The sequence below is a fragment of the Triticum urartu genome, chromosome 2, assembly GCF_003073215.2.
Source record: "Triticum urartu cultivar G1812 chromosome 2, Tu2.1, whole genome shotgun sequence".
NCBI lineage: Eukaryota > Viridiplantae > Streptophyta > Magnoliopsida > Poales > Poaceae > Triticum > Triticum urartu.
In genome coordinates this window covers 435,478,979-435,551,067 of record NC_053023.1, presented here as the reverse complement: position 1 = coordinate 435,551,067, position 72,089 = coordinate 435,478,979, and the positions used below count along the sequence as shown (strand labels likewise).

The window sequence follows — 72,089 nt, the reverse complement described above, 5'->3', positions numbered from 1 at the left end:
GGAAGTCGGCCAGTGCTTGTGATTTGATAGCGGTGCGGGGCTGGTAGTAGATGGTGTAAGGAGCCATCTCTATGGCCCACTTGGCCACTCGACCAGAGGCATCTCTGCTACCGATGATCTCGGCAAGTGGAGCCGTGCAGACCACTGTGATTGGATGCTCTTGAAAGTAAGGCTTCAATTTCTTGGCAGCAAAGTGCACGCCATAGCACATCTTCTGGTAGTGGGGGTAGTTCTGCTTGGAGGTCGACAGTACCTCGCTCAGGTAATATACTAGTCTCTGGACAGGTAGCGCCTTGCCTTCCTCCTTGCGCTCTACTACAATGACTGTGCTGACTACTCGGCTGGTGGCGGCGATGTACAGGAGCATAGGTTCCTTGGGAGTCGGAGCCGCCAGGACGGGTGGAGTAGTCAGCATTTTCTTCAACTGATGGAAGGCTTCGTCCGCCTTATGGTTCCACTCGAAAAAAGTGGTCTTCTTCATGAGTTGGTATATGGGGAGAGCTTTCTCGCCCAGCCGACTGATGAATCGGCTGATGGACGCCAAGCAGCCGGTGAACTTCTGCACATCCAGTAGTCGGCTGGGTACCTCCATTCTCTCGATGGCCTTGATTTTTACTGGGTTGCATTCTATGCCGCATTCAGAGACCAGGAAACCTAACAGCTGGCCGGCTGGTACTCCGAAGACACACTTCTCGGGGTTGAGCTTGATCTGGAACCGGCGCAGGTTCTCAAAGTTCTCCTTGAGGTCTTCCAGCAGTGTTCCTTGCTTTTCCGTCTTCACCACCACGTTATCCACGTAAACGTGGGTGTTCCTGCCGAGCTTCTTGAGGAGGCACTTCTGCATGCAACGCTGAAAGGTGGCGCCGGCATTCCTCAAGCCGAACGTCATGGTGAGGTAGCAGAATGCTCCAAATGGCGTGATGAAGGCGGTCTTCAATCTATCAGCCGGATTCAGCTTGATCTGGTGATATCCTGAGTATGCATCCAAGAAGCTCAACAACTCGCATCCGGCTGTGGAGTCTGTCACCTGGTCAATTCTTGGTAGAGCAAATGGGTCCTTGGGGCAGGCCTTGTTGAGGCTCGTGTAGTCAATACACATTCGCCATTGCTTGTTCTTCTTTAGCACCAGGACCGGATTTGCCAGCCACTCCGAAAAGAAAACTTCCATAATGAAGCTGGCTGCTAGGAGTCGGGCTATCTCTTCTCTGACAACTCTTCTCTTCTCTTCTGATAAGCGGCGCAGGGGCTGCCTGACCGGCTTCACATCAGATCGGACGTGTAACTTGTGCTCGGCAAAATCTATCGGTACACCTAGCATGTCCTTGGGAGACCATGCGAAGATGTCCCGATTCTCATGGAGGAAATCGACAAGCTCGCCTTCCTATTTGCTGTCGAGGTTTGCACCTACGATGGCGTACCTCTCTGGGCGCTTCGGATCCAAGGGTATCTTCTTTGTCTCTTTGGCCGGCTTGAACGAACCTTCGGCTTCCGACTCCTTCGGGTCGGGCGATATCTCCGGCTGCTTGCCGGCCATCGCCACAACTCGCTCAAGGAGTCGCTTCTTGGCTGCAATCACCAGGGACTCGGCCAGCCGACTGCTCTCAGCCGCGCAAGCGGACGACTTCCGGTAGTCGCCGGCCACAGTCAGAATTCCTTTGGAACTGGGCATCTTCATCTTGAGGTAGGCGTAGTGGGGGACCGCCATGAACTTGGCCAAGGCGGGCCGGCCAAGTAGCGCATGGTATGGGCTCTCAAGGTCCACTACCTCAAACCAAACAGACTCTCTTCGGAAGTGATCTTTGTCCCCAAAGAGGACGTCAGTCAGGATCTTGCCGATTGGTGAGCAGGAGAGCCCAGGAACAATGCCGTGGAACACAGTCCGGTTGTTTTGAAGCTGTCTCTGCTTGATTCCTAACTTCTCCATGGTGTCCTTGTACAGGATATTGATGCTGCTACCCCCATCTATCAGAACTCGCGAGAAACGCGCGGCCCGTTTGTCCGTGGCAAAGGTGGCATCTAGGACCAAGGCGTAGGAGCCCGGACTCGACATCACTTCTAGGTGGTCAGCCCTGCTCCAGCTGATCGGCCTCTCGGACCAGTGCATGAACTCTGGCGTCTCTAAGGCTACTGCATTCACCTCTTGTCGCTGCAGCCGCCTGCTACGTCGATCGTCAGCCATACTGGTGAACACCATGTAGGCTCCGTGCTCTTCAGGGTATTCGTCTTGTACTGCACCGACTGGCCTGACTGCCGGCTGCTGGGGCGGAGGCGGAGGCGGCTGCCCAGCAGGCGGAGGTCGCAGGAGGCCGTCTCCCTTGGCGATCCTGGTGAGCCAGTGGCACTTCCGGGTGGTGTGATTTGATGGATTCGCGCCGCTGTAGAACTTGCAAGGTCCATCCAAGGTCTGCTCGTAGGAGAAGGCCGACAACCAGTTCGGCTTGCCGCCTTTCTGTCGCTTGGGCAGAGGCTACTCTTCTGGCTGCTGGGCTTCAACGGTCGCGACCTGCCGGCTGCTGGAAGCCGGCTGCGGGGCCTTGCGCTTGTTGTCACCCTGCTGTTGTCGCCGGCCGGCGTCTACCGCCGGAGTTCTTGGAGCCGGAGGAGCTACTTTGCTAGTCGTGCTGATTTGAATTTCCGTCTTCATGGAGGAGTCGGCTGTACCGTACTTGTCCCCTATGATCAGCAGCTCGTCAAGGGTTTCTGGCTCGTTGCAGAGGAGCTTGTGCTTGAGGAGGGTGCCTTCTCGGCACCCGGCTGTAAAGTACTCGATGGCCTACACCTCGTGCACGCCCTCGCAGGAGTTCCGGAGCTCAGCCCAATGCGTGTGGTAGTCGCGAGTCGACTCGTTAGGACCTTGCACACACAAGGAGAGCTGACGAGGCTTGGGAGGACGCTTGTACGTGCTGGTGAAGTAGTGGACGAATGCTTCAGTGAAGTCGACCCAGCTATTGATGCTGCGGGGCTTTAGGCTGTTCAGCCATGTCCGGGCTGTGCCCTGGAGCATGAGCGGAACGTACTTTACGGCGACACGCTTGTTGTCGTTTGCTATGCTGACAGCCGTGGAGTAGTCGACTAGCCAGTCTTCCGGCTTTACGGAGCCAGTATACTTGGGCGTGTCTCTTGGGAGCGTGAACCCTCTGGGAAAGGGCTCGTCTCGAATGTGGGGCCCGAAACAAGGCGGACCCAGGTCGTCTTCTTCTTCCAACGCCAGGGACCGTTGAAGTCGGTCGATCCGGTGGCAGGCGTCATTCTCTCCAACTCCCTCTCGGCGGCAAAGGCGGTCACCGAGAGTCGGATGGTCAACAGGCGGCGGGGAGACTCGCCTCTCCTTGCGGGGAGGGGGAGGCGGACAGTCGTCCCGTCGTTCCACTGCTCTCGGGCGGCCGTCTCGGTCGCGCTCTATGGTAATCCGAGTCCGACTGTGGCTGACAGCCGGCTCCTTGTCCTTTCTTCCTCGGGCACTGCCGGTCGGCGTCCGAGACGTCGCGCCTTGATCTTGGTGCGGTTCGTCGTTTGGCCGCTGCGGCGCCTCCGTGCGGCAGCCGACCTCGTTCTGCGCGGCGGCCGCGTCGAGAAGCCGTTGGACTCGCTCCATCATGAGGCGGCGCTCTTCGCCCTCGAAATTGTCCAGCTCATCCGCCGCTGCCTAGGCGGCTCGGATGTTCTCCGCTGGCGTGGCATACACGGGGCGGCTAGCCCCAAACAGGCTGGCGATGGCTACGCCGCGCTGCTGAACCGCGCCAAGGCGGCTGGGCCCTGCCGGGGTCGGCGAGCCGCCAACAGCGCGATCCATCTCCCGCTGGTAAGCTTCTGACAAGCGTCTCATGCTGGCCAGCTTCTTCGCGCCTTCAACAAGCTAAAGGCGGCGCGCTTCTAACGTCTCTGCGTCAGCATCTTCTGGAATGGGCGCAGCTAGGTCTTGCAGCGCCGCGCCGAGTGAGTCGGGCGCCCCTCCACTAGGGAACTCGTCATGACTGATGACCAGCACCTCAGTGACGGTGCTTCCGTCGCTCTCCGCGTGGGGGAGAGGTTCGTCATAGACCACTACGTTGGTGGGGAACGCGTCGACCGACGCGGAGTCAGAGTCGACCAGCATCGGGTCGATGGAGCCTACGGACTCCAAGTCTACGGCAGGCTTGCCGGAAACGTGGAGTTGATCGAGGAGGCCCGCGGGGAGGTTTTCGGGGCCGCTTGCGCCTGCATCGGACGCAGGTTCGTCGGAGAGGCGTACCTCGTCGACAAGTTCGGCCAAGGAGCTGGCTGCGCAGGCGATCTCAACGCCGCGCAGCGCGTCAACGCAAACTTCGTCTAGCGTGCCTAGCTGGCTGCGCTCGCCAGGGAGGAAAAGGGTTCCCGTCCAGAATAGATCTCCGGACGGTGGTGCACCATGCCCCATGGTGGGCGCCAAATGTCGGGGGTTTGGTGCGACATATGCCAACGGATGGCTTATCATGGTGGGGGCGAGTAGAACGTCGCCGGTGCCTGGAAACGGGATGAGGCGAAGACATGCACGCCGGCGAATCTTACCCAGCTTCGGGGCTCTCCGGGGAGATAATACCCCTACTGCTGCTCTTCGGGGTCTCCGCATGATCACTATGGTCAAGTGTTTACACGGTTGCTCCTTGAGCTGTGTCTGGTGGTAGGAGAGGGCAAGGCTAGCTCTCTCCTTCTATCTAGTATGGTATAGAACTATTGGGATCCCCCCTTTGCATGGGTGCCCTGGGGGTTTATATAGGCCTACCCCCCGGGGGTACAATGGTAATTCGACTGGGCGCGGGCCCAGCCGTCAGTGCCTCCGACCTCCGACTTCTCCGCCGACTACTGGGGCCCGCCAACTGGTGGAACCCGCCGACTAGTCTGGTACTGAGCCGACAGGCCGCGTCCGCCGCGGGCGGGTCTTGCTGGCTGCTGATTACTGTAGCCGTGCTCCTGATGACGCAAGCTTGGTCATGGGGTCGTGGCAACAGCCCCGCCTCCTGGTGGGCGATCACTGTGGCCACTCCCCATCTCTTTTTGATTAATGGCGCATGGGCCCCGGGGAGGGCTCGGCCGACTCCCCCGGGCCGACTCCCGGCAGGTCCGACTGGCGGTTCTCCCGCCGTCTCCCGAGGTCTCGCTGACTGGTGGGCCCTGCTGCCTCCAGGCCGTACAGACAAGCCGTCGTGGGCGCAGGACCCGGTACAGTGGTGCTGATGTCAGGGCTGGCCGGGCAACAGTGCCACGCCGCGGGGAGATCTTCCCAAGTACGGCATGCTATAGCCATGCCTGCCCTTGGTAAGGGGCGGGGAGTGGGCTTCATTGTAGCCACGCCCCTTCCCGTCCCCTTCGATGAGGTCACGGTTTGTTGGAGTCGCTGGCCGACTCCCCAAAGCCGGCTTCTCTGGAAGTCGCCCCTGGGACTCGACCGTGAGCGGGCAGTCGGCCATCTTGCCATAGACTCCCCAGGAGGCGGCTCTTTGCCCTGTGGTCTTGAGGGGCGCAGCCTGCCCCGATGTCTTGAAAGGTTATGGGCCTCGGGTTGGCCTACCCGTGGCCCATTACTCCGACAGATCCCCTATACTTGTGGGTTATCAACCCATTTTTCGCACTATATCCTGATAGAGCAGGTTCAGGCTGATGTCGCCGTCCATAAGGACTCGAGTGAGGTGAAATCCATTGATGATGGGGTCTAGGACCAGAGCGGTGGATCTGCCATGACGGATACTAGTGGGGTGGTCCCTGCGATCAAAGGTGATCGGACAAGAGGACCATGCACTACAAAAAATACACTTCCGTGATAATACGTGTTTGTCACAGTAGGTCGCATTTTCTGTCATGCATGTACATCCATGACGATTTTATGATACAATCAAGATAGTCATACCTGTGATGTCGTAGAAGTGTTCCATGACATTACCAAAATTATCATCATGGAAGTGTCCACTTCCATGACGATAAATCCCGCGTCACAGAAGTGCTTTCGTCAAGGGTGACCGACACGTGGCTTCCACCGTAATGGAACGCCGTTAAGCTATCGGGTCGGGTTTTGGATCTGATAACCCGTTAATAGCCCCTACCAATGGGGATTTTCCACGTGTAAAATCATCATTGGCTGGAGGAAACACGTGTCGGCTCATCGTTGGGACAGATGTCATCCACTCATTGGACAGAAGGCGCCTATGATACGTCAACACGTGGCATGTCCCAACAGAGGCCCATTCTTGTGAAAAGGCCGGCCCATTTGACTTCATCAAAAGGTGGCGGGCAGGCCCATGTAAAGCCTATTAACGGCCTGTTCGCATATAGCCCATTTACAACCCGCTAACCCAAGGCCCGTTACGCCCTATCTGAATTAGGCCCCGTAGCGTCATCTGGGCCACCCAATATGATTCCAGCCCATTTTCACTTTTGTCCCATGTATGGCCCATGATGTCTTTCGGCCCATATGAGGTCATATGTAACTCTTGGCCTATTAACGGCCTGTGGTGAAACTGACCCGTAATGAACAGTGTATCACTTTACACCCATTAACGACCCGTGGTGAAACTGGCCCGTAATGAACACTGTATCACTTTATACCCATTAACGGCCCGTTATTCCGTTGGGCCGTTTCCAGTCCATGTTATCTTTCGACCTTCTCAGAGCCCATTTATTCTTGGGCTCATTTCCAGCATTCGTTTACTTACGGCCCATTACTGTCATTTTCTGCTTGTGGGCCAAATTCAGCCTGTGGTTAGAGTCAGCCCATTTGTGGTCCGTTAATACGTTGGTCCGTTTTCATAGCGTCATCAAATATGGCCTATTAACGATGGCCCATTATGGTCGGCCCATGAACGGACGATTCCAACTCTAGCCCGTTTACGACCATAATGCGGTCTGTTTGGCCCATGTTTGGCCAATCGATCGTACGGCCCGTATAAGGCCCATTGATGATACGACCCGCAGAAGGGCCATTGTTTCTACGGCCCGTAGAAGGCCCATTGTTTCTATGGCCCATAGAAGGCCCACTGTTTTATGGCCAGTAGGAGGCCCAATGTCACTACAGTAAATATTAGCCCATGGTTATTGTGGCCTAGTTTTAAAAAATAGGTTATTGCAGCCACTAGCTAACCGCGGAAAAAGAACTACAATGACTACAAGCAAACACATAAACAAGACAACAAGGAAATAAATAAGCAAGCAACTAATGCTAGGCTATCACGGCTATTACACATATTACATCCACTAGGCATCAAAGTTCGCCACCAGTGCAAATATAGGGAACAAAGCAACATATCATATACACTGGTTGTCAAAGTTGGCGACCAGCGCAAATAAACGCCGCAGCAATACAAATCCAGAACTTAAACCACTTCAGAAGATCTCAAGAAACAATATCCTGGGTACCCATAATGCTGGCAAGATGCTTGGCAAGCTTATTAACTTTCTCTTGTTTGACGCTTAAATCCTCCAGCGCTTGCTATTGCACCAGAAAATATGCATCTGAATTCTGCAGGGACTTCCTCAGTCCTTCAACTTCTTATCGTAGCACATCTGATCGAGGTCTTTTAACTTGAAGTTGAGACTCAAGAAGACGAACTGATTCAGGCAGCGAGTTCGAAGAGCTTGTGGCAGCAGTAGTGGCCAGTAACTCGAACACTACATCAAGACAGGACTTTTGGGTTCCCTCACTGTCGTCAAGATAGTTTTTATCAGCTTTCTTGGAGACCAACAGGGATGTCTCACTATCTTGAACCTTATCTGCATTACTTCCTTTACCATTGGATAACGCGGTACTGTTCTCCAATATTTTTTCTGCATTCTAAAAGAGAAACAAGCAGACACATCACATGTTTACCATGTTGTATATGAAACTCATTTTGGTAAATGAGTTAGTAGTAAAGTGGACAGGATAACCGCATGAAACAAACATATATCTATGTACCATGGTCACTTTATGGTCTATATCATTCTAGTTTTTGTTGCCAAATCAAGATAGAGACACAGTTCAAATAATATTTGTTCAAGACAAAGTAGAATAGACAGAATATAAGTGTGGGTAACTATAGAGCAATAACAACACTAGTAATGTGCATGACATGAGAACATAACTGTTTATTCAATTGAAACTGAAATCAACATAGAGCAGGTTACAACAGCAAACCAGTTAAAGAAACAGGTTTAAAACATACCTGTTGCGCCATTGGAGTTTCAATTCCATCCTTCAAATTTAAAAATAGTTGGTATGAGTAAATACAGTAATGCAAGAGCAAAGGAGTATGAACCATAGCTACATAACCTGACCTGAGAACAAATCTTCTTCTCCTTTAAGCGTTGAGTTGGGATTCGGAGTGGTGGTCCTCGTGCTTTGGGCACTGCAGTTCCCTTACTAACGGCTCGTGTTTGGGTGCTCTGTGGTGGAGACGGTGCTGTGTCAACTGGAACTGGGTTAGTATCTACCGGGGTTGGGGTTAGAAGGGGTGTAGCTGGTTCTCTGTCCAACTGGGTAGGGCTACAATCTGCGAGAGTCTGGGTTATGTGTGGTGGATCTGGTCCTTGGGAAAGTACAACTGTGGTTCATCAACTAGTAGCACTATCTTTTCTGAAGACCGTGTTGTTACTCCCTTAGATACTGCCATCACGCTCTCCAATTCAAATGGCTGATAAAAAAGAAAAGTAATTGAAAGTATAGACATGGAATGGTAGACAGGTGCAATGGATAGTGGGGAATAAAAGAGGGCATGAAATAATTCATATTTATGTTGTCTAACCAAACAGGGTAGCATCACAGAATTTCACATATATGATGGCTAACTAAACAGGATAGCATGACACAATTTCACATTATGACACTACTAGGAAAAGGGCTATAGATAGGATTGACACTAATTGTGCACCAGGGAAGTAGTGCGCCACTACTATATACTAATGGCGCACCATTTGGTGATGCGCCATTAGTGTGGAAGACACTAATGGCGCACCAGAGAACTGGTGCGCCACTAGTGATATTTTTTTTTTCATTTTTACATACATACTAATGGCGCATCCTACCTCTGGTGCGCCATTACTAGTTCTAACTAGTAATGGCGCACCAGACATGGAGTGCGCCAGTACTAAATTTTTTTATTCTTTTTTTTGCAAAACTACTAATGGCGCACCGCCTCACAGTGCGCCATTACTAGTTTAAACTACTAATGGCGCACCCTATAAAAGTGCGCCATTGGTATATATATATATATATTTACTTTTCTACAAAACTACTAATGGCGCACCACCTGCAGGTGCGCCATTAGTAACCAGGGTTACTAATGGCGCATTTGCAGGTGGTGCTCCATTAGTAACCTGGGACCCCAACAAGATATTTTGGACATCCCCACACCTACCCACTCACTTTCCCCACTTCATTCCCTCCACCTCCTTCTCCAAGCTTTCGGCTGCCTCCTCCTCCTCACCTCATTTCCACCATAGATTCATCAAATTAAGTGGTGAAATTACCTTTTTTTGATAGGTAAGTAAGGGGAAATCTATCTTCATGATGTAGATCTACTTTTTTTCTCCCTAGCTCGCTCCAACAACGTGCACATGCACTTTTTGTGGCCTAGCTAGATCTATGTATGTTTGTGGTGTTGCATGTGTTTGTGGTGTTGCATATATGTTTGTCTTTGTAGGTACCGGTATTTGAAATGCGATAGTTGCCAATATTTTGCCAGAATGTTGATTCATTTCCGTTTCGGCAAGAATTTTGCACTATGCATTCTTTTTGGTCCTATTTTTAGAGAAGGTCATGCCAAAAAATTTCTTGGTTCTAAAATATCGTTTTGCTCTACCCCGCAGGCGACCATGGTCTGCACGATGACCAAAGGCATCATGAATAGGTTTTTAAGCTCCGCGAAGGCCGAGATGCTTCAAAAGAACGAGACGGAGATAAGATGTCCGTGTCGAAGATGCAAGCTGAAGAGCCTTATTGCGGACCCGGATTTCGGGCAGGTGCGGGACCACCTGCTCTTGCGTGGTTTCATGGATGGCTATTGGTGGCAAGGTGATGAAGATGAGTATGAAGTCGTCCATGGGGGCCGGGCAAGAAATGAGGAAGGGCAACAAGACAAGTACCACCGCGGCGAGGGCGGGCGAGAAGACGAAGAATCTCCAGGACATGATCACGACGGTGATGCTGTACACAGTCATCATGTAGAAGATGTCGTACATGATGATGAGGAAGATCAAGACGAAGGGCATGATCATGAAGATGAAGATGCCGGAGCAGACGACGATGGAGGCTGGGTGCAGGACCCTCATATTCAAGAGCTGCTTCTCAAGAAGACGGATAACGCAAGAGATGCTGCCCGAGAGAAAGCCAAGATGGATCAACTGGAGATAGACGCGGTTACTCCATTGTATGAAGGATGCAGGCCCGAGGATACCCACCTGAAAGTAACGCTCATGGCTCTGGAGATGAAGGTAAAACACAAAATGACCGCCGCATGCTTCGACGAGAACATGTCATTCTGGCACGAACGTCTTCCCAAGGGGAACAAGTGCCCGACCAGTTTCGAGGAGGCGAAGAAAATTGTGTGTCCTCTGGATTTACCGCACGTGAAATACCATGTGTGCATGAACAATTGCATCATTTATCGGGACAAGCACGCGGAGTCTACCATATGTCCGGTGTGCGGCGTCACTCGATACAAGAAGAGGAAGAAAGCTCCTCCAAAATCGGTGTGGTACTTTCCGATCACTCCTCGTCTGCAGCGGTATTTCGCGGACCCTAAGGTAGCAAAGCTCCTGCGTTGGCACGCGGATAGGGAGGAGAAGAAGCGGGAAGATGACAGAAATGATCCGGAGATAAATAAAAAAGACAAGATGCTAAGTCACCCTAAGGATGCGAGCCAGTGACAAGCGTTGAACTTCGAATACCCAGAATTTGGGAAGGATCCAAGGAACATCGTGCTGGGCGGGAGCACCAATTGAGTCAATCCGTTTGGCAGCCAGAGAAGCACACATAGCACGTGGCCTGTGTTTGTGTGGATGTACAACCTTCCCCCCTGGTTGTGCATGAAGAGGAAGTACATTCACATGAGTATGCTAATTGAAGGGCCGAAACAACCAGGGAACGACATCAATCTGTATCTAAGGCTGCTGAAAGAGGAGCTAGACATGCTGTGGAAAACGACAGCCAATACGTGGGACGCCGCAGAGAAAGAATATTTCCCTATGAGAGCCGCACTGCTCACGACGGTGCACGACTATCTCCGTTACGGATATCTCGCGGGGCAGGTAGTCCACGGATTTTCTGGATGCGTAAGGTGCATGGATGACACAACGTATCGCCAGCTAGATAGAGATCCCGGATCTTCGAAAACCATGTTCATAGGACATCGAAGCTGGCTTCGCGACGATGACCCATGGAGGAAACGCAAGGATCTGTTCGATGGTGAAACCGAACCCCGAAAACGCCCGCGTACGAGGAGCAGCGAGGAAATAGACGAGCTGTTGAAAAATTGGAAAGATTGCCCACTGCCGGGAAAGAAGCAAAAGGCGCCAGAGCCGGGAAAGAAGCGAAAGGCGCCAGAGCCACTGTTGAAGGTATGGAAAACGAGGTCTGCTTTCTGGGACTTGCCGTACTGGAAGATCCACCGTGTGCCTCATAGCATTGATGCCATGCATATCACGAAGAAAGTGTGCGAGAGTCTGCTTGGTACCCTGCTCAACATGCCAGAGAGGACCAAAGATGGGCCGAAAGCAAGGGCATACTTGAAATCAATGGGCATCAGGCAGGAGCTTCACGCTGATGATGATGATGATGATGATGATGATGATCATGATGATGATGATGATGAGGCGAAGCAGGACACAAAAACTCGTCGCAAAGGCAAAAAGGCCAAGAAGACCAGAAGTGACTACCCTCCCGCGTGCTTCACTCTAAGTCAGGAGGAGATCGAGTAGTTTTTCACCTGCCTCATAGGAGTAAAACTTCCTTATGGTTACGCGGGAAAGATAAGCAGATACCTAGACCCAGCGAAGCAGAAGTTCAGCGGGATGAAGTGTCACGACTGTCACGTGCTGATGACGCAGATACTTCCAGTTGCAATCCGTGGGATCATGGATGCGCATGTCCGTGAAACGCTATTTGGCCTATGCAACTTATTCGACGTCATCTCTCAGAAGTCGATTGGTGTGAGGCAACTCAGAAGGCTACAGGAAGAGATCGTGGTGATACTATGCGAGCTTGAGATGTACTTCCCGCCCGCATTCTTCGATGTTATGGTGCATCTGCTGGTCCATATCGTGGAGGATATCATCCAACTCGGGCCGATGTTCCTGCACAGCATGATGCCGTTCGAAAGGATGAATGGTGTCATCAAAGGATACGTTCGCAACATGTCACGTCCAGAGGGAAGTATAGCCAGGGGCTTTCTGACCGAAGAGTGCATCTCCTACTGCATGAATTATCTAGGCATCGAGAACCCTGTTGGTCTGCCCGTCAACAGGCACTTCGGCAGGCTCGCTGGATGGGGTCACCGTGAGGGTCGCCGCGAAATGCATGTCGACTTCGAGGGTCGACTCGCCGACTTTGAAAGAGCAAACCTAGTCATGCTACAACACATAGACGTGGTCGATCCTTGGGTGGTAGAGCACAAAACCTTTATTGAGAAGACGTACAATGACCGAGGCCAACAGAGGATGGACGGAGATATAATCAAAGAGCACAACTCATGTTTCATGCATTGGTTCAAGCAGAAGCTTCTGTCGTACCCTTTACATGAGGATTCTTCCTCAGAAGAACAACTCATATTCGCATTGTCATAGGGCGCCAAGCACAACCTGATGACCTATGAGGCGTACGATATCAACGGCTACACATTCTACACCGAGGACAAGGACATGAAGAGCGATGGTTATCAGAACTCCAGGGTAACGATGGAATTCTACACCAGTAACGACAAGGACAGATACTATGGAAGGATCGATGAGATCTGGGAGCTGAGCTACGCTGGAGAGAAGGTCCCGATGTTCCGTGTCAGATGGGCCAAGAGCGTCCTAAAAGAAGACCGGTATTTCACCAGCATGGTTATACCCGAAGCCAAATCCAAGACCGCGGGCGCAAACATCACCGCAAAAAATGAGCCATGGGTACTGGCTTCCCAAGTGGACCAATGCTTCTTCATTACCGACCCGTCAAAGCCCAGTCGTGTTGTCGTGAGGAGAGGCAAAAGGAAGATCATCGGAATGGATGGAGTAGCCAATGAGCAAGACTTCGACAAGTACGGTGACCCGAAGATCGAACATGACGACAACGATGAAGTAGCAGCACACACCACAAGAAGAAGCAGGACCACCCTACCTAAGGGACGTCCGTTCCACAGAAGAACTCCATTTGCGAAAAAGAAGGGCAAGAAGATTGTGAACAGATAGCTAGCTAAGATCGATTGTATTTAAATCGTAGTCTTCATTTCTCGATTGTATTTCATGTGACTTTTTGATATCATGAATATTTTTAAATTTCACGGGCACTTTTTGAATTCATGAGGACACTCGATCTTGATCCCCGGGTACCGAGCTCGAATTCGCCCTATAGTGAGTCGTATTACAATTCACTGGCCGTCGTTTTACAACGTCGTGACTGGGAAAACCCTGGCGTTACCCAACTTAATCGCCTTGCAGCCGATGATATTTTCAAGTAACAAATTTGAATATATTTTTTTAAAAAAATTATTACTGTTTTTATAAAAAAAATATTACTGTTATGATTTAAACAAGTTTGAACATATTTAAACACAAATAAATATCAAACAACATTTAAAATGCAAAAATAATAATATTGCGGAGCCTGGGAATCAAACCCAGGACCTCCTGGTGTGTGTGTTGCGTGCTGACCAGTCAGGCTAGTGGGCGGGTTCTAATGTGGATTGGGTTAGGTGCAATATAACCTGTGCTCGAATTGTAATAAAAAAAAATTCTAATGGCGCACCGCTGCGCGGTGCGCCATTGCTATCTAAAAAAAGATTTCTAATGGCGCACCGCTGCGGGGTGCGCCATTTCTATCTAAAAAAAGATTTCTAATGGCGCACTGCTGCGGGGTGCGCCATTGCTATCTAAAAGAAAGATTTCTAATGGCGCACCGTGGTCTGGTGCGCCATTAGTAAGCTTCCCCCTAGCTATCTCCCTCTCCCTCGCCACCAGATCCCCATCGATCGATCGACCCACCCCCAACCCAACCCCAGAAGCGAGCGAGCGACCGCCTAGGGTTTCAACCGCCGCCGTCCGCCACGCCTCATCCTCCCGTCCGTCGCCTTCGCCGCTCCGTCGCCTCGTTGCCCTCGCTGCTCCACCCCAACCAAGGTGCTCCCTCCACCCCGCCTACCCCTGCCATCCTCTGCCACCGGCCCCCTGCTCTCCTTCGACCGCGGCGAGCGAGGAACCGGACGAGCTCGGACCCCGACCCCAACCCCAACCCCTCCGGCGACCTGGTACCTCTCCTCTTTCCTCCTTCCTCACTCTCTCCACCATTCCCCATTCCCTCCCTTCCCTCAACCGTGGCAGTCTATGGTTGCAAGATTGGGGAGGGCCTCCTCCTTCCTCCTTTTCCACTGCTGGTGGCAACATCCTCAACCCCTCGTCTTTTTTTTCATTTTTGTTAGTTTGATTATCTGTAAATTGATGTGCCATGACCCAGTAGAGGCACATCCAAATTTTGTGTTTAGTTTTCGCACCCCAAATTGCATCCCATGACCCAATAGACTAGTACAGATGACATGCCATGACCTAGTGCACTAGTAGAAATCTCATGGAAAATTTCACCCCCATTCTGTACCATGGTATTTTTGTAATATGTAGTTTTTGATCTGGTTCAGAACTTGTAGGGGTATTCTAGGGTAATTTCCAATATGCAGTGAATGGCAAATTTAGATTCGTTCCACCACAATTTTTCCATTTTGTTTTTAGGGAGAACCAAATTTTGCCGCGGCAAATTCATACGTTCTGCCATCACTACATATGAGTTCTTTCTTGCCATGTCGTAGTTGCCATCAAGTTTTACATTTCTGTCATAGTTTTGACGTGTTAATCGCATTATTTCTTCGAGCTGATGCATTGATTATGCCTTTGAGGCAGTTAGTTAACCTCTCACCTATGTTCATGCAAGGATATTATTCTTGGAAAAGCCACTGTTGGTGACGGAATAGAAAGATAAGCAGGTACCTATCTTCAGTCCCAATCTAACAGGGTAGTCCATGGATTCAAACTGGCTAAAGGAGATTCAAACTGCCGAACCTTTAGGTTAACAACTCAACACAAACCAATCCCTGAAAGCAAAAACTCAACACAAACCAAGTGCATTATTTTTGTGACTGTTTTCATATTTGCAGAACCAATATTTTTGTGCCAACAATCAGTTTACTCCCTCATGGCAACAACCACTCATTTTTCAGTTAACTCCTTACAGTTCAGATCATATTTTGATTGTCAACAATAGTGGACATTTAAGGCTTTTTTAGAGGCAATACTAGTGGATATTAGGCCTTTTTACAGGCAATAATAGTGGAATTTTAGGCTTTTTTTGGAGGAGTGTGTTTCATGCTGGCCTACAGTGATGAATTAGTCAGAATTGTGTATGATTGTGCCTAAAGTAGATAATCTAAAGATACAGACAAAATAATTAGGGGAGCATGTGTGAATCTAAAGTATATTGTCAACTTCCAACATTTGCTCTGTTGTCCATTTGGTTGAAGCAATGAAGTTGAGTGTGTCATTCTTGAGCTGAAATAGAACTTGACAGCCTGTACAGTGAATATATGCAGTGAACAGAAATTGACAGGTTTTCTTGACTGAATTCAGTCCTGTACAGTGAATATATGCAGTCAATATACAATCATTGTAATTTTCGGGAGTAATTTTTGGTGTCAAATAACTCAAGCAGTAACTGAATTTTCAAACTGAACTTGACACAATACTATTCAGTTAATTTTCTTGGACAATAGTATGTATGCTCATCACTTTATGTATGGTGTTATGCCCTATTATCTCTGTTCAGTTGACTAATGAAGCACTAGGCTCATCCATGGTACAAGTTCACCTGTGAACACTTGAAATTAGTTAGGACATCCCATACTGATAGATGTAAATTGTGTCCAGTAGGCTTTGAAGCACCGGTTTTTCCTGTTTCTAACTCTGAATCTGATACAAACCATACTGTTGGCATAAGTGGTCTTTTGTATATGTGCTGATGCTTTGTTAATATAAAGCTATAGATGATGTTGTACTTGTGATGATGCTACTTGTGATCTTCTGAAATAACCCATTGGCGACTTCATTACGCGGGGATAATGATATTGCAGGTATCCCGAGAGGCCCTTGAGTTTGCCGGAATGTTGATTAACTTCCGTTCCGGCAAATTCGGGTACTCCACATGTCCTATTTTCAGCAAAGGTGATGCTGAAATTTTCCGTGAATTTTAGCATGACTTTGCTAAAAATAGGACATATGGGGTACTTGCGACTAATGCATGGGCCGGGGTATCTTAGTACTTAGTTAAGTAGGATCAACTGCCCCGCCATTCTTGCTGCATAGGTGGCAATAGAGCCAAGTGATTAGTGCCAAGTGATTAGGCCCAACCTAGGGTGCCTCGGCATCGATAAACCCTAAATGATGAAAACTTAACTTAGCATTTAGGGTGCCTCGGCGTCGACAAACCCTAAATGATGAAACCTTGGCTTCTATAGGGTGCCTCGGTGTCGATGAGAACCTAAATGATGTACGCTTAGGCTTTTAGGGTGCCTCGGCGTCGACAAACCCTAAATGATAAAAGTTTAGCTTTTAGGATGCCTCGGTGTCGACAAACCTTAAATGATGAGACCATGATCTTGTTCCTTGACAATAACCAACTTTTTGACCAAACTTTTTTCCTATTTAGAGCGAAACATGGCCCACAACGATGAGGCCGGCGGTTCGGGCGGCAAGCAATTCTGGGAGCTGTCCCAGGAGTTGGAGGAAGAACCTCACTGCTATGAGGACGCCGTGGAAGACACCGATCCTGACTACACAACCCCTAGTGGCGTCGGGGATGACACCACTGATGATGGCGCCGCGGATGCCACCACTGTTGATGGCGGCGCACGCACAGATGGCAGCCAACCGAAGAGGCAATGGAAGGACCGGCGCCCGAACGTGCTCGGCACCGTCAGGGAGGAATTTGCTGAAGTGAACTCCGACGGGCATCCGACGGCGCCCAAACACGTAGTCAAGGGGTACTCGATTCAGCTTGGGTGCATTCTCCGGAGCACCGCCTCGATCAACACCGAGAATCTAAGGCATAAGGACCGAGGGAATTTGTGCGGCCTCGTCTTCATGAAGCTGCATGAACGATACAAGTTCCCCGCTGAGTTCGCAAACACACGCCTCTCGGGTAATAAAGTGAACGGTGGCGCCCTCACGACGATGACACGGCCCTGTCTACTTGGAAAAGCACGGTGAAGGCAATGATTGACAAAGGTGATAGTTATGAGAAGATCAAGGCAAAATATCCTTTGATGAGCGAAAATGACTACAAGGAGTTCAAGATCAAGTGCGAGAGCCTCGCAACCTCCAAATCAAGTCAGTGGGAGAAAGAAATGCGGCAGTTGAACATAGGGGTCCACCAACTCGGTCCCGGCGGTTACAGAGTGGCGGAGCCTGTATGGGACAAGGAGGACGCGGAGCGTGCCGAGCAAGGCCTACTGCCCCGCTTCGAGAAATACAGTGAAAAATAGACCAGGAACTTTCTCAGGGCCCGGTACAAGAAGGACCCGGTAACAAAGGAGCTTACCACGGATCCGAAGACCAAGGAGCTTGAGCTTGTTCTGGTAAGGAATACACCCCCGCGTAATTAGCTCCATATGGTTGCATTCTAATTAATCCCCAATATTTCTAAATGGTTCACGTTCCTTCCGCAGGACAAAGAAAGCAGTAGCGCGGGGTCATCTCAGAGCTCCCCTTTCGACACCCCTTTGAATAGGGCATTGAACGTAATGAAAAACAGGAATAAGCTCAATAAGCCGACGTCAGCTGGTCGTGTGTCCGGCAAAGGCTTGTCCACAAAATGGTCATCATACTATGGCGCTGGTGGGTGAAAGGAGAAAAAGACCAGCTCAGAAAGCTAGTCGCGCGAGGTTGAAGCACTCAAGGCGCAAGTGGCGCTGATTCCGGAGATGGTCCAAGAGCAAGTGCAACAACAACTGGGATCGACACTTACCGGCATTATGCCTACCTTGATTCATGGGATAACGACGTGGATTGCGGGTGGCTAACAGGGGCCGCCCCCGATTCCCAGCTTCACGGCCAGCAACTCACACAACGCGCAGGTGGCGCCATTGGTGTCTCCGGCGGCAGCGGTATTGGTGTCTACGGTGGCGGCGCCATTGGTGTCTCCGGCGGCGGCGGTACTGGTGTCTCCGACGCCGGCATTGGAGCTTAATGCACCTGGGTGTACGCCGACCGGCACCTCGCCAGCAAGCGGCCCCTCCATCAGTTGCACGCCCGCCGTTGGCGGTGCCTCGACATTAGCCGAGCTCGACGACATCACGGTAACTAAGCCTCTCGGCCGAGGAGTTCATCTCCTTGCCTTTGACTGGGCATTCCTGACGCCCTACATGTTTTCGCAGGGCGCTGCCAACGTTCCTTGCACTCTCCTGCACTTTGTGGGCAGCGAGTTGGTCGATGTCGCCAAGGGCAGAATCGTTCAACCGGGCAACCCCGTGTTCCACGGTAATACGATGCCACCCACAATGTATAGGGTTGAAGTTGTTCGGGTGCTGCCAGGCTGCGACGAGCTGTTACCTCCGATTCGACCTGCTGGGGCCAATGAAGAAGATGAGATGACCCTCAGCGCCTACGTAAGCTGGCCCCTGCTTTGGCCGAAGAGCCAGATTCGTTTGGGGGCGGGGGACACCACCCCACAGACAAGACCGCCAGTCGTGCCGGCGCCAAGCCATGGAAAGAACGCCGCAACGCTACCGGACATGCCGGACATCCCTATGGCATAGGATCCGGACATGCATATGGCACAGGATCTGGACGACGATGACAACGACGATGGTACATTTACCAACGTCGATAAGTACTTTGCCGAACATGGGTATGGTGACGAGTTCTGCGGGCCTCCTTCTCAAGAACCCAAACAAGACGACCGCGGTCTAGCTGGTACGACGGAGAAACCCAATTGCAACAGGCGTCGTCTGGCATTCAGTTCTCAGGAGACGCCTCCAGCTGCTGCCTTCACCGAGCCTCAGATAGCGGAGGTGCCAAATATTATCAGCCCCAACACGCTCAAGAAGGCGGTCTGTGAGCAGAACTCGGTCCCATTACAGCAGATCAAGAAGAAGGGCCGGAAACGGCCGACTAAAAAGACCGCCAGTGCGAGCCAGCCAGCACCGAGTACGATTCATGCTCAGGACGGGCCACCTTCACCTAAGGATATCTCGAGGAGGGTGCATGTGGCGGGTAGGGCGATGCTACCGGCAAATATGCTCAGTGCTGCAACCGGTGCTATGCGGAGTCTGCACGACAGTGTTCTTTCTTTGGAGAAGTGGCGTCTCAGAGAGAATGATGTGGCATACCCGGTTTTCGTGGCCAAGGTGCCAGAGGGCAAGGGCTTTGTGGATGGCGCCATCGGGGGTACGATCATCCTGCGGTTTGATGACATCTTTGCTATGTTCAACCTTCATCCACTGCACTACACCTTCGTTCGGCTATTTTCGCTGAGTATGGAGATGCGAATCATTAGAGACAAGACCCCGGACATCGTGATCGTCGACCCCTTCTACATGCGTGCCAAGCTCTTGAGCAGCGTTGGGGACCGCCAAGTCGCGAGTTCACACCTTGAAGACGTCATTCTGGCAAACCCAGATAAGGATAACTTTCTTGTGCCTTACTTTCCCGAGTAAGTCATCCCTTAACCGCCCCATAACATATGATTTCTTAGATTTCGATCGTTCTTTTTTTTCTAACATTCCGTGTTCTGTGCAGTGACACACATTGCACACTCATCCTCTTAACCCCGAAATATTCCATGGCCACGTATTTTGACCCGAACCGTAACTCCAAGATAGACTACACAAATATCAAGAAAGTTCTTGATGATGTTCTCCCTGGCTACGCCAAATCTGGAGGCACCTTCATCAGGGCAGTTCGTAAGTACGGCAAGCACGTGTTCGCCCACAATACGACGTTCTGCTGCGTCAAGCAGCCGCCTGGCGGTCAGAAGGATGCCTACTACGCCCTCCATCACATGCGGGCGATCGTAAGGGACCATCATCACCTTCTGCTACCAAATAATCTCAAAGATTGGGCCGCGAGCTTGTCGGCAATCCAGGACGCGGACATCAGACAAGAATTCTTTCGCATCCAGTCGGAGTTTGCGAACATCATCCATCAAGATGTCCTTCATACCTCGGGGCAGTTCTTCCTCAGATATCAACCTTCCAACATTGAGATAGACGGAATGCTACAAATGGAGGCTGACAATGCCCGCGATTTCATGACCATCACGACAGACGGCGGCTTCATCCACGCTCCTGTCCATGAGTCGAGTCGAAAGTAGTGATGTGTAGTTCTGAAACATTGATTGGCTCATGTTGTAATTAAACTTTAATGAATTGTATGTCTCTTTGGTTTGGGCAGTCATTCAACTTAGATGTAATCGATGCTATTTATTAGTAGGACCATGAATCGTGCTATTAATGTCTTGCTTTTCTCTTCCGATCCTTTTGTTGCATACTTATTTATTGCTTATGTATGTATTGTCTGTTGTTTGGCGTGTGCATAGAGATGCCGTCGTATGTCGTGTACAAGGGTAAGGTTCCCGGAGTCTACGACGACTAGGAGGAGTGTCGGAGACAGGTTCACCGTTTCAGCGGTAACAGTTACAAAGGGTACACCACTAGGGCGGAGGCCGAATCTAGATACGCCCGCTATCTAGCAGGAGAGAGGAGGGAGTGTTGGAGGAACCGGATGAAGACCAGTTTGATCGTGATGATGCTCATCATGATGACCGCAGCTCTCTTCTATGTGATGGTAGTTTAGATGATTGATATCGACTTGTAATGTGAAGACAAACTCGATACTCACGATCTCGAGACTTGTAATGTTTTATCTTTGTTCGATCTTTTGAGTTCGGAGACTAATATGATGAATTGTATTCGGAGAATAATCTTCTATTGTATTCGATGAATCTGCTGTTGCTATGTGCTACTGTCTATATTCTGTCAAATAATATATTTTGTAACTTGCGCAAAAATCAGAAAAGTAAAAAAACAAATATTCATACTAATGGCGCATCACCACAAGGTGCGCCATTAGTATGCCAAAGGATACTAATGGCGCATCAATACAGAGTGCGCCATTAGTATGCCAAAGGATAGTAATGGCGCATCAAGACAGAGTGCGCCATTAGTATGCCAAGTATACTAATGGCGCATCTATCCGCAGTGCGCCATTAGTGTGCCAAAGCACATGGTTAAATATGGCCCCTGGGAGGCACACTAATGGCGCATGGTGTTATATACTAATGGCGCACTGGATGGTGCGCCATTAGTATACCAGATACTAATGGCGCACCAGTGGTGTGCCATTAGTAAAAAATACTAGTGGCGTGCTACTAATGGCGCACCGGTGATGCGCCATTAGTAGGCAAAACCTGTGCTCCATTAGTAGGCCTTTTCCTAGTAGTGTGATGGTTAACTAAAAAAGATGGAAAGACATAGTTCATAATATGAGACTATGTAAACAGGATGACATGACATAACTATATAATGTGTTGATTAAATAGGTTGGCATGCCATAATTCACATACATTCACGGATAGAATGCCATAATTCAAAATATGATGACTGTAAACACTAAACAGGATGAGATGATATAACTATATGATGTCTCTATTAAATGGGTTGCCATGCCATAATTCAGATAGATGATGTGTATGTACTATGTAAACATGATGGCTTGATATAATTCAAATATATGATTTATATAGTAAGCAAGTAAGCAGATGGAAATCCATATATGATGTAAAAACTAAGCAATGCAAGACAACATGCATGACATGGGTAATATAACCCTGCCATGTTTGAGCATAGACCTCAGGGGGGAAATAGGATTGGTCATCAGTCTCTGAATCCTCCTCTGACATGGGTAATATAACCAGCAAGATGTCTGCTTCAGCAAGTAGCATTGTCTGCTCTAAATACCTTGTTTTCACTCCAGATACTTCCATCACCGCTTCAAATGGCTGATGCACAGGAAGAGTAGTTGAATATACAAAGGTTGTCAACAAATGGAACACGTAATACAAAAAAATGATAGCATGATATAATTCACATACATGATGATTGGCTAAACAACATGGCATTGCATAATTCACATATATAATGCCTTTGCAACAAGATATCATTGTATAATTCACATATATAATGTCTTGCAACAAGATGGCAATGCATAATTCACAAATATGGTAATTAGACACTGAACAGGTGGCATTCACACAAAGCATGTCTAAACTAATCAAATGACATAGCAATGCGAGACACCATACGCACGATATGAGCAACATAACCCTGCCAAGTTAGAGCATACACCTCGGGGGGGAATAGGACTGGTCATCTGTATCTGAATCCTCCTCTGAGGAGCTATCCGTAACAAGCGAGATATGCGCTTCGTCAGATAGCATAGTCTGCTCTGAAGACCTTGTTTTCACTCCAGAATTTGCCATCACCGTGTCAAATGGCTGATGCACACGAAGAGCAGTTGAATGTACTAACATTGTTGACAAATGTAATATGTAATGAAAAAAGGATGGCCTGATATAATTTACATATAAGATGACTAGCTAAGCAGGATGGCATTGCAAAATTCACATATTTGATGCCTGTCAAACAAGATGGCGTTGCATAATTCACATAAATGATGAATAAACTAAATAGATGGCATTCGCACAAAGGATGTCTAAACTAAGCAGATGACATATTTGATGTATAAAGTAAGCAATGCAAGACACCATATGCATGATATAACCAACATCATCATGCCAAGTTAGAGCGAAGACCTCAGGGGGTAAATAGGAGTTGTCTTCTCCTTCTGAATCCCCCTCAGAACAGATATCTTCCTCTCGATTACAATCCAAAATGCATGGAGGGGGGATGCCTTTGCGCCTACCATGGAGCGACATCTGCATGAAATTTTATTGCCACGCAAGGCTCGTCTCTTTTGCTCTACATGTTCAGTTCCATTGTTTACAATAACTGTCATGCATAGGTATAAAACATAGTGAGATTATGTAAGGAGTGCATGCAGAAATCCAGAGTGATGGTAGCAACCTGTGGATAGACACAAAACCAATAATAGCAGCCAGATAATGGCTTCAGTTAAAAAATACAGATAATGGCTTCTTTACTGTTTGTTTCCCACCCAACATGAAACTCATAGTAGACACCGGAGATTAACCAGATAGTAGATAGATACTATTGATACTCAAGTTTGACCATTGGTTTGGAGCTGACTCAGAGTCTAATCGGTGAACATGATGATAAAGTAGCATGTAATATTAATTGATGCATAACGTAACCAGACACGAAAGAGTGCGACCTCTCTTGCGGACCCGTGTAGTCCTCGAGGTCATCTGCTCGGTTGATGATGGTAATGCAATTTTCATGGCTGCCAGCGGCGGGGAAGAAGATCTGAGGTGGCGAAAGACAGTCTGGAGGCCGGATCCCTACTGTGCTGGACCCTTCTGTCATTGGAGCAGCTGAGCTGGGGTGGACGACAGCGCAGAAGGAGCGGGACAAACCACGCAAGGTTTGCTTTGACAACTATCTGTAAGAGAAGTAATTCTGTAAGGGCTCGTTTGAATTGGAGGATTCCAACAATGTAGGGATACGAAATAGACAGGAATAGGATAGGAATGCACGTGCAAAACAGAGAATTTAAAAACACATGATTTCTGCCAATCTGGGTGTTTGATTCACAACAATTGGAAGATCACAGGATGCAAAGAAGCATGGTGAGATTAAGTCAAACCACAAGAAAATGTACGGTTATGATGCTATTATGCTACTATCTCTTAGTCTTGAGCTTCATGAATGGGAATTTTAAAAGGAGGACAAGTGAAAATTAAAATTCCTACGTTTTTTCTTTTAAGGAGACACTAAAAGAACAAATCCGTGTGCTCAGTGGACAATATATATAACATGTAGAGTAAAAAAGAGATGCAACACGTGTACAACCTCTTTGGCGAAGCCATGTCGATCTCAGCGTGATTGGGTTGGCCGGTGAGGATGCTCCGGCTGACTTTGCTATCGGAGGAGGGGAAGAAGATCTTAGGCGTCTGGAGATGGAGCCCGAGGTACTGCTCCGCTGTGATGGAGGGTTTCGTCGTTGGAGCAGCTCCAGTGAGTTGTACGACACCGAGGCAGAAGGAGGACAAGAGAGACAACGAACAACGTGAACCTGAGTGGAATTATAATAGCATCTCCAATACATGACGTAAAATACATAACCACAAAGTGCTAGATGTAAAATACATCAGCCGCTCATCTCTGAACTTAACTATCGAAACTGAACTTAACTGTCGAAGCTGAACTTAACTGTCGAAACTGAATTTTGTTGTCGAAACTGAATTTTGCTGTCGAAACTGAACGCACTAGCAAGGTGAGGCTACACGTCGGTCGACTGACTTTTTCATCTCTGGTCAGTCGATTTTGCAGCCGTTGGATACGAAATCAAGGGCCTGCGGTTCATCTTCAACCTCCACCCCCCTGAGCCGCCAGCCACCACCGGCCAAACAGCAGCCCCCCCGCCGCCCGCGGCCGGTGGTGCGCCGCCCCGCCCGCCCCGAAAACACTCCCCACCGCCGGTCCGCCACCGCCCCGGCCATCCCTCTAGGCCCCCAGTGCCGAGCTTTTTCTCTGGCGATCCCCACGCCACCAGCTCGCAAACGCCTCGCCACAGCCGGCGACCATCGCCCCCATCCTGAACCCTAAGATAGATAGTGGGGTACCTCTCCAGCGAGCCCCCCACCCCGCTTCGGCTGGTTCTTCCTTCACCCCGGCGAGCCCCCCTCCCCACCCCCTGAAAATCGACTGACCCAAAAGTCGATTCAGTCAACTAAAGTGTAGCTAAATTGGAGCAGCATCGCAAGCAAGAGCAAGAGCGAGAGCAACAGCGCGAGCTAGAGCAATAGCAAGAGCAGACCAGGCAGGGGACCGAGAGCAAGAGCAAAGCAGCAGCGCAAGCGAGAGCTAAAGCAGCAGCAGCTCCTACTGATGTGGACGTCGCCGCCGAGGGACCGATGTCGTGGAGAAAGTGGTCGGCGACGCCGCCATGGATGGAGCCGTGCCGTGTTGGCTCGGGACAGAGCGCCGGCAGCACTATGAGATCGAATCAAGAAGAAAATGCGGCGATTAGTGTACAACCTCTTTGGTGGCACCGATTAGGCCACAGCTTCATCCGAGGAAACGGTGATGATGATGCTCTTCTGGTGGTGCAGGTGAAGATAGCACTGTGGGAATGGAGGTGGCGCGAAAGACGAGGGGAACATCGGGGAAGCTCCTTGGAGGTGGAGGACGGGGTGGCTGAACTGGCGGGACGATGAGATCGACGACGGATCCTCGTCTGGTACGGTCGATGAGGGACATCGAGATGTTGCTGTGGACGACGTCGTCGGGGACAAGGCTTTGGCTGGCTGGCGGACGGAGTTGGGTGTGGGGGTTCGTCGCGGGTTTTCGCGGCCTCGGTGTATGAATGGGTGGGAGGATGGGATGGCAGTTGGGAACCATGGCTTAGAGAAACGCTTGTCCGAAATGTGGGGTAAGTTACGAAAGTACCCCCACCGATTTGAGGCGGTTCTTTCGGTTCAGGGGTACCACGGGCATTTCGTTTGTCGGGATTTCACAAGAGGTGGGAGTTTTCGCGCGCGTCGTAATTTCGGAATAGCAAGGCGCGGGTTGAGATGGAGGGAGTTGTCGGAGCACAACGAGACAAAGATATATCTTAAATATTTTGGGCTAACAAGGTGCGGGTTGAAATTTCCTGACAAGCCTAAAGTGTACTGTACCAAATCACTGCGCACTACAAATGTCATTCAAAACTTTGAATTCATATTATGTTCAATTAAAATATTTCGCTACGTGTATAATGCATGCAACCTACTACTCAAATGAACGTTTTAGTGCATTCAAAACGTATATACTACCGCTTCAATATGAACTAAATTTGAATTCGTTTCTCTATTTGAATAAGATCTACAGTAATGATTGTTGTCAAGTCAAAGCATTTGAATTCGTTTCTCTGTTTTAGTAAGATCTACGATCATCATTATTGTCAAGTTAAACCATCATTTGTGTATTATCTTCACAGCACAGCGCATGATTAGCCTCGAGTTACATATGAACTATGTGTACTATATGAACTCGAACTAGATTTTTTGAATCCACTTTATTTTGATTTCAAATCAATTACATTTCTAGCTCTAGCTAGATCTTCATAATCTAAACCATGTCTCATATGTAAAATGTGTTTATCACATTATGTATGGTGCCCTGCCCCCTACGCCTACAAGTATTTAGATGTGAGTTGCAAACACCACATATTACCACAAATTCAAATAAAATGTGAGAATGTTCGATATATAGTATTCTTTAGATTGTTCGATATTTAGTTGTAAGCTGCAAATGCCACACATTATCACAAATTCAAATAAAATGTGAGATTGTTTGATGTATACTATGGTTTAGATTGTTCGGCATTTAGCTATGAGTTGCAAACGCCATGCATTATCACATTATGGTATAACATGTGCATAGCACGTGTATCACCACTATATTCATGCATGCAATGTTTAAAACACTATGATCTCCTATTCAAATATATGAATCTGCTTTCATATCAAATTATGATCTTCGTTAGTCTCTTACACCCACACAATCCTCTAACCTTTGTAGCAACCACTAACTTTCTCTCGTGCATGCACACGCCCTCCTCGCCCTCCCCCTCCCTCGGCATTCTATACACCGGGCACATTAATTTTTTTAGGTCGTTCTCCTAGAGTCTCCACAACTCCTTTCCGACACACACTGATTGATAAACCTCTCCAGCGATGTCTGCCTACAACATACACACACACCTTCATTCTCCTCCTTTATGTGTCCTTGCCTCGTGTCTCTCATACGGTGAGACACATGTGTAAACTCTCACCCCTCTTTTCATTGATCTCACAACCGCACACTCCTCCCCCTATCTAGCTAGTAGTTGGGCCTCTCGCACCACCTCCTAGCTCCATTCTCTCTGTCTATCCGTCTCGCTGGGCCTTATTTGCCTCTAACAAATGGATGTACACCGACCGATATCTTGCTATACATATAGCTAGCTAGGTCCTTATAACTCGTTTTTACCCACACGTCAATCGATCTACCTCATTAGTTGTGTCTCTCCCTTCCTCCGACAAACAACAATTGATCTACCGATCTAGTTAGGTTTTCTTACCAAACACATGGTTCCCCTTCATCATCCATGGATGCGTCCCGACAGATCTATCACGCACAGGCACACACAGAAACACATCCCCACTCTTATTGATAGCATTGCAGTTCCACCCTCAGTTTGTCTAGTAGGCCTCTCCCATCATCTTCGAGAAGCAACTACATCACCCATCCAACACTCTACCCCTCTCCCTCCCTCTCCCTCCCTCTCCCTCCCTCTCTCTCTCTCTCCTCTCTCTCTTTGTCCCATCATATTTCTCGTCCTTCAGTTATGTATGGATGTCGACCGATCTCCCTCAAGACATAGCTCGGTCTCTCCTTCTCAACACATATACGAGTCGTTCTACCTCTATAGTTAGGCCTCTGGCTACCCCTCCCCCCCCCCCCCCCACCGATACATCGAGCGCTCTAGTCATGTCTCCCTTCCATACACAAACTTGACATGTGCCCTCTATCTTTGACTTGCACACACACACAATTTCGATGGCTCTCTTCATCGATCTCGCACCCACCCACTTGATCCTCTCGACTCTATCGATAGCTATGACCCCTCCCTCTCTTCTCGTGGATTGCCCGACCCTCTATGTATGATATGGATAGGCCTCCATTTCACACAAATTGCATGCAAAATTTTGTTTGAGATGTCATCGACACATATTCCCACAAATAATTCACGAAATCAATCTCCCACCCCACCCCACCCCAAAACAAAAAAAACTCACGAACGTGGTTTGTATCTCTCACACACACCCACGTAGGTGGGGGACATGCATGAACACAAGAGGTGCATGCACGGCGCACGTACTCCCGTCTCTTTCCCAACCACACCCACGCGGGTACATGGTGGAGCTCATTTCTGTACGAAAAAGGCATCCCACGTGGTAATTTGGCACGTGTACTGGTTGTCCACTTGGTGGAGGGAGGATCGTCTACCACGGGTGAACAAACAAATTGCGACTTGACGTGTTATGTTAAAAAAAGAGGCAAACCATGTGGGGCCTACCTTAGAGGCAAGGCTCTATACACTGGAGTACTTTTGATGTGTCGCGTCAACTCGCAGAACGAGGAGAAGCTTGCTTAGTACGCCGTCTCCCCCATTCCTAAATATAAGTCTTTGCAGAGATTTCACCATGAACCACATGCGGATGTATATAGATGCATTTTAAGTGTAGATTCATTCATTTTGTTCCGTATGTAGTGGAATCTCCACAAAGACTTATCTACTAGTTATAGCTAGCCCCCACTACTAGGAATTCTCTATCCTCTCCTTGAGCCACATCATCAAAATTGATGTAGCCGTTAGATGAAGTAAATTAGTCCATAATAGTCGTCTAATTTAGACATTGAGAGGCTCCGCGCTAAGCCACATGCAAGCATGCAGAAATACCGTGGCACATGTATGTGAGTGGGTTTTAAATCACAATAACATGTCTGCATGCAAGCATGCACTGGTAGCATGCATGTAAGTGAGCTTTTAAGTCCCATTAACATGTCAAAAAGAAAAATATAATCCCATTATGCAGTAGGAGTTGGTTGATCTTTTTTCCTTACGTGGGATGATCTAAATGATGATGGGAGTTTATTTAGTTTGTCTACCACATTTGTCATGCAGTGAGGTGTCGCACGGTGATAGTGTGAGGTGGGCCATGTAATCACTGAGCCTGCGTGTTTTCAGTGCTCTTGCACGCCTCCACTTTAAGAATGGAGAAAATTGTAATCTAGTAGTAGTACCTCCTTTCGCCGAAAGCGTGGGACATCCAACAGTCCTACCACCTCAGTAATAAAGACCAATGAGTTGTCAAATCACATAGACCCAGCAGTAAGTTGGACGGACGAAGCAACCATTACTCTTGCGCCAGTGAGAGGTCGCATCCGCTCTGCCCAGGCATGAATGCGGCACCGATTCTTTGGAGCGGCGCTGACCATTTCAGGCGGGAAGCGCGCGCGGGCGATGGAGGGGCTTTGGGTGGGCCAGGCTGGTCAGGAGCGGGCGTGGCAGCTGTCCGCATGTCCCTACCGGACATGCCCGGAAACGAGAGGATGCACCGACTCTCGCGGCTAAAATCATACACTACACAACATCGCTCTGTAGGAGTAGGTCGATCTATCGCTCTCTCTAACACACACATGTTGTTAAACACACACACACACGCACACACACACGCACGCACCTTGGTCCCGTTGCACCTTCTAACGTGAATTATTACACCTAGACGGAGGGAGTAGTAAGTATACGAGATACGGTGACACACTGAATTAAGTCGAATACAAGTGCCCAAAATTTGTGTGCATGTTATAATAAGGATTCACTTAAAATAGTACGTGAGCGAACAGAGGGATTAATTGGACAATGTTCCCGAGCAGTAGCGAGATGTGTGAGGTAAGAAACACCGTTGGCACTTTTAATTTTTCTTATTAATTTGTTTGTTTCACCCTCTGACTGGTGGGACCCAACGTACTACGTGGAGAGAGGTAAGGTGACTAAGGCTGCATTATTTCTGCACCACTATGGATAGTCTTACCACCAAAGCCACATGACACGATTATGATTGAAATCCCAGTGACTCCTACACACACACACAAAACACGACATGCTTGTCACACGAATGCAGGAATGTATAAAAGGTTATTTCCCTCTCATTGAACATAACGGGAGGGTTGTGTAGCTGGTTAGCCTGTTCGCTCATCAAACTTGAGGTCTCGGGTTCGATAACTACACTTGAGCATAATTTGTGCCAGGAGGATTCTTTGACTGGTCAAAATGTTTTCTAGGGTTTGCACGCTTCACACTCTCTCCAGTATATATGTACACGCTGGAGCCTCAGCGCTTGTAGTTGCTCTTTTCACACTCTCTCGCCCTCTCCCGCTGGAGTCTCAGTGCTTGTAGTTGCTCTCTTCACACTCTCTCGCCCTCTCCAGATCTAAAGAAGACTTCGTTGGCCTCTCTCTCCCCCCACTGCTGCTTAAAGAGCCGGCAGGATCCGTCCGCCAAGAAGGGAAGGAGGCTTAACGTTGTCGCCGTCGGTGAGGGACTACCGGCGTGGGAGGGCCTCCGACCCCTTCTTCTTCACCGCCGTCCCGTCTCCCACCGAACCACGCCCCAAGAACCTTAAGGTATAATTTACTTACTCCACATGCATTGCTCTAGCTGCATGTATACCATGAATCTAGGACGTGGTTCAAAGAGGAAAGGAGTGGGGGGAAGTAGTGGGAAAAGTTGTATATAGCATGAATCTAAGACGTGGTTCAAAAAGGAAATGAAGGGGGAAAGTTGTATAACATGAATCTAGGATGTGGTTCAAAGAGGAAAGGAATGGGGGAAAGTAGTGGGGAAAGTTGTATCGCATAAATCTAGGACGTGGTTCAAAGAGGAAAGGAAGGGGCAAAAGTACTAGTTCAAAAAGGAAAGGAAGGGACAAGGCTGTAGAGTTTGAGCAGGACTAGATTTGTTGCGCTCACATAGGGAAATGTGTCTAAAGATAACAAAACTGGGACCAGCACAAATATGCTCCTTGGTTGTTTGTTCTTTGTTGCAACAGACTGTGCATGACCACAGTACATCGGTAGATGCACATGGTGCTGGTGCGTCCACTGTCCCGTGCAACTCATTAGCTGTTGTTAATCTAAGGCCCTTATTGGTTAAAAACTCCCTAGTCCCTACTTGCTTGGTTCCAGGGACTAAACATGGACTAGAGGTTATTAAATGACATGTTAAAAGACCATGTTACCCCTAGTAATGAACTAATAGAGACAAGGTGCGATGCGTGGCAGGGGCAACTGTTGGAAAAAGTCCCAAAAAGACTCCCTCGGGGTCTTCTTTCTTTAGTTCCAAATGCCCAATTTTAGTCCCTAAAAGTCCCTCCTGTTTGGTTTAGATGGGACTGACACGGAGTTTTTTAGTCCCTACACCAAAATGTCCCTGTAAACAAACACCCTCTAATAATGCCGCTGGAAAAGTGATGCAATGCCACAGTTAAAAGCAAATTACATGTTTAACGAATTTTATTGTTAATATAATCTCTATGTTAATATTAATCAATGCCACCGTTTGAGAAATGCTACTGTCTTGCTTTCTTTCCCATTTAGATAAGGTAGATGCTTCTTTTTGTTGGCTTCTGTGTCATCCATTGTTATTGACCACTAATTGTTTCCTTTGCACCTCTGTGTAAACAGGGTTATCTACTTCACCTCGTTGCCATTGTGACATTTTGTTGCACTGCACAAAACACTTTTTTTAAGAGTGTTTTGTGCAGTTCAACCAAAATTTCACACCGACAACGTTGCTTGATTGCTTGATCTTAGTGGAACTGCACAAGAGGAGATCTTACTTCCTATCCGTTAAGGCGAATTTGGTTCAGATCTTCTTCTTGTGAGTTGTTTGAATTCGGCATCATGAGAGGTCAGTACTAGCCTTCTTTCACATGATTCTGTAGTGTGCTTTCATATATTGTGCTACTTGTACGATAATGTTGCTTGATTTTAGTGAACTGCACAAATGGAGACAAGACTTCCAATCTGTATGTGCACCGTAATATCACATTGAGGTAAGATAAGGATATTCCACAACTGCTGGCCTCTATTTTGCCACTTTCATCAGAAAATTAAGTTTAGTACTATACATGTGCTCACTAATTGACATGCCAAATCTTACATTGAAGGCGAAGCTTGTCTGTTATTGAACCAAGTGATGAAGGGGAAGAACAAGCAGAAGAAAAACAAAAATCAACTCCCGGTGCTGTAACGAAGCACTGGTACTGTGATGACACAAGTAATGATATAGTTTTGCATCTTAATTTATTGCTATGGCTGGAACGAGCAATTGTTTTGCCACTGATTTGATGCCACTCTTAATGTAATATGTAATTATCTCTAGTTGTGCAAACAGGGATCTTCTTTGAAGATACCATATATTTTAGTGGAACTGCACAAGAAGATGTTGGAAACATTAAACTAATCGAGGAGTATATAGTAAGCATGGCCACCATCGTAGATAGCAACAGATGGTTCGGAGAAGTGCTTCATCTGTATGCTCTACACAATAAGCCTTCTGACAAAGGTTGGTACTCGCCCACTGATTTCATCCATATGATTGAGCTTTGTCATCTCTATTGGTGTTGTGCTACTGTTTAGATACTGTCATGAAAAAGTGGTATTGTCCTTGAGAAGTGCTTCATCTGTACTATTTTAAATATTTCCTTTCCTTTTTTAGAGCAAACAGGGATGCTAGCATTTCGTAGTCCTCTTGTCTTTGCACAACAGGATCATCTTCCTCTGAAGAAGAATATGGAGTACGTGAAGTGACTAGTTCTGATTATGCCAGGATGAAGAAGCCCTGTCTATCTTCTCATCAGAAGGAGCAGTTGAAGGGTGGTTACATTACTCCCCACAACACCAAACTTACTTCAGCTTAGAAGGACTGACAAATCTGCTTTTTTTGTTGTGATGCATGAGTACAATGTTATTCTAGGATTCTTTCTGGTGAGTTCCATTTTTCTAAAAGTGTGCTCTACATGGACCATGTATGTGCCTGTTGAAACTGTCAATTCATAGTACAGTTTGCTTTATACTAATCATTTTTTGTATTTGTGCAAACAGGGGTGCTCAGCTAGATTTCAATGGGAACTGCACAAAATGTTCATGAATACATGGAATCATTCATTTCCACCACAAGAAATGAGGTGCCGATAAGTTCAAGGCGTTGCAACATATAAGGGCGAAATCATACAAGCTACGCGTGAATTTGGTTGATTTTGGTGGAACTGCACACAAAGCACAGCTAGTTTATTTAGCACGAGGTGCCATGTCAATGTCTGAACTGATGGCAAACCCTGCCGGCCATTCCACTATCGTAGGCATTTGATATTTTGGAATGGGACAACCTTGTCAAATTTTGCTCATTGATTTTAGCAAGACATGCGTTTGATATTTTTGAATGGGACTCCCTTTGCTGTCAGCAGCGTCGATCAATTTTTTCTTTATTCTTTAGTTGTGAAGTAAATATTGCCTCTGACATGTGAGTCGCTGAGATGCATAATCATCAATTGTGTTGAATGTTCTCTATGAATTGCCAGGCATGTGTGTTTGATTGCAATTTACAGAAACACTAAAAAGCTGCTCAAACTCTTTGTACTCCTTTTGTTCCTTTTTACTTCGCACATTGTGAAAGTGCATACTTTTTTGTATAAGATTGGTCAAAGTAGAGATACTTTGACTGAAGACAAAACTTGTATGCGGACTAGAAAGGACCGGAGGGAGTACATGTGAAACTGCTGCAAACGAGGTGATCACCCTGGGAATAATGCTAGTATGTATTGTTTTGCATGTTCATCCAATGCCAGTGATATAGGAATTCGAACTAATCGAAATAAATTCATTCATACACGGTCGGATTTCATATAAACATGCGGGATTTCATTACATTTCATACATTCTTCAACTAAAAAGGGGTGCGTTGGAGGTATAATTAATTAACCGAAGCTACCCACCTGTGTCCCGCTGAGCCGAACAGAAGCTTCAGTGACTTAACTGCAGGTGCAGTTTCGTAACTAACATGTGGCATGTTGGGCCCACGTGTCAGTCAGCCAACTGCACCAGCAGTTTAGTAGAAGCAGTGTTCTTCTCCAGCGCAGTTCTCCGACTCCACGTCGCCGCCAAGAAGCTAACCGGCCGTCAATGGTCAACCCACCTAGCTTGGCTTCAACCGGAGGGTAGCAGCAGTGGCCTTACTTGGACCCGAGCGGCGGTGACCTACCGTGTTCTACTCTTCCTCGTTTTCTGTGTGGCGCGGCCTCGTTGGTAGAGGAGCGGGGCCTCGACGAAGCCGGCGATGTCTTCTATCTCGTTGCCGGCAGGGTGGGGCCTCGACTGAGCCGACGATGTCCTCTGCCTCATTGTTGGCGGGGCAAGGCCTCGGCGGAGCCGGCAGTGTCCTCTGCCTCGTTGTTGGCGCCGCGGGGCCTCGATGGAGCAGGGCCTCGTCGACGCCAGTGGAACGGGGACTCGTCGAAGCCGGCATTGTCCTCTGCCTCGTCCTCGGTCTCGCCAAACAGCGCCTCACCCACTTCATCGCCCTCTTTGCTAGCCTCTTTGTATGCGGTCGCAACCTCTGCCACCTGCATGCAGTACCGCCAGTGCTCGAGGCGGCCCTTGCGGGCGGAGCGGTACGAGTCGAGCAGCGCCTCCTACTCCTCCCGCTCCGCGGCGATCTGCTCCTCCACCTGCAGGTGCTCCTGGAGGAGATGGTGGTTGTAGGCGGCGTCGACCTGCGCCTCCCTAAACTGCTCCTCACGCATCTGCCTCACCCTATCCATATATTGGGCACAGGCATCACCGATGGTCATGGTGCAATGCACCGGCGAGGATGGCGCGGAGGAGGGGGTTGGCGCCGGATCGTCGACTACCATGTTCTCCATTGGGACGTCGTCGTCCTCCGGCTGCCTGTCGGCCAGCCGGTCGGCGGCAATGGCTGCCATCTCCTTGTGGTCCGTCATCCGCCCGTCCCGAAGAGCGCTGGAGCGCGAGGAAGCCATGGTGGGCAGTAGTGGTGTGGACAGGAGAAAGGGAACGGATGCGGATGACTACGGCTATGGCCAGCGCAGCAGTTTATATAGCAATGGTGGGCGGGCGGAGGGACGGACGTGTGGCGCCGGAGTAGCCGCCTCAGCAGCCGCGTATCATTAATGTGGGCGGCAGATGGACAGACGGACGACACTTGTGTCGTTTGAAGGCGGAGCAATCGCCTGCACCGGGAAGCGGGGCGGGCGGCGCTGACTGTTTCAGGCGGAAAGCGCGCGCCGGCGAGGAGATGACTTTACTTGGAGAGGATGATAATGGGGACCCACCAGGTCCATAGCCTCACGTACGCAAGTGCCGGTCTATTCTGATAACACTTCCGCACTGCATGCTCAACGCAAGGGCACTGCACTTTCTTTAGCAAGAGCACTGCACTACAGAGACTAGTGAACTTCGTGTCATAAAAAACTGTACGCAGTGTTGTTTGGGTACTGTTTTTGCTCTAGTTTTTTAACCGTTTGTCGGAATGAGGCATACGATATATCATTGGAAAGCTATGGATTAGGCGCAACTTCGCCATGTTGAATACTTTTCAAAATTCCTCACGGTTTAAGAGCAGTTTTGAAAATGGTGCGGCCCATGCCGAGTGGCAGCGACCATTTTTTCGCGTTTTTTCTAAACCGCTTGTCGGAATGAAGCAAATGATACACCGTTGGATAGATATCATCGAGGCACATCTTTTTCATAACTATTATTTTCTCTAATTCATTACGGTTTAAGAGCAGTTTCAAAATTACTAAATCGCAGAATTCTGTTTTTCAAAAAATTTAAAATTTCCGGTACTGTTTTCGCTCCAGTTTTTTAACCGTTTGTCCAAACGAGGCGTGTGATATACCGTTGAAAAGCTATGGACGAGGCGCAACTTTCATATGTTGAAATGTTTTTGAGATTCCTTACGGTTTTAAGTTAATTTTAAAAATCGTGCGATGGACGATGAGTTACAGCGGCCGTTTTTCGTGAAATTTTTACAAAACGGTTGTCGAAATGATTCAAATGATATGTCGTTGGAAAGATATCGACGAGACGCAACTTTTTCATGTAGAACACTCTCTCTAATTCCTTACGGTTTAAGAGCAGTTTTAAATTTACCGAAATGCGGACACTCTGTTTTTCGCGACACCCAAATCGACGTGGGTACTTCATCCGACTGAAAACCGCACTGCATCGGATGAAAGACCGCACTGCATCAGACGTGTTAGAGAACTGCATGGTTTATTTTATTTAAACGTAATTTTTTTTTCAAGGACGAGAAAGTAGAATGCACTTCACATCGGGTGTAAATGAACCACAACACTATCAATAAGTGAACCACATTACTTTTTTGTCATTCGTAAATTTTCCTAAATGAGGTGGAGTGCACTTCATGTCGAGTGTTGGTGAACCGCAAGAATATGAAAAGTGAACCTCGAGACTACCGTAAACGGGCCGTACTGCATCAGACAGTAAACCACACTTATTTAGACTAAAAACAACACTTCATTGGACAGACAAATGCACTGCATGATTTATTTTTTGTGGGACGTAAATTTTCCCAAACGAGGTGGAGTGCACTTCTTTAGACTAAAACCCGCACTTCATCGGACACACAAGTGCACTGCATGATTTCTTTTTTGCGGGACGTAAATTTTCCCAAACGAAGTGGAGTGCACTTCATGTCAAGCGTTGGTGAACCGCAATCCTATGAAAAGTGAACCTCAAGACTACCGTAAACGGGCTGCGACACCACCAAAAGTGAACCGCTTGAGTTCCAAACTCAATTTTTTTACGTGCATAGACCGAGCGAGTGGACCGTAGGGACTAAGCAAGTGAGCTACATCTAATAAGAAAGCGAGCTTCTTTTCAGATGCTTCTAATAAGAATCGAGTGAATTAAATAAGGCAGGCGTAAATGAACTGCGACACTACCAAGGATGAGCTTCCTTATCGTTTTTCTTTTATGTAGCGAATCACTAAACCGTATATAATGAGTTGCATCATTAGTCAAACATTTTTTTGTCACACAATCCTTTCTCCTTTTCAATTCTTACAACGAACCACGTCGCTTGGGAGAAGAACTATATTGAGTTTTCCAACAATTACGAAACAAACTTTGCAAGTTCTACATAACAAGCCATCAATTAGATAGAATAAAAAATAGCAAGACCCGGCGAATAGCACAAACCAAACAGCCATATTGAACGAAATTGCATCGTCGCGGTTGCCGAATGGCAACACTCGCGAGGCCAAACCGCACACATCGCTTGACCGCGATGTACATCCATACATAGTCGTCAGCGACCAAATCACGGCAACATAGATGACCAACGCCGGACCGCACACACACACAGATGAGATGAACCGCTGGAGGTGCACACTGCCACACCGCCGAGCTGTACAAAGACACAGAAGAAAAAAACTTGCATGGATGCGCTGCCGCCTTGCCAGAAGTACATGTGCCAATCCTGCAAACACTATTTTACCCCCGCTGGAGTTGTGGGCTGTGGCATACTCTGGCCGTGTGTACTGTACCGTGGAGGACGGCGCAACAGGTGGAGGACTTGCAGCGGTGGAGGAACCAATAGTGGACTGCATGCCCGAGCTGTGCGAACCACGAGACACTCGCGGGCGAGCTCCAAGTCCTCAATGAGCGTTTGAACTGCACTGCATCGAAAACAACTCATCATTTTTTCTGAAAGCAGTAGAAATGCTTCTAAACAGCACCAAACCTAGACAGATTCACAGGGCGAACTGCACGGCGTCGCCGTAAGTACTGCATATCATGCATGGGCTGGCACCTCACCGGAATATGATGAAGGGGCGTCGGTGAAGAGCTGGGCGTGGTTCCACACTGCATCACATGCGCATGGACAGAGGGAGGCCGTCAGCGACCTCGAGCTTATCGTGCACCTCCACCTGCGCTTCCATCCCCATTACTGCACTTTTGCTTTGAGCTGGGCTGCACGCACACCCGCCGCACTGCACCTCGAGGGACCGTGCACTACACAGGCACACGCGGGAGGCTCACCATGGATGGAGTGTGCTTCCTGAGCCGGCTTGCTAGCAGGAGGAGAACCAAAGAGGGGCCACGGAGCAGTGGTGGGCTCGGCTGCCTACGAGGAGACATAGCACGTGGGGAAGGCCATGGGAGGCAAGCCCGAAGAAGATGACAGGCAGCACCAGCAGCTTGATGCGGTCGGGGAAGGGCGGCGCCGGAGCCTATACCGAAGTGGAGCCGCTTGCTCCATCACCGGCCAGGGGCGGCGCGATGGGTGAAGATGGTGCCCAGATCCAGCGCAGCGCAGGCGGATCAGGAGGGAAGGGAGGGCGTCGCCGGCCATCCAGCATAGCACTGGTCGCTCGGGAGGGTGGGCGCCATGGGGAAAGGCTGGAGGGGGGGACGGCGCCGACGGTGGATGCTGGGATGCTGCAAACGCCGATCTAGCGCCAGACAACTCGGGGGTTGGTGATGCGGGGCAGCACTATGGAAGATGGAGGTTCCTGGATCCGGCGACCACCGGGGCGCGCCGGCGAGGGGAACCAGGAGGATGGAGGCGGCGGTGCGGTGCGAGCCTGGTCCTGTGGCGGGTCGGGGCAGTGAGGCGGCAGTCGGGGAGGCGCGGGGCGTGGTGGGGCGGGGATCCGACGGTGCGGGGTTGGAAGGGGTAGAAGGTTGGGGGTGGTGGAGCCGTGGCACGGAGGGGCTCGCCGGGGTGGGCGTGGTGGAGGAAGGTGGGGGCGAGGAGGGGCAAAGGTGGAAGAAGGTGAGGTGGTGCTCTGGTGGCGGCGGCGCCGGTAGAAGGTGGAGGGAGGTGGGGGTTTGGATTGGGGGAAGAGGGAGGTGGGTGTCGTGTGGGAGCTGGGATGGGCTTTGTTGTGGTTTGGTTAGTGGCAGTGGGGTGGTTCGGTCCGCGGGATGGTGCGGAGAGAGGTTTTATCAGAACAAGCAGTTTTTGTTATTAGAATAAGAGTCTTAAGGGTGTTATCATAATAGACCCACCCTATATATATAACTATAATTTATTTTGCTTCCTCCTGGTTTCCTGACATCACGGTCCCACACCATTGTCAACCTATGTAGTACTCCCTCCTTTCCCGTTTATAGGGCTTATCTCAAAATTTTAGTTTTTCCATTTTATAAGGCTCAATTTGGTTGTTCCCCATCACATGTTCAGACTTCAAGGTGCATTAAATCATTGCATGCAAGTATTAAGATAAAACTGACCAATGCATGCACTTTATGCATGCATGCATTGCAATTAATCCATTCGTAAACATAATTTTTTGAGGAAAACAAGAGCATTAATTGGGTGCTTTTGCAAACTACAAAAAATATTCCACCACTCATCATCTACCTTGGTTGGTGAGATTTTTGAACTGAGCCTTATAAAACGGAAAGGCGGGAGTAGTCAATAACGAGAGAATTGCACAAGAAGCAGCCGACAGCTGGGACCAAGCAGCTCGAGCAGTATTTGTGTTTTTGAGGTGTGAGCACTGCAAAGTTTTTCGATGTTTAGCCCAGATATTAATTTTTCTCCTCTGAACAACAACGAAAACATCGCTGCAGGTATTAACTGGGCGGGCTGTGGCCCGTCTAGCCCAGGCCAGATATCCAGCCCAGATATTAATTTTTTTCAAGCTGAAAATGGCTAGCCCGGCGATACTTTTTTTAGGAATACCCAGGCAAGGTCAAGTTGTTATTCTCCGCCCCGCTGGGCTACAAATCTTTCCTAGGAGGGATGCATTAGGCTTAACAAGAAAATGGGCTTTAAGAAATAATAAATGTGATGTAATTATAAAAACTGGGCAGTAACTATAAAAAATGCACCAAACACGTGATTACTTTATAAAATATCATTTTTGGATATTGAAAATTTTAATTTCATTAATTGTTGCGAGCGCAATGTTTCGTTGGATTTTTACATAATATAAATTTATATCGAAATTGTATTTAATCTGACTAGAAATTTTGGGATAAAAATATTTTGGATCCCATCAAAATGTGGGAAATTTTCTTGAATTCTGTTTTGAACGGTTGGTTGAAATGGGCTGTACTTTTAACAAACTCTAAATGGGCTGTAGTAAATAACATTAGAATTCAAAAATGGGCTACACATTCTTACAAATCTCAAATGGGCTATAAGTTCTCTGCCACACACTTCTGCCCTTACTAAGTTGACACGTCCCCTAAAAAAACAGAGTTGACACATATGCAAGGCTTTATCAACTTATAGTCAACACACGGTTCTAGCAGCAGTGGCCATTGGATGTCCATCCAACGGATGCCGTGCTTCTTCTTCAATCTCGGATATTCTAGCTTCACCCGCCCAAAAAATGATTCCTCCCACTGACATCTGGGGCGCACCGTTTCGAAAGCTGACCTGTGGGCCTACTAAGTTGACGTACCAAGGGCTTTGTCAACTTAGTCAATATAAACGATTCTAGTTGTAGTGACCGTACGATGTCCATCCAATGGCCATCGTGCTTCTTCAACCTCTAGTCTTCTTGCTCCAGCCGCCCAATGCAGCGCCGGTCGTGCCGCCTGCTCCTGCCTTCCATGGCCGGCTGTGCTACCACGGAGGCCTCACTGCCCCCTACTACTCCCACCGCTGGCCAGGCCATCCCTCCACTCACCCACACCCCCTGTTATTCTGCGGTGACGGTAGCGCAGCCGAACCAGTGAACCCTCGTACTCCTCTCCGTGTGTGCATCCACTGTCGCGTCTTCCCCGGCTCCGCGTTGTCCCCTTCCTAGGCCTCGCCGTCGTCCACCGCCCTGGTGCTCTCGGCGCGGCGTGGTCAACATGGTCAAGGAACGACTTCAATCGGACATGGACTATACGTGGAGAGGCTGACAGCTGGGTCCACGGCAGCTGCAAAGGAAGTGCCTCCTTATTACGTGCAAAATAATTATTCCTCCACCTTAGAGTGGGGACCCACCGGGCGGGCCACCGTATTTCGTGAAAAAAATGATTCGCCACCTGACTGCTGGGACCCACGAGCTACATCTTCGCACGCAAGGAAGTGCGTCCGGGAAAAAAATGATTCGCCCCTGACTACTGGGACCCACCAGCTACATCTTCGCACGCAAGGAAGTGCCGGACAGTCGGGACCCACCTGGTCGAACCGTACGTAGCGTTGTCATTCTGGTCGCGAATGTGTATGTAGATATATACTGGTGGATGTAGAGGCGCGCACGTGTCGTGGTAGAGGCGCGTACGTGTCGTAGTAGAGGCGCGCACGTAGCATGTACACGTACGTACAGCGGCCAGGGTGCAAGAAAGAAAATACGGCCACGTATGTGTACATACGGGCGGGGTCTCGAACGCCTACTCGCGCATACGTACGGCCAGGGCTCGTGTACATGGCTGGGTCGGAACGGAGAAACAGCATCGTCGTCGTGTTCATGGGGAGGCAACGGAATGCGTCGTGTTCATGGGGAGGCAACGGAATGCGTCATGTTCATCGGGAGGCAACGGAACGCGTGGGAGCCAACCGGCTGGGTCGGAACAGAATGTGTGGTCGTGTTCATCAAGAGGGCTTGGACGGAACAGGCGATGGAAACGAGGCCTGGCGTACCGCAAAACAGATGAAACAGACCTCCTATGTTCGGAATGGGGTCCTATTGATCGGGAGGGGTGTGGCGTACTGCAAAACGAAGGAAACGGACCTCCTACGGTCAAAATGGGGGTCCTGTTGATCGGGAGGGGTGTGGCGTACTGCAAAACGGACGAAACGGACCTCCTATGGTCGAAACGGGGTTCCTGTTGATCGGGAGGGGTGTGGCGTACCGCAAAATGGATGAAACGGACCTCCTACGATCGAAACGGGGGTCCTGTTCATCGGGAGGGGTGTGGTGTACCGCAAAACGGGACTCCACGGGATACTGTTCATCTCCACCGTCGACCTCCTCCAGCCTCCATGGGCTACCATCGACCTCCTCCAGCCTCCACGGGCTCCTGTTCATCCAGCCTCCACCGCGCGCTACTCCACCGACTACTGTTCAACCACCCCTCCACGGGCACCACTCCACCGTCTACTTTTCATCCAACCCTCCACACCACGGGGTCCTGTGCAACCACCCCTCCACGGGCACCCCTCCACCGTCTACTGTTCATCCAGCCCTCTACACCACGGGGTCCTGTACAACCACCCCTCCACGGGCACCCCTCCACCGTCTACTGTTCATCCAGCCCTCCATACCACGGGGTCCTGTTCATCCAGAGGTAACGCCACCGCTCATTGTTCATCCAAACCCCCCCTCCCCCGCAACGCTCACTGTTCGTCCAATCGATCGGCTTCAGTTAGTAGCAGTAGCGAAGGATTCGCTCGATCAGGTTCAGTTAACAGCCATCGATCGATCGCTCGGGTTCAGTAACGCGTAGCCTGTAGTGCAATCGCTCGGGTTCAGTTAGAGCCCAACGCCTCGCTCGGGTTCAATTAGAGCCAACGTCTCGCACACACGCGCGTACGTGTACGAGAGAAACGCGCATCGCTCGGCCCCCGACCTCCCACCGTAATCGGGAACTCCCCGAAATTTTCCTCGCCCTCGCTTCTATCACGGTTTTTTCCGTCATGGACGTCCCAAAGAATGTCATGCAGCTACGTCTCCGGCCCGCCCAGGACAAAAAGCGCATTTTCTGTCATGATTTTTTGTCATAGAAGTAGGAGCCTACCACATCTATGATGATACCGGGTTTTGTCACAATTATCCTCATAGAAGTGTCATATGTATGACAGAAAAAAAATTCGTTCGGCCCAAAATGTCACAGATGTGTCTTTTTTGTAGAGATGGGTTGAACTTTGGGGCGACGGGCTCCATCGCATAGACGTCCCTTAGTGCACGCTTCCGCTCCCTCTTGGGAATGTGGGTTGCGTATATCATGTTCATCGTCTTCACTTGTGGGGGACCCCCTTCTGTCCTCCCGTGTTCAGTGGCCGGGGCTCCTCCTCGTCATCACTATGCAGCCCCTTGTCCTTGTTTTCGGCATTTAACTTGCTGGCCTGCTTGAACACCCGGCATTCTCTGTTGGTTTGATTGGCTGGCTTGTCGGGGGTGCCGTGGATTTGACACGAGCGATCCAGTATGCGATCCAAACTGGACAGAGCCAGAGTACTTTTTTTAAATGGCTTTTTCCGCTGACCGGATCTAGAGCCTCTGAATCCGGCATTGACTGTCGTATCATCGTTGTTATCGCCGTTGTTGCGGCGCTTTGGTCTGTTATGACATGGTTTGCCGTTGGCATCTTTGGTATCCGAAGTGCCCGGATTCCTTGATGTGTTGTTGCTGTGAGCCAGCCAGCTATCCTCGCCCACGCAAAAGCGTGTCATGAGTGTCATGAGGGCTACCATAGACTTCGGCTTCTCCTGGCCGAGGTGGTGGGCAAGCCACTCATCGCGGATGTTATGCTTGAATGCCGCTAGGGCCTCTGCATCTGGACAGTCGACAATTTGGTTTTTCTTGGTCAGGAACCGTGTCCAGAATTGCCTGGCCGATTCCCCTGGCTGCTGAGTTATATGGCTCAAGTCATCAGCATCCGATGGTCGCACATAAGTTCCCTAGAAGTTGTCTAGGAATGCGTCTTCCAAATCCTCCCAACTGCCGATGGAGTCTGCTGGCAAGCTATTCAGCCAATGCCGAGCTGGTCCTTTGAGTTTGAGTGGGAGGTACTTGATGGCATGTAGATCGTCGCCGCGAGCCATGTGGATGTGAAGGAGGAAATCCTCAATCCATACAGCGGGGTCTGTTGTACCATCATACGATTCAATATTTACGGGTTTAAAACCCTCCGGGAATTCGTGATCCATAACTTCATCAGTGAAGCATAGGGCGTGTGCGGCGCCTCTGTGCCGGGCTATATCATGATGCAGTTCATATGAGTCTTGTCTCCTGTATTCGGCCCGGCCAGATTTACCTTTGGTGTATCCGGCGCGATGATCATCGTCCCGTGCTGGCACGCGTGGCCGTGATCTGTATATTGACCTTGCAAGTCTTGCCCTGCTGTCCAATAGGCCTCACAGGTCCCGTGTGTTGCCCCGGGCCTTGGTAGTTTTGATTGAGTGGCGGCGGGGGTGTAGGCTGAACTTTAGGCTAAAACGCCTCTCTGGCTCGGCCACACGGTGGCCGGTCAGCCGCATTGTACACTGGTGATGGGGGTTTCAATGCTTCCTCCTCGAGGTGAGGTAGCATCCTGCGTTTTGGGTAACTCTTGGAGGGGCGCTCGAGTTCGTATTCCTCGGCCGCAAGGACTTCGGTCGATCTGTCTGCTAGCAAGTATTGATCCTCTTGAAGCTGTTGTTGCTTTTTGTTCAGGCTATTTACTGTGGCCATAAGACGACGCTTGAAGCGCTCCTGCTCGACGGGGTCCTCAGGTACGATAAATTCTTCATCGCCGAGGCTCACCTCGTCTTCGGAGAGGGGCATGTAATTCTCCTCTTCTGGTTCTCCATATGCCGCCTGCTCTGGAGGGCTAGCTTGTTCGTCTTCCCGCTCTACATCATGCTGGAGGGGATTCTGGTTGTCTTCGGCACTATCTGGAGTGTTATTATCTCCTATGTCGGTATCACTACTTTTGCTGTGACGGGACTTAGAGCGGCGCCGCTGACGTCGGCGCTTGGGTTGCTTCTTGGAGGGGTTATCTTCCGCTGTCTCATCGTCATTGCCTTCTTTCGTGGTGTCCACCATGTATATATCATATGATGAGGTGGCGGTCCAGCGCCCTGTGGGTGTTGGTTCTAGTTCGTCTCCTGCATCGTCATCCATACCGTTGATGTCTTCGGAGTCGAAGTCGAGCATGTTGGTTAAATCGTCGACAGTGGCTACTAAGTGGGTGGTGGGTGGGCAGCGAATTTCTTCGTCGTATGCATCCCAGTCTAGCCGGACATAGTTCGGCCAAGGTTCTCCTGACAAGGAGAGAGACCTTAATGAATTTAGCACATCGCCAAAAGGTGAGTGCTGAAGGATATCCGCGGAGGTGAATTCCATGATCGGTGCCCAGTCGGATTTGATGGGCGCAGATGCAGGCGGCTCGGAGTCCATGGTCGAAGACAAATCCAGTGGTTCGGCGACACGGCTCTTGTAAGGGGTGAAGTCAGTATCCGGCTCTATCGCCACTGAGAGTGCGGCCTCCATGGCCGGGTCTATCCCTCCGCTCTCGGATGGCGTGATTTGCTCCGGATTGACGGCCGGAGTAGTTGCAGATGCGATCTCCCGAATGCTGTCCGACGGCAGAGTTACGTCATGCTCGTCGTGACTGTGTGGCGCACCTGACACGAGCTCGAATCCATCAAAGATCAAGTCTCCGCGGATGTCGGTAGTGTAGTTCAAGTTTCCGAATCTGACCTGATGGACAAGGGCGTAGCTCTCGATCTGCTCCAGATGGCCAAGCGAATTGGCCCGCAGTGCGAAGCCGCCGAATACGAAGATCTGTCCGGGGAGAAAAACCTCACCCTGGACCGCATCATTACCGATGATTGAAGGGGCCATCGAGCCTTATGGTGAGGCACAGTGGAACTCTCAATGAAAGCACCAACGTCGGTGTCAAAACTGGCGGATCTCAGGTAGGGGGTCCCAAACTGTGCGTCTAAGGCGGATGGTAACAAGAGGCAGGGGACACGATGTTTACCCAGGTTCGGGTCCTCTTGATGGAGGTAATACCCTAAGTCCTGCTTGATTGTTCTTGATGATATGAGTATTACAAGAGTTGATCTACCATGAGATCGTAGAGGCTAAACCCTAGAAGCTAGCCTATGGTATGATTGTATGTTGTCCTATGGACTAAACCCTCCAGTTTATATAGACACCGGAGGGGGCTAGGGTTACACAGAGTCGGTTACAAGGGAGGAGATCTACATATCCATATTTCCTAGCTTGCCTTCCACGCCAAGGAAAGTCCCATACGGACACGAGACAAAGTCTTCAATCTTGTATCTTCATAGTCCAACAGTCCGGCCAAAGGATATAGTTCGGCTGTCCGAAGACCCCCTAATCCAGCACTCCCTCACTCACCGACATTACATTCATGTTCACACACTCATTCTAGTTGTCGGTGCTCATACTTTTTCATTGTATCATCCATGCTAGTTTATTTTCTTTTTTAAGATTTCTTTTTGTGTGTTTGAAAAACCTTAAGAAAAACCAAAAAAATTAGTTGTAGCTTTTAGTTAGTTCACTTTCCATGCCTGTAGTAGTAATTAAAAAGAAAACCCAAAAAGATTTCTCGTTCTTCTTTTGCTTGTTGGGAGTTTTCCCGTGTAAATAGTTTTATTTCTTTTCCTTTCTTTGGGGGTTGAGAGGAGAAGACCGTGATGAAATTTTTGAGTGGCTGTTTTATGCATTATTGTTGATCTAAAAAAGAGCCTATATTACCTTGTCTTCTCCCATGTATTGAATGCTTGCAGATTCTAGCTAGTCCAACGCACGTGCACTATTTTCATTATCCACACTATTCGGTCGTGCAAGTGAAAGGCAATAATGACGCTATATGACAAACTGGCTGAGAGGAGAAAAGCTGGTATGAACTTGACCTCTCTTATTTTTGTAAATATGATTAGTTCATCGTTCCTGATTTAGCCTATTATGAATGAAACATGTTTGCAATAACAATTAGAGATTATGGTTGCTTATGCCATGCTTAATTAGCTAGGAGTTTATAATGGTTTACCTTGCGTGCCAACATGCTATTAAAATGGTTGTGATGTGGTATGATAGGGTGGTATCCTCCTTTGAACGATTCTAGTGGCTTGACTTGGCACATGTTCACGCATGTAGTTGAAACAAAATCAACATAGCCTCCACGATATTTATGTTCATGGTGAATTGTATCCTACTCATGCTTGCATTCAGTGTTGATTAATTTTAATGCATGTTCATGACTATTGTCGCTCTCTAGCTGGTCGCTTCCCAGTCTCTTTCTAGCCTTCACTTGTACTAAGAGGGAATACTGCTTGTGCATCCAACTCCATAAACTCCAAAAGTTATTCCATATGAGTCCACCATACCTTCCTATATGCGGTATGAACCTGCTGTTCCAAGTAAATTGGTATGTGCCAAACTCTAAACCTTCAAATAAAAATTCTGTTTTGTATGCTCAAATAGCTCATGTATCAACTAGGGCTGTCCGTATCTTCCATGCTCGGTGGGTTATTCCCAAGAGGAGTGGACTCCACTCCTCACTCACGAGAAAATGGCTTGTCACCGGGATGCCCAGTCCCATGCTCAAATCAAATCAAAATAATTGCAAACAAAAATCCCCTAGGATTGTTGTTAGATGGAGGCACCCGTTGTTTCGGGCAAGCCATGGATTGATGCTTGTTGGTGGTGGGGGAGTATAAACTTTAACGTTCTGCTTGGGAACCGCCTATAATCTGTGTAGCATGGAAGAGAGATCTCTCGGTTGTTATGTTGACAATGAAAGTATACCGCTCAAAATATTATTCATCTCTATTTGAAAATCGAGCTCTGTCACCTCTACAAATCCCTGCTTCCCTCTGCGAAGGGCCTATCCATTTACTTTTATGTTGAGTCATCATCGTCTTATTAAAAATCACCAGTTGGAGAGCACCGCTGTCATTTGCATGTATTATTGTTAGTTTACATTGAGTATGACTTGACTGGATCTCTTTTACCATGAATTACAATTTCCAGTCAGCCCTTGATCTTCAGGGGTGCTCTGCATTTGTGTTTTGCAGTCTCAGAAAGGGCTAGCGAGATACCATCTTATTATATCATATTATGATTGTCTTGAGAAAGTGTTGTCATCCGAGATTTATTATTATTGCTCGCTAGTTGATTATGCCATTGATATGAGTAAACATGAGACCCTAAATGTTTTTGTGAATATGGTTAGTTCATAATCTTTGCTGAAAACTTGAATGTTGGCTTTACATATTTACAACAACAAGAGCAAACAGAGTTTGTAAAAGTTTTTCTTTATCACTTTCAGTTTATCAACTGAGTTGCTTGAGGACAAGCAAAGGTTTAAGCTTGGGAGAGTTGATACGTCTCCAACGTATCTACTTTTCCAAACACTTTTGCCCTTGTTTTGGACTCTATGTTGCATGATTTGAATGGAACTAACTCGGAATGACGTTGTTTTTAGCAGAATTGCCATGGTGTTATTTTTGTGCAGAAATAGAAGTTCTTGGAATGACCTGAAAATAAACGGAGATTATTTTTGGAATATATAAAAAATACTGGCGAAAGAATCAAGGCCAGGGGGCTCACACCCTGTCCACGAGGGTGGGGGACGCGCCTACCCCCCTGGGCGCGCCCCCTGCCTCGTGGGCCCCCTACTGCTCCTCTGACCTCAACTCCAACTCTATATATTCGTGTTCGGGGAGAAAAAAACCACAGAGAAGGATTCATCGCGTTTTACGATACGGAGCCACTGCCAAGCCCTAATCTCTCTCGGGAGGGATGATCTAGAGTCCGTTCGGGGCTCCGGAGAGGGGAATCCGTCGCCATCGTCATCATCAATTTCATGATGCTCACCGCCGTGCGTGAGTAATTCCATCGTAGGCTTGCTGGATAGTGATTGGTTGGATGAGATTTATCATGTAATCGAGTTAGTTTTGTTAGGGTTTGATCCCTGGTATCCACTATGTTTTGAGATTAATGTTGCTATGACCTTGCTATGCTCAATGCTTGTCACTAGGGCCCGAGTGTCATGATTTCAAATCTGAACCTATTATGTTTCCATGAATATATGTGAGTTCTTGATCCTATCTTGCAAGTCTATAGTCACCTATTATGTGTTATGATCCGTTAACCCTAAAGTGACAATACTCGGGATACTTACCGGTGATGACCGTAGTTTGAGGAGTTCATGTATTCACTAAGTGTTAATGCTTTGGTCCGGTAATCTATTAAAAGGAGGCCTTAATATCCCTTAGTTTCCAATAGGACCCCGCTGCCACGGGAGGGTAGGACAAAAGATGTCATGCAAGTGCTTTTCCATAAGCACGTATGACTATATTCTGAATACATGCCTACATTACATTGATGAACTAGAGCTAGTTCTGTGTCACACTATGTTATAACTATTGCATGAGGAATCGCATCCGACATAATTATCCATCACTGCTCCATTGCCTACGAGCTTTTCATATATTGTTCTTCGCTTATTTACTTTTCCGTTGCTACTGTTACAATCACTATAAAACCAAAAATATTACTTTTGCTACCGTTACCACTACTATCATATTACTTTGCTACTAAATACCTTGCTGCAGATATTATGTTTCCAAGTGTGGTTGAATTGAAAACTCAGCTGCTAATACTTGAGAATATTCTTTGGCTCCCCTTGTGTCGAATCAATAAATTTGGGTTGAATACTCTACCCTTGAAAACTGTTGCGATCCCCTATACTTGTGGGTTATCACTATGCTACATCATCCCTTCCTCTTTGGGGAAATACTGACGTAGCTTCAAGCGACATCAGCATGCATGCTCACATGGAGTGTGTGCATGTTGAGAGAGATGGTAGTAGTGGGGATCAACTTCTTAACAATGCAAGATTGCATGTGCACATGTGCTTCCTTTTAGACAAAAATTACGTGCTCTTCCATTAGATTAAGAAAAGATCTTCGACCTTTGGGGAACGTAGTAATTCAAAAAACTTCCTACGATCATGCAAGATCTATCTAGGAGAAGCATAGCAACGAGACGGGAGAGTGTGTCCGCGTACCCTCATAGACCGAAAGCGGAAGCGTTATGTAACGCGATTGATGTAGTCGAACATCTTCACGATCCAACCAATCCAAGTACTGAACATATGGTACCTTCGTGTTCAACACACGTTCAGGACGATGGCTTGGTGACGGTGTTGGTGATGTGATCCGCGCGGGGCTTCTCCTTAGCACTACGACAATATTACCGAGGTGGTAAACTGTGGAGGGGGGCACCGCACACGGCTAAGAAACAACTGTTTTGTCTTTGGGGTGCCACTGGCCACATATATAAAGGCGGGGGGAGAGAGGCCATGCCTAGGAGGGGCGCGCCATGGCGGGGGTCCTACTTGCACTCCTAGTCCAAGTAGGATTCGCCCCCCCCTTCCTTTCTTCCTTCAGAGGGAATAGGCATGGCCTCTCTCCCCCCGCCTTTATATATGTGGCCAGTGGCACCCCAAAGACAAAACAGTTGTTTCTTAGCCGTGTGCGGTGCCCCCCTCCACAGTTTACCACCTCGGTAATATTGTCGTAGTGCTAAGGAGGGGGGGCGTGCGACCACCATTCGCGAGTGTCGGTGTCAAAACCGGCGGATCTCGGGTAGGGGGTCCCGAACTATGCGTCTAGGCCGGATGGTAACAGGAGGCAGGGGACACAATGTTTTACCCAGGTTCGGGCCCTCTTGATGGAGGTGAAACCCTACGTCCTGCTTGATTAATATTGATGATATGGGTAGTACAAGAGTAGATCTACCAAGAGATCAGAGAGGCTAAACCCTAGAAGCTAGCCTATGGTATGATTGTATGTTGTGATTGTTGTCCTATGGACTAAAGCCCTTCGGTTTATATAGACACCGGAGAGGGTTAGGTTTACACAAGGTCGGTTACAAAGGGGGAGATATCCATATCTGTATTGCCTAGCTTGCCTTCCACGCCATGTAGAGTCCCATCCGGACACGAGACGAAGTCTTCAATCTTGTATCTTCATAGTCTAACAGTCCGGCCAATGGAGATAGTCCGGCTGTCCGGAGACCCCCTTATCCAGGACTCCCTCAGTAGCCCCTGAACCAGGCTTCAATGACGATGAGTCCGGCACGCAGTATTGTCTTCGGCATTGCAAGGCGGGTTCCTTCTCCGAATACATCACAAAAGAATTTGAATAGGAGGATAGTATCCGACCCTGCAAAATAAGTTCCACATTCCACTGTAGAGATAATAATATTTTCACAAATCTAATTTGCTGGCTTGTCTTGGCAGCATGACGTTACGTCATGGCCCGGTGATTATTCAAACCGTTTCTTTTAACCAGCTCCACACATAACGTGAGACGGTTTCTTGACACGTCTTGTCGAAGCAGAGATCGTGTTCCCCCAATTACGGGATTCTCATTAATGCGGTCGTGGGTAACCCAACCGTGTCTAGGACTCCTAGATTATAGGCAAGTCCTAAACGGCTACGGAGAGGACGCTTGACATTCACCCTCTTTATAAAGGGACAAGGTTTTCACTTTTTCCCTCCCGTGCTCAATCGAACCCTTCCCCCGCCTTGAGTTCTAACACCCAAAGCCCAGGTTAGGTGCTCCGGATCTTCAATCATGTCCGGATCCAGCCTTCAAGGCCGATGGATGCCCTCCTCCATTACGGAATAGGACATTAAGAAGTTGAGGGAGGCCAGATACCTGACCGCCGAGGTTTCGCATCGACTACTTGCTCGAGGGCAGATCGTCCCTACTCCCGAACCCAACGAGAACGTCGTGTTTGTCTCCCACTTCCTTCGAGGCCTAGGCCTCACCCTGGATCCCTTCGTCAGGGGTTTGATGTTCTATTACGGGCTAGATTTCCATGATCTAGCTCCGGACTCCTTTCTCCACATCTTGACATTTATTGTCGTGTGTGAGGCCTTCCTCCGCATTACCCCTCACTTCGGCTTGTGGCTCAAGACCTTTGAAGTGAAGCCGAAGATGATCGAGGGGCAACATGCAGCGTGCGGTGGTGCATCAATAGGCAAGATGGTAGGAGCTCCATGGCCGAAAGGTTCCTTTCCAGAGGTGTCCGAATTATGGCAGCGGGAGTGGTTTTATGTCACAGCTCCCAGAAGTGCCAAGTGGGCGGCTGCCCCCGCTTTCCGTTCGGGCCCCCACCACAACTGATTTCATGGATTAGCAGAGGTCTGAGATGGGGTCCAGCCAAGGACGTGCCTATACTGCAAAGCCGCATCCGAGATCTCTTCGAGGGAGATTTTAATTTAGTTGCGGTAATACAAGTTATGTTGGTTCGTCAAGTCCAGCCTTGCAAACGCCGGTCCCTTCGCTTGTGGGAGTTCAACCCAGAGGGACCGCATGCCATTCAAAGTTTCCTCGGCCTGACGCACGAGGAGATGTACAAGTCATTCTTCGAACCTCAAGTAGAGTGTCCGGATATTACCGAGGACGTGGGCCTGAGCAGTAACCGCGCCGCCGAACAAGTAAGAAATCCTCTAGCCGAACACACTATCTTTTATTCATCATGAAGTTATTTCTGAGAGTTTGCTTTTTGACCAGGATTGGCTAACAAAGGCGAAGATGATTCGGTGTTTGGCCCCCCTCCCTGAGGGTTTGGAAAATCCGGTCCTGGAAAAGATGCTCGAGGTCGCACCTTGCCCGGAACCCTTGAAGGAAGATAACGAGGGGGATAATACGGGCGAACGCTGGCCCCCATCGCTACCCGCTCCGACCGAGGGAACGAGCGTTCCCACGAAGGAGGACGACCGGGGGAGGAAAAGGACTGCTTCCGAGGATCCGGAAGCCGAAGCCTCCAAACGGGAGAAGAAGTCTCCCACAGAGGGTCCTGCCTCGGGGGGTTCTTTCGCCGCACAAAGTCCGCAAGGGGATCAGCCCTCCAACGAGTCGTAAGTGATCCAAAATACTTTAATAGTAAAGATATGCTATCTTTTTTCTGAGAAAATAACCACCGCATATATCTTGCAGTTCGGGCATTAGCCCCTCTCAGTTGAGCTCGTCTTCGGGGGATCTTCTTCCAGAGATGATGGAGAGCGAAACGCCTCCCCGGGACTCCTCCGCTCAAGAAGCGGGCGACCCCGAAGTGTCGTCACGGAGGGCCTCTCCGGATCCGGTGAGGCTAGAAGATAATCCCATAGACCCCTGAAGTCCCCAGCGTCCGGCTCCCGAAGAGAGCAGACAAAAGAGTCCGGCACCGTCTGGTATGCGGTCGGACATTCTGAGGGAGCTGGTGGGGCGAGCGGCCATCTCAGAAGAACACCGTACGCTGATGGGTACGGTGATGGGGAGAATTTCATGCGCCGAAAGTGGATTACATGAAGGCTTTATGAGTCTACTGACAGGCTTTGAGGTACGTGAGATAATATGTGATAGTACTGCACATGTTAGGTGTGCCCTGTGTAGATAGTAGCCCCTAAGACTCTGGTTGTCGTCAAGAACGGCGGCGAACAGAGGATCATATTCCCAGGCAATAACCAGACTGCCCCTATGTGCAGGTGGTGGAAGCTCCGGTGGCTAGCCGGACTAGTGAGTTTTCCAAATTAAAACGGCAACTGGATGCGGCAGACGCCGACATCGAGCTTGTTACCAAGAGGCTTGACGAGGCATAGGGTAAGTGTTATTATCTGTTGAACGCCACATAGTAAGAGCAGCATGATGCCAGTATCTTTAATATGTTGTGACTGCAGATGGAGCTGCCACCTTGGAAACCTTGCGGGCAGAACTTGCCCGAGCCAAGGAACAAGCGAGGATTAGTAATGCGGCTGCTTTGAAGGCGGCCGAAGAGTTGAAAGCCGAGAAGGCCGCACATTGCGAGATCCAAGAGAGGATGGCCAAGATGGCCGTAGAATTAAAATACACTGCCGACCATTGCCGGGTCCGTGAAAAAGAAAACCGAGCGAAGGCAACGGACCTTGATAAGGCCAGGATGGCGGAGAAAGACACCCGTTCTGCTATGAGAGCGAAGAAGGAGGAGCTGCGCGAAGCCGGGGATATTGCGGCTAGGAAACCCTTCATGTTACGGAGGAAGTTCGGAGATCCACGGTATGCCCGTCTGGATCGGCTATGGAGTTCGGCAGATGCGTATATGGATTTGGTGGCGAGTGCTGCCGATGCTGCCAAGTACTTCCAAGGTCAGACAGATCGTGAAGTGGACACGCTTTTATTGACTGATCAGCTAGCCGAATGGGCCGAACTGAATAGGTTGTCCGGACTCGCCATGTGGTCTGTTGTGGATCAGCTATGGCCGAAAAAGCCAAAGCCGAACAGCTATTTCAGCTTAGTGCAGCAGTTCCTTGGTGCGGTGCCGCGCACTAATGCGATGAATAGGTCGGCATGCATAGAAGGCTCGTGGATGGCCCTTGCCCGTGTTAAAGCATACTGGGCGGAGATGGACGCTACCACTGTTGCGGCGCAGGGTTCGGCCATAGGCCTAGTGGCCGTCGAGCACTATTTTGAGGAGGTTCTCGAGGGTGCTCGTTTGATAGAGGCCCAGTGCTTGAAGAATATTATGTTTGAGTGATATGTATTCTCTTTGTAAACACAATGCTTTTATGAATTTTTATAAGGCCATGTTTATACTTTTGCCTAAAAGTAGTATGATGCCTCCTGTGTGGCCGTTTATGTATACATGTGTATAACCTGAAAGATTGCAGCCCTCGGCTTCGACCCCCACGCATATAATGCGGAGGTGCTCGCGAAAAACGCATGTTCACACTTAACCCAACGTCTTGGTCCTATTAAGGAGGTGATAGCGTAGCGAACGAGGCAACCGGACTATAATGCTTTAACACTTTCACTTAGCCATAGGAGTTTGACAGTGGGGCTACTAGATAGCCCCTGGTGGCTCCGCACTCTCCCGATCGCAGGGTGCGTACATGTCTGGCCGGGAAACGGCCCTTCGTTAAGGCGGAGGAATTCTAACATTCCGATAGGTCATCGAGTGGTTGACCAGTCTCACGCTATATCATGACAGTCAGTTTTCGGCTTTCTCTACTAAGGTGCTCGTCCGGATGAACCAGGGCATAATCGCAGTAGTTCTCCTGGTGCTACCTTAGCCGATAAAGCGGAACGTAAGACACCAAAACACAGGAGCTGGGTAAACCCAACATTTGACCAAAGACAATGATTCGGAGCTGATGCATATAAGGCCAAACTCGCGACGCCGAACACTCCCTAAGGTATTCGTTCTTTATGGTATAAATCGGGCCTAAATCGTGCCCTTTGTGAGAAGCCCCTTGTGTCCAGGTACGTGCATTATTCTAACGTGGCCACATGCCAAGACGTCAGCATCCTTCCCAAATGTGCTGAGAATTTGGTGGATGTGTATCAACAAGAGACAGTAAAAAAGGTTTACGCAGGGTATTAATCTAAAAAGAATCCTTGGAACGGGTCCCTGCTGCACGTCTGCGCCTGTGTCTCCGTTGTGCCGTATCCTGGACGGGTGTAGCACGATGATCATCTGTAAAAGAGAGGAACTTAGGTGAAAAAGTTGTCATGCAAAAAGATAGTTTTTAAAGAAACCATGTATAACTAAAAATGAGTAGAAATTGCTGCTTGTCTGTGTGCATTGAGCCCCTTGTATTTGTAATAGGGGTGTGGCCATCAATCCTGTACAAATTACATATAGCAGCACCGGACTCGTATAACCGCGTCCGTGGTCTTGACGACCTATCAAATGCTTTAGTTGGTGAGGCCATTTTTAGTGTGTGGCTGCCAAGGCAGTCGCATTCTCTTCGGCGCGCAAAGATCGCTTGATACTTCCGTTCACTATAATGATGCTGCGTGGACCGGGAATCTTGAGCGTTAGGGAAGCGTAATGTGGTATTGCATTAAAGCGAGCAAAGCTTCACGTCCAAGTAGTGCTTGATAGCCGCTTTGGAACGGAGCAATGTGGAAGGTTAAATGTTCGCTACGGAAGTTATCGGGGAAGCCAAATATAACCTTTAGTAGCAGGGAGCCCGTGCAATGAGCCCCTGGGCCTGGCATTACCCCTATAAAGGTAGTATTGCTATGGCAAATTTTCGTTGGGTCTATCCCCATTTCGCGGATTGTATCCTAGTATATCAGGTTGAGACTGCTGCCACCGTCCATCAGGACTCGTGTGAAGTGGTATCCGTCGATTATTGGGTCTAATACCAGGGCAGCCCATCCTGCACGCCGGATACTTGCTGAGTAATCACGATGGTCGAAAGTGGTCGGTTAAGACACCCAGTGGCAGGAATCTGCGGTGATAGGCCCTTGGGCATATTCTTATGGGAGTGCCGGTTTTTTTCTTCCCTTGATCACGTGTAACACATTTACTGTATTGACTTCTAGTGGAAATTTCTTTTGTTCCCCAGTGTCTTGCTTGAGAGGCTCATCCTTGTCTTCGCTTGGTGTATCCTCCCCCTTGTGTATGGCGTTGAGCTTGCCGGACTGCTTGAAGACCCAACATTCTCTGTGGGTATGATTAGCGGGTTTAGCAGGGGTGCTATGGATCTGACATATTTGGTCCATAATTTTGTTTAGGCTGGACAGTTCGTCTCTGGCGCCTTTAGAGGGCGGCGTTTGCTGACCTGGCCGAGAGCTTTTGAATCCGGCGTTTACTGCTGTGCTCTTCGTGCTGTCTTCTTTATTCCGGCATTTGTTATTGCTGTTGCGCCGTGATTTCACGTTTCCATCTCTAACTTTAGATGTACTAGGGTCGCTGGTGCTGCATCTGGCTAGCCAGCTGTCCTCACCCACGCAAAAGCGGGTCATGAGGCTTGTTAATGCTGCCATTGTTCTCGGCTTTTCTTGGCCGAGGTGTCTGGCAAGCCATTCGTCACAGACGCTATGCTTAAAAGCTGCCAAGGCTTCGGCGTCCGGATAGTCGACAATTTGGTTCTTTTTAGTAAGAAACCTGTTCCAATGTTTTCGGGCTGACTCTCCGGGTTGTTGAGTTATGTGACTCAAATCGTCCGCGTCCGGAGGTCAGACATAAGACCCTTGAAAATTTGCCCGAAAAGCGTCTTTGAGCTCTTCCTAGCTTCCAATGGAGTTTTCGGGGAGGCTTTTAAGCCAGTGACGAGCTGGCCCTTTGAGCTTGAGGGGTAAGTACTTGAGGGTCTGTTGTTCCGTCGTATGCCTCTATGTTTACGGGTTTGAATCCCTCTGGAAATTCATGGTCCAGCACCACGTCGGTGAAACATAGGGGATGTGCGGCACCCCTGTATCTGGGTGTACCACGTTGTTTGGATGTTTGTTGTGTTACATCGCGCGCTTGCGTGGTCCATAGATGGATATGGTTGCGCCGTCCTTTTGGTGCGAGCCCTCGCGTGGATCGCGTATTGGCTTGTGGGTGGCGTTGTTTGCCGCTCTATGTTGGCCTTGAGGTCGTCTACCCGGCCAGGTGGCCGTTTTTATTTTCGGTTGTGGGAGGTCTGAGGCCTCCTCATTTAATTCAGGTAGCAACTTCCGCTTTGGGTAGCTCTTGGTGGAGCGATTGCCGTTGTACTTCGCTGCTATGTTGAGTACTTTGCTCCATCTGATTTGGAGTGTGTCCTGCGCAGCCTTGAGCATTTGCTTCTGCTTTTTCAGACTCCTCGCGGTGGCAACAAGCCTTTGACGGCCATTCTGCTGCTCCGGGTGCCTGTCCGGCGTTATGCCGTCCAGACTATTATCTTTGATAGAATTGGTTTGTTCGGTTTGATTCTCCGTATTGCCGTGGTCCGGCAGTGTTTCACCCTGCTCCAAAGCTGGTTCTGAATGATCGTTATTTCTGCCGAGGCGGGATTTGGGGCGGCGCTTGCGCCGCCTCTTTGACTTCTTCTTGGGGGAACAAGCCTTCGGTGCGTCCTTCCATTCCTCGTCGTCATCTTCTTTTGGTGTGTCCACCATGTATACGTCATATGATGAGGTGGTCATCCAGCGCTCTGTGGGTGGTGGTTCCTCTTCGCCTCCCGCATCGTTGTCCATACCGTCGATGTCTTCGGAGTTGAAGTTGAGCATGTCGGTTGAGTCATCGATAGTGGCTATTAAGTGGGTGGTGGGTGGGTGTAGAATTTCTTCATCGTCCGCATCCCAATCCTGTTGGCCATAATACGGCCAGGGCTCTCTGGACAAAGAGAGAGACCTTAGTGAATTCAGAATGTCGCCGAAGGGCGAGTGCTGAAAGATATCCGCGGCGGTGAATTCCATGATCGGCGCCCAATCGGATTCGATTGGCAGGGGCGCGGATGGTTCGGAGTCCGGAAAAGAGTCCGGCACCTTGGAGTCACGAGCTGCATAGAGGGTTAGGCAGGTGTTCGGCTCGATCGCAGTTGAGACTGCAGCCCCTGAGGCGGTGTCTAACCACCCGTCCTCGAGTGGCGTAGTTGGCTCCGAGCTATGAGTCGGAGTTGATGCAGGCGCAGCCTCTGGGGTACTGTTCGGTGGCAGAGCTAGGTCATACCCATCGCGACAGTGCGGTGCGCACGGCTGTGGCTCGAATCCGTCGAGGATCAAGTCTCCGTGGATGTCGGCCGTGTAGTTCAAACTTCCAAATCTGAACTAATGGCCAGGGGCGTAGCTTTCAATCTGCTCCAGATGGCCAAGCGAATTAGCCCGCAACGCAAAGCCGCCGAAAACGAAGATCTGTCCGGGGAGAAAAGTCTCACCCTGGACCGCATCTCTATCGATGCTAGTAGGAGCCATCAAGCCTAACGGCGACGACACATAGGAACTCTCAATGAAAGCACCAATGTCGGTGTTAAAACCGGCGGATCTCGGGTAGGGGTCCCGAACTGTGCGTCTAGGCCGGATGGTAACAAGAGGCAGGGGACACGATGTTTTACCCCAGTTCGGGCCCTCTTGATGGAGGTAAAACCCTACGTCTTGCTTGATAAATATTGATGATATGGGTAGTATAAGAGTAGATCTACCACAAGATCAGAGAGGCTAAACCCTAGAAGCTAGCCTATGGTATGATTGTATGTTGTGATTGTTGTCCTACGGACTAAAACCCTTCGGTTTATATGGTTACACAAGGTCGGTTACAAAGGAGGAGATACCCATATCCGTATTGCCAACTTGCCTTCCACGCCATGTAGAGTCCCATCCGGACATGAGACGAAGTCTTCAATCTTGTATCTTCATAGTCGAACAGTCCGGCCAATGGAGATTGTCCGGCTGTCCGGAGACCCCTTATCCAGGACTCCCTCAGCGGGCTTCCCTCGAATTGTATTAACCGGAAACTTAGGACATGTGTGAATACATAAACAAAACAGAGTGTCCCTAGTATGCCTCCACTTGACTAGCTCGTTAATCAAAGATGGCTAAGTTTCCTAACCATAGACATGTGTTGTCATTTGATGAACAGGATCACATCATTAGACAAGACCCATCCATTAGCTTAGCATTATGATTGTTTAGTTTGTTGCTTTTGCTTTCTTCATGACTTATACATATTCTTCTAACTATGAGATTATGCTACTCCCGAATACCGGAGGAACACTCTGTGTGCTATCAAACGTCACAACATAACTGGGTGATTATAAAGATGCTCTACAGGTGTCTCCGATGGTGTTTTTTTGAGTTGACATAGATCGATATTAGGATTTGTCACTCTGTGTATCGGAGAGGTATCTCTGGGCCCTCCAGATAATGCACATCACTATAAGCCTTGCAAGCAATGTGACTAATGAGTTAGTTATGGGATGATGCATTACGTAACAAGTAAAGAGATTTGCCGGTAACGAGATTGAACTAGGTATGAAGTTAGCGACGGTTGAATCTCGGGCAAGTAACGTACCAATGACAAAGGGAATGAAGTATGTTATGCGGTTTGGCCGATAAATATCTTCGTAGAATATGTAGGAGCCAATATGAGCATCGAGGTTCCGCTATTGGTTATTGACCGGAGATGTGTCTCGGTCATGTCTACATAGTTCTCAAACCCGTAGGGTCTGCATGCTTAACATTCAATGACGATTTGTACTGTGAGTTATCTGATTTGACAACTGGAGTTTGTTTGGAGTCCCGGATGAGATCACGGACATGACGAGGAGTCTCAAAATGGTTGAGAGGTCAAGATTGATATATTGGAAGGTTATATACGGACATCGGAATGGTTCCGATAAGGTTCGGGGATTTATCGGAGTACAGGGAGGCTATCGGAACCCCCCGGGAAAGTTATTGGGCCTAATGGGCCATAGTGGAGGAGAGGAGGCACGCCACAGGAGGTGGGGCACGCCCCCCTTGCCCCAATCCGAATTGGACAAGGGGAGGGGGCGCGGTCCCCCTCTTTCCTTCTCCCTCTCCCTCCTTTCCCCTTTCACCCTCTCTGTTGGAAGGAAAGGGGGCGAATCCTACTAGGTTTGGAGTCCTAGTAGGACTCCCCCCTTGGCACGCCTCCCCCTTGGCCGGCCTCCTCCCCCCTCCTTTATATACGTGGGCAGGGGGCACCCCAAAGCACAACAGACAATCTCTTAGCCGTGTGCGGTGGCCCCCTCCATAGTTTAACACCTCGGTCATATTGTCGTAGTGCTTAGGCAAAGCCCTGCACCGGTAACTTGATCATCACCATCGCCACGCTGTTGTGCTTACAGAACTCTCCCGCGTACTCAACTAGATCAAGAGCTGGAGGGATGTCATCGTGCTGAACGTGTGCTGAACACGAAGGTGCCGTACGTTCGGTACTTTCATCGGTTGGATCATGAAGACATTCGACTACATCAACCTCGTTACCAAAAGCTTCCGCTTTCGGTCTACGAGGGTATGTGGACACACTCTCCCATCTCGTTGCTATGCTTCTCCTAGATAGATCTTTCATGATCGTAGGATTTTTTTTTGAATTACTACGTTCCCCAACAGTGACGTTTGATAGCAGACAAGGTGTTCCTCCGGTATTCCACAGTTGCATAATCTCATAGCCAGAGGAACATGTATAAGTCATGAAGAAAGCAATAGCAATAAAACTAAATGATCATAATGCTAAGCTAATGGATGGGTCTTGTCCATCACATCATTCTCTAATGATGTGATCCCGTTCATCAAATGGCAACACATGTCTATGGTTAGGAAACATAACAATCTTTGATTAACAAGGTAGTCAAGTAGAGGCATACTAGGGACACTTTGTTTTGTCTATGTATTCACACATGCACTAAGTTTCTGGTTAATACAATTCTAACATGAATAATAAACATTTATCATCATATAAGGAAATATAAATAACAACTTTATTATTGCCTCTAGGGCATATTTCCTTCATTCTCCCACTTGCACTAGAGTCAATATTCTAGATTACATAGTAATGATTCTAACACCCATGGAGTCTTGGTGTTTATCATGTTTTGCTCGTGGAAGAGGCTTAGTCAACGGGTCTGCAACATTCAGATATGTATGTATGTTGAAAATCTCTATGTCTCCCTCCTTGACTAGATCATGGATGGAATTGAAGCGTCTCTTGATGTATTTGGTTCTCTTGTGAAATCTAGATTCCTTCGCCAAGGCAATTGCTCCAGTATTGTCAAAAAAGATTTTCATTGGACCTGATGCACTAGGTATTACACCTAGATCTAATATGAACTCCTTCATCCAGACTCCTTCATTTGCTGCTTCCGAAGCAGCTATGTACTCCACTTCACACGTAGATCCCGCCACGACGCTCTGCTCGGAACTGCACCAACTTACATCTCCACCATTCAATATAAATACGTATCCGGTTTGTGACTTAGAGTCATCCAGATCAGTGTCAAAGCTTGCATCGACGTAACCATTTACAACGAGCTCTTTGTCACCTCCATAAACGAGAAAAATATCCTTAGTGCTTTTCAGGTATTTCAGGATGTTCTTGACCACTGTCCAGTGATCCACTCCTGGATTACTTTGGTACCTCCCTGCTATACTTATAGCAAGGCACTCATCAGGTCTGGTACATAGCATTGCATACATGATAGAACCTATGGTTGAGGCATAGGGAATGACTTTCATTTTCTCTCTATCTTCTGCAGTGGTCGGGCATTGAGCCTGACTCAACTTCACACCTTGTAACACATGCAAGAACCCTTTCTTTGACTGGTCCACTTTTAACTTCTTCAAAACTTTATCAAGGTATGTGCTTTGTGAAAGTCCAATTAAGCGTCTTGATCTATCTCTATAGATCTTGATGCCCAATATATAAGTAGCTTCACCTAGGTCTTTCATTGAAAAATTCTTATTCAAGTATCCTTTTATGCTATCCAGAATTTCTGTATCATTTCCAATCAACAATATGTAATCCACATATAATATTAGAATACTACAGAGCTCCCACTCACTTTCTTGTAAATACAGGCTTCTCCAAAAGTCTGTATAAAACCATATGCTTTGATCACACTATCAAAGCGTATATTCCAACTCCGAGAGGCTTGCACCAGTCCATAAATGGATCGCTGGAGCTTCCACATATTGTTAGCACCTTTAGGATTGACAAAACCTTCTGGTTGCATCATATACAACTCTTCTTTAAGATATCCATTAAAGAATACAGTTTTGACATCCATTAGCCAAATTTCATAATCAGAAAATGCAGCAATTGCTAACATGATTTGGACAGACTTAAGCATCGCTATGGGTGAGAAGGTCTCATCATAGTCAACCCCTTGAACTTGTCGAAAACCTTTCGCAACAAGTCGAGCTTTGTAGATAGTAACATTACCGTCAGCGTCAGTCTTCTTCTTAAAGATCCATTTATTCTCTATGGCTTGCTGATCATCGGGCAAGTCAACCAAAGTCCATACTTTGTTCTCATACATGGATCCCATCTCAGATGCCTCGAGCAATTTTGCGGAATCTGGGCTCATCATTGCTTCCTCATAGTTCATAGGTTCATCATGGTCAACTAACATGACCTCTAGAACAGGATTACCATACCATTCTGGTGCGGACCTTACTCTGTTTGACCTACGAGGTTCGGTAGTCACTTGATCCAAAGTTTCATGATCATCATCATTAGCTTCCTCACTAATTGGTGTAGGAATCACTGGAAATGATTTCTGTGATGAACTACTTTCCAATTCGGGAGAAGGTACAATTACCTAATCAAGTTCTACTTTCCTCCCACTCACTTCTTTTGAGAGAAACTCCTTCTCTAGAAAGGATCCATTCTTAGCAATGAATATCTTGCCTTCAGATATGTGATAGAAGATGTACCCAACAGTTTCCTTTGGGTATCCTATGAAGACACATTTCTCCGATTTGGGTTTGAGCTGATTGGGTTGAAGCTTTTTCACATAAGCATTGCAGCCCCAAACTTTAAGAAACAACAACTTGGGTTTCTTGCCAAACCACAGTTCGTAAGGTGTCATCTCAACGGATTTAGTTGGTGCCCTATTTAATGTAAATGCAGCCATCTCTAAAGCATAACCCCAAAACGATAGCAGTAAATCAGTAAGAGACATCATAGATCGCACCATATCTGATAAAGTACGATTACAACGTTCGGACACACCATTACGCTGTGGTGTTCCAGGTGGCGTGAGTTGTCAAACTACTCCACATTGTTTCAAATGAATACCAAACTCATAACTCAAATATTCACTTCCACGATCAGATCATAGAAACTTTATTTTCTTGTTACGATGATTTTCCACTTCACTCTGAAATTCTTTGAACTTTTCAAATATTTTAGACTTATGTTTCATTAAGTAGATATACCCATATCTGCTTAAATCATCTGTGAAGGTCAGAAAATAATGATACCCGCCGCGAGCCTCAACACTCATCGGACCGCATACATAGGTATGTATTATTTCCAATAAGTTAGTTGCTCGCTCGATTGTTTCGGAGAATGGAGTCTTAGTCATCTTGCCCACGAGGCATGGTTCGCAAGCATCAAGTGATTCCAAAAGTCCATCAGCATGGAGTTTCTTCATGCGCTTTACACCAATATGACCTAAACGGTGGTGCCACAAATAAGTTGCACTATCATTTTTAACTTTGCATCTTTGGGCTTCAATATTATGAATATGTGTATCACTACAATCAAGATTCAACAAAAATAGACCACTCATCAAGGGTGCATGACCATAAAAGATATTACTCATATAAATAGAACAACCATTATTCTCTGATTTAAATGAATAACCGTCTCGCATCAAACAAGATCCAGATATAATGTTCATGCTCAACGCTGCACCAAATAACAATTATTCAGGTCTAAAACTAATCCCAATGGTAGATGTAGAGGTAGCGTGCCGACCGCGATCACATCGACTTTGGAACCATTTCCCACGCGCATCGTCACCTCGTCCTTAGCCAATCTTCGTTTAATCTATAACCCATGTTTCGAGTTGAAAATATGAGCAACAAAACCAATATCAAATACCCAGGCGCTACTACCAGCATTAGTAAGGTACACATCAATAACATGTATATCAAATATACCTTTCACTTTTCCATCCTTCTTATCTTCCAAATACTTGGGGTAGTTCCGCTTCCAGTGACCAGTCTATTTGCAGTAGAAGCACTCAGTTCCAGGCTTAGGTCCAGACTTGGGCTTCTTCCCGGGAGTAGCAACTTTCTTGCTATTCTTCTTGAAGTTCCACTTCTTCCCTTTGCCCTTTTTCTTGAAATTAGTGGTCTTGATAACCATCAATACTTGATGCTCCTTCTTGATTTCTACCTCCGCAACCTTTAGCATCGTGAAGAGCTTGGGAATAGTCTTTTCCATCCCTTGCATATTATAGTTCATCATGAAGCCTTTATAGCTTGGTGGCAATGATTGAAGAACTTTGTCAATGACACTATCATCAGGGAGATTAACTCCTAGCTGAGTCAAGTGGTTATGATACCCAGACATTCTGAGTATGTGTTCACTGATAGAACTGTTCTCCTCCATCTTGCAGCTATATAACTTGTTGGAGCCTTCATATCTCTCAACTCAGGCATTTGCTTGAAATATTAACTTCAACTCATGGAACATCTCACATGCTCTGTGACGTTCAAAACGTCTTTGAAGTCCCGATTCTAAGCCGTAAAGCATGGCACACTGAACTATCGAGTAGTCATGAACACGCGAATGCCAGGCATTCACAATGTGTGTGTAGTTGCTGGCGCAGGTGGTACACCTAGCGGTGCTTCCAGGGCATAATTCTTCTGTGCAACAATGAGGATTATCCTCAAGTTACGGACCCAGTCCGTGTAGTTGCTACCATTATCTTTCAACTTAGCTTTCTATAGGAACGCATTAAAATTCAAGGGAATGGTAGCACGGGCCATTGATCTACAACAACGTAGATATGCAAAAAGCTATCAGGTACAAAGTTCATGATAAATTAAAGTTCAATTAATCATACTTAAGTACTCCCACTTAGATAGACATCCCTCTAGTCATCTAAATGATCACATGATCCATATCAACTAAACCATGTCCGATCATCACGTGAGATGGAATAGTTTTCAATGGTGAACATCTCTATGTTGATCATATCTACTATATGAGTCATGTTCGACCTTTTATTTGCATATGCTAGGCTCATCAAGTTTAACCCAACTATTCTGCATGTGCAAAACTGGCTTGCACCCGTTGTATGTGAACGAGCTTATCACACCCGATCATCACGTGGTGTCTCGGCACGACAAACTGTAGCAATGGTGCATACTCAGGGAGAACACTTATACCTTGAAATTCGTGATAGATCATCTTATAATGCTACCGATGTACTAAGCAAAATAATATGCATAAAGGAAAAACATCACATGCAATCAAAATATGTGACATGATCTGGCCATCATCATCTTGTGCCTTTGATCTCCATCTCCAAAGCATCGTCATGATCTCCATCGTCACCGGCTTGACAGCTTGATCTCCATCATAGCGTCGTTGTCATCTCGCCAACTATTGCATCTATGACTATCGCTACCGCCTAGTGATAAAGTAAAGAAATTACATGGCGATTGCATTTCATACAAGAAAGCGACAACCATAAGGCTCCTGCCAGTTGCCGATAACTTTTGCAAAACATGATCGTCTCATAGAACAATTTATATCTCATCACATCTTGACCATATCACATCACAACATGCCCTACAAGAACAAGCTAGACGTCCTCTACTTTGTTGTTGCAAGTTTTATGTGGCTACTACGGGCTTGTAGCAAGAACCATGCTTACCTACACATGAAAACCACAATGATTTTTTGTCAAGTGTGTTGTTTAACCTTCAACAAGGACCGGCCATAGTCAAACTTGATTCAACTAAAGTTGGAGAAACATAAACCCGCCAGCCACCTGTGTGCGAAGCACCTCGGTAGAACCAGTCTCATTAATGCAGTCATGTAATGTCGGTCCGGGCCGCTTCATCCAACAATACCACCAAACCAAAGTAAGAGGTTGGTGGTAAGTAGTATGACTATTATCGCCCACAACTCTTTGTGTTCTACTCGTGCATATCATCTACGCATAGACCTGGCTCGGATGCCACTGTTGGGGAACATAGTAATTAAAAAAATACTACGATCACGCAAGATCTATCTAGGAGAAACATATCAACAAGACGGGAGAGTGTGTCAATGTACCCTCGTAGACCAAAATCGGAAGTGTTATGTAACGCGGTTGATGTAGTCGAACGTCGATCTTCATGCTCCAACCGATCCAAGTACCGAACGTACAGCACATTCGTGTTCGGCACACATTCAGCATGATGACGTCCCTTGAGCTCTTGATCCAGTAGAGGGTCGAGGGAGAGTTCCGTCAGCATGACGGCGTGGTGATGGTGTTGGTGATGTGATCCGCGAGGGGCTTCCCCTAAGCACTACGACAATATACCCGAGGTGGTAAACTATGGAGGGGGGGCACCGCACACGGCTAAGAAACAACTGTTGTGTCCTTGGGGTGCCCCTGGCCACGTATATAAAGGAGGGGGAGAGAGGCCATGGCCAGGAGGGGCGCGCCATGGGGGGAGTCCTACTTGGACTACTAGTCCAAGTAGGATTCACCCCCTTCCTTTCTTCCACCGGAGGGAATAGGAAGGAGAGGGAGAGGGAAAGGGAAGTGGGGCGCCACCCCCTCCTCCTTGTACTATTAGGACTCCTAAGGAGGGGGGCGCGACCACCCCCCGCGGGCTTCCCTCTCTTCTCCCTTAGGCCCATGTTGGCCCAACACTTTCCCGGGGGTTCCAGTAACCCCTCGGTACTCCGAAAAATTACCCGAATCACTCGGAACCATTCCGATGTCCGAATACCACCTTCCAATATATGAATCTTTACCTCTCAACCATTTCGAGTCTCCTCGTCATGTCCATGATCTCATCCGGGACTCCGAACAAACTTCGGTCACCAAAACACATAACTCATGATACAAATCATCATCGAACGTTAAACGTGCGGACCCTATGGGTTCGAGAACTATGTAGACATAACCGAGACACATCTCCGGTAAATAACCAATAGCGGAACCTGGATTCTCATATTGTATCCTACATGTCCTACGAAGATGTTTATCGGTCAAACCGCATAACAACATACGTCATTCCCTTTGTCATCGGTATGTTATTTGCCCGAGATTCGATCGTCGGTATCATCATACCTAGTTCAATTTCGTTACCGACAAGTCTCTTTACTCGTTCCGTGATGCATCATCCCGCAACTAACTCACACTACAAAAAAAATACACTTCCGTGATGATAGGTGTTTGTCACAGTAGGTCGCGTTTTTTGTCATGCATGTACATCCATGACAAATTTATGATAGAATCAAGATAGTCATACCTGTGCTGTCGTAGAATTGTTCCATGACATTACCAAAATTATCACCACGGAAGTGTCCACTTCCATGACGATAAATCACGCATCACAGAAGTGCTTTCGTCAAGGGTGACCGACACGTGGCATCCACCGTAACGGAACGTCGTTAAGCTATCGGGTCGGGTTTTGGATCCGATAACCCGTTAACAGCCCTGACCAATGGGGATTTTCCACGTGTAAAATCATCATTGGCTAGAGGAAACACGTGTCGGCTCATCGTCGGGACAGATGTCATCCACCCACTGGACAGAAGGCGCCTATGATACGTCGACACGTGGCACGGCCCAACAAGTTTAAATGGGCCGGCCCAACTAAAGGCCCACAAGATTTTGCGGACCATAATGGGCTGGCCCAGCTAAAGGCCCACAAGATTTTGCGGACCATAATGGGCCAGCCCAGCTAAAGGCCCACATGATTTCGTAGGCCATAATGGGCCGGCCCAGGTAAAGGCCCACAAGATTTTCGTGTGCCATAATAGGCCGGCCCAGGTAAAGGCCCACGGTGACTCTAGCCCATAATGAACATAATTTTCTTTATACCCGTTAACGGCCTGTGATTTACGTGGGCCGTTTCCAGCACATGTTAGCTTTCGGCCTATTGACGGCCCATACATTCTTGGGCTCCTTTTCGGCCCTCGATTACTTCCGGCCCATTACTGGCCTGTGTAACACCCCGGATGTAACTTTCCCAATTCGTACTCCAACTCTTGCCGTTTCCGGTGTTAAGTAATTTTATTTTCTCGGGTTCGGGTTTTTTTGTCTCCGTGCGTTATTATATTTGTCATGCATCTCATATCATGTCATCTTGTGCATTGCATTTGCATACGTGTTCCTCTCATGCATTCGAGCATTTTCCCCGTTGTCCGTTTTGCATTCTGGCGCGTCGTTCTCCTCCGGTGGCCATTTCTAACTTTATTTCATGTGTGGGGATTAAACATTTCCGGATTGGACCGAGACTTGCCAAGCGGCCTTGGTTTACTACCGGTAGCTCACCTGTCAAGTTTCGTACCATTTGGACTTTGTTTGATACTCCAACGGTTAACCGAGGGACCGAAAAGGCCTCGTGTGTGTTGCAGCCCAACACACCTCTAATTTGGCCCAAAACCCACATAATCCCTCTCCATCATCTAGATCGCTCGATCACGATCGCGTGGCCGAAAACCGCACCTCATTTGGACTCTCCTAGCTCCTCCTATGTCTATATATAGTCCACCCTCTCAAAATTCGCGGTACCACTCTTTCCCTAACCCTAGATCCGTCTTCTGTCGCGCCGGACACGTCTGACCCCCCCGGACAAATCGCCGCCGCCAACCAGGGCGCGCCACGTGGCGCGGGCGCCCCACATCGCCGCCGAACTCCGCGCGGGCCCGGGAGCCTGGGAGCCGGCCCCCGAGGGCCCGAAGCCGCTGCCCGCCTCCTTCGCTCCCCGCCGCCCGCGCCTCGCTGCGCTGCCTCGCCACCGCCATCGCCGGTCGCCGCCTCGCCGCGCGCCGCCGTCATCTCCAACCGCCACTCCGCCCCGCCTCGCCTCGGCTTCCGCGCCGCCCCAAGGTCACCGCGCCCTCACCGCCCGGCGGTGCCGCCCCACATCGCCGTCCTCGCCAAGCCCGGTCACCGGCAAGTCCCACGTCGCCGGATCCGGTCGTCTACAGTGATTCCGGCGAAGCCCCGGCCATCCTCGTTTTCCATGTCGCCAGATCCAGATCTGAAAATATCTCCTCGGTTGACTTTTATTCCCGGAACCCTAGCCCATATGTTCCTGTTCATAGCCTCGTAACTTTGCATCCGTAACTCCGTTTTTGGCATATAGCATATCAAAATGTTCATCTGAGAGAGTACATCATTTCATCTCATTGCATCATTTTCATTTGAGTTCATCTTGATGCCTTAAATGCTGTTAGAAGATGGCTACTTGATTTAAGTGTCAGATCTGCTGCTCCATTTAGTTTTTTGTCATTTTTGCCATGATTATTGTGTTCATAATATGCCCATAAGTTCTACATGTGTTTTGTTAAGGGTTTTGTCATCTTTCCATAGGTGCAACCCATGTATTTTTGTGATGTGTGTGGTGACTAGCACAAGCTTGCAAAGTGGTGCACTTGGTAATTCTGATTTCAGGGACTTAGCATTTCCACCAAGTCCTTGATCTGTTTATCTCATATGGCCATATTTTCATGTTGTTTCCTAGTGATCCGTGCCTCTTTTGAGGATGATAAGTAAGGATGATTTGTCAATCTTGTAGTGCTCTATCCGTCCATGTCTTTGTTTGAAATTTTGGAGCACCCTAGCTTGAGTCAATCGAGCTCTACTTTTGCTACTTTATGAATCTGGGCAGATTGTCAACTTGTTTGCAATTTTGCCGATGATGTTGTAGTTGATCCGTGCATGCTATGCTATTGTAATTGCCATGTCTAGCTTGAATTTTGTGTATTCTTGATGGATGTATTCTTAGCTTTTCATGACTTGCACCATAGTGAGTGCATCGTGCTCGTAAACATGCCTACTTGAGATATGTTTCAGCATGTGCCAGTTTTCACCAAGTCTGAGAACTGATTATGTTTTTGCCATATTCACATGCTTGCAATTGTATTTTCTGATCCCTTTTGGCTCAAGGTCACTAAGGGACTTTTGTTTATCTCTTTGAGTAGCTCCATGCCATGCTTTACTTTGCCATGTTCAGGTCCTGTAGCATGTAGTTTTGTTGCTCCGAAGAGTGCTATCTGATCTGAAATTCCAGACAAGTGTTGATTTCACTAAGTCTGAAATCTGTTTGCTATATGCATTTTTGCCATGCTTGTTTGAACCTGTTAATGGATGAATTGGCCATAGCTCAGTGCTAGAATTTTGTTAAGGATATTGAATTCATTCTGCCATGTATTTTTATGCCATGTTTGGGTGCTGTAGCATGTTCATTTCGTTGCATTTAGATGGCTACTTGCTGTAAATTGCAAACCGGTGCCATATTTGAATCGCTTGCCATTTCCAAACCGTAACTCCGATTCCGACGTTCTTTATATCGTTTTCAAGCGATTTCATATCATATTTCCAGTGGAACACTTGGATTTCCATGTTGAGGCCAGGTTCTTGCATTTCCTGTCATATCTTGCATATGCATCCCGCATCGCATCCCGCATAGCATACCATCTTTGCATCATGTTGTTTGATCCTTGCACGTGGTTGATTGTGTCCTTGTTGCTTGTTTGTCTTGTTTGGGTAGAGCCGGGAGACGAGTTCTCTAATGAGGAGCCCGTTGAGTTTTCTTTCGAGGATCCAGTCAACTCTGACAACTCTGCAGGCAAGATGATCTTACCCTCGAAATCACTACTATCTTTGATATGCTAGTTTGCTCGCTCTTTTGCTATGCCAATGCTACGATGCCTACCACTTGCTTTCAAGCCTCCCAAATTGCCATGTCAAAACCTCTAACCCACCATGTCCTAGCAAACCATTGATTGGCTTTGTTACCGCTTTGCTCAGCCCCTCTTATAGCGTTGCTAGTTGCAGGTGAAGATTGGAGGCCGTTCCTTGTTGGAACATTTATTTACTTGTTGGGATATCATTATATAGCCATGTTATCTTAATGCATCTATATATTTGGTAAAGGGTGGAAGGCTCGGCCTCTCGCCTAGTGTTTTGTTCCACTCTTGCCGCCCTAGTTTCCGTCATATCGGTGTTATGTTCCCCGATTTTGCGTTCCTTACGCAGTTGGGTTATAATGGGAACCCCTTGATAGTTCGCCTTGATTAAAGCTTTTCCAGCAATGCCCAACCTTGGTTTTACCATTTGCCACCTAGCCTCTTTTCCCTTGGGTTTCCGGAGCCCGAGGGTCATCTTATTTTAGGCCCCCCGGGCCAGTGCTCCTCTGAGTGTTGGTCCCACCGAGCGATGTCCGGGGCTACCAGGGGCAACTCTGGGCTGGCCTACCCGACGTCTGGCTCATCTAAGTGTGCCCTGAGAACGAGATATGTGCAGCTCCTATCGGGATTTGTCGGCACATTCGGGCGGTGTTGCTGGTTTTGTTTTAACCTGTCGAAGTGTCTTGAAGAACCGAGGTACCGAGTCTGATCGGAACGTCTCGGGAGGAGGTCTATTCCTTCGTTGACCGTGAGAGCTTGTCATGGGCTAAGTTGGGACTCCCCTGCAGGGATTTGAACTTTCGAAAGCCGTGCCCGCGGTTATGGACAGATGGGAATTTGTTAATGTCCGGTTGTAGATAACTTGAACCTTAACTTAATTAAAATGAATCAACTGAGTGTTTTACCGTGATGACCTCTTCTCGGCGGAGTCCGGGAAGTGGACAAGGTGTTGGAGCAATGTTTGCGCAGGTTATTCTCTAGTTTCTCGCTCGCGCCTTGCCTCCTCTTCTCGCTCTCTTTTGCGAATAAGTTAGTCACCATATTTTGCTAGTCGCTTGCTGCAGCTCCACCTATATTTACCCGGCCTTACCTGTAAGCTTAAATAGTATTAATCGCGAGGGTGCGAGATTGTTGAGTCCCTGTGGCTCACAGATTACTATTACACCAGATGCAGGGCCTGATGATTCCACTCCAGGTGACGTGTTTGAGCTCAAGTGGGAGTTCGACGAAGACTCTCAACGTTACTATGTTTCCTTTCCTGATGATCAGTAGTGGTGCCCAGTTGGGGGTGATCGGGACCGTGTCGCATGTTGGGTTATCTTCTATTTTGGCGCCGTAGTCGGGC

At 48.3% G+C, this 72,089-nt stretch overlaps 1 pseudogene; it reads left to right on the top strand.

Annotated features, from left to right (window-relative positions):
• The first annotated feature begins 17,960 nt into the window (after window positions 1-17,960).
• LOC125536997 lies at window positions 17,961-69,043 on the top strand (annotated as a pseudogene).
• Window positions 69,044-72,089: the final 3,046 nt, after the last annotated feature.